Source organism: Carettochelys insculpta, chromosome 9 (genome assembly GCF_033958435.1).
Source record: "Carettochelys insculpta isolate YL-2023 chromosome 9, ASM3395843v1, whole genome shotgun sequence".
Taxonomy (NCBI): domain Eukaryota; kingdom Metazoa; phylum Chordata; order Testudines; family Carettochelyidae; genus Carettochelys; species Carettochelys insculpta.
The window spans coordinates 28,155,338-28,227,426 of record NC_134145.1 but is presented as its reverse complement, the minus strand read 5'-3'; positions in this window follow the sequence as shown (position 1 = coordinate 28,227,426).

The window sequence follows — 72,089 nt, the reverse complement described above, 5'->3', positions numbered from 1 at the left end:
CAAGTTCTGTATTTCTATATTTCCCTAAAGTCAAAATACTAGAATGTTAAAGGAACAATGCAAAGACCAGTTTATGTATCGTATGCATATTGTATGTATTCGGCTGTAATTCACATCACAAAGCTTTACTCCAGCTTGCCTCCTGTATAAAACAACTGGTCCATTCATTACTACAGACTTAATCAGAGCCCATATTAGTAGTCCACAAATACATAGAGAGATCTCCTAGTTAAAGGTGTATATTTAAGAGGTTTTTATGCTAATGGAAAAATGAAAGGTGTATGCATTGACATGCAAAAAGCTGACTTTACAGGAGCAACAAGGCATCAGCATATAAATCCCAGTTCTGTTATTCATTTTGTTCAATCACCTGTGAAAAGGGCCTTAATCTGTAATTGTTTGTGACAAAACATATTACAGTGTGTTTATGTCCTTCAGCTTCTGCCCATGTAGCAGTCAGTCACTTTGTCTTGGGCAATCTGTGCTTGTGGAAAGCAGCTGAAAATCTCTGTCTTCACATGAATGCAAAAGTCCTTCTAAAGAACTCCCTCTGGGAATGTGCACAATAATATCAGAACATGAACTAGCTTGAAGTCACAGACATTGACAGCCACTGCCTATGGGCATACAGAAGATGGTGGAGGCATCCTGACAAATTCTGCACTTGACTTTTTTCCTTATTCTTTCGCAGGACAAGTGTCGCACAAGGGATTACAAAGTCAATGGCTAGTTCCTGTTTAAATACTGCATGCATTTATACTGACTCCCATAATAGGCAGAATCAATCACCTACTAATGCTCCATGACTAGTCATCAGCCAAGCAGCTCAGAATATATAGTATCAAGAGAGTGATTTTTTAAAAAAAAAAATAAAGCAAAGCTGACTTTTTTAGGAAAAATACAAGCCAACATGATAGGCAAAGCAAATACAATCATGAAAATTTCAACAGCTACAGTACAGGTTGCTGGCTTTTTTTTAAAAAACAAAATGAAAGGATTTGAACAGATTTTATTCTCTTTGAAAGAGAATGCATTGGAGACTGCAAATTGATAGGCATTATTCATAATAAGCTGTTTTCCCAATTGACTAGCTTGATGGCTCAAGTATATAGAGCTGGTGAAGGCTCCTTTCTGTGGCCCTCTGCCAAGTGGTTTGCTGATAGAAAGCTGGCATTTGATCTACTTTTTGGTGAGAATACACCTGGTGAATCTGGCCAAATACTTAATACATTCCTTAGTGCTGAAAGACTGTCAAGTTGAATCATATTTTTGCCCCCCTTGTTATTCTTTACATGCAAATGTTTGAGCGAACGAGGTTTTGTTCACCCAAATAACCATTCTTCATTAGTAAAATATCATGTCCATGCAGAGGGCTGCTCAAGCCCATGCAGTACTTAAATCTTGCTAAACTATTTTGAAGGCTTAATTGGTCACCTATTGGTGGACCGATATTCCCGTGGGAATGAGGGCATTAATGCATAAAACAAAACATTCTCTGTTTGTTATTCTCGACTCATCATTTGTTATTCTGCTATCCTGTTTAACATATTTTGGCCAGCTAGTCAGAATATATACCATGTAATTTAGGTGACCAATCACTCAACAAATAACGAAAGCCAAGCATTGAATAGCTGAAGCAAATAGTTCGTCAGTGCCCCATGGATTGAAATGTGGTTATATAAACTGTTAGCAAATATGTTTCAATAGCTTGTAGGCTTATGTGAAGCAAGATCAGTTTGCTAATGATTTGCAGATAGAAAAAAAAATGGGCCAAGGCTGTCGTTGTTCACAGTAAATAATTCCACCAGCTGTATTTCTTTTCTTCTTAACCTCTCCTAAATTTCTCGGAGTTGTCTGAGTACATAAGCATACAGCTCAACCAATACTTGTCCTTAAAAAAAAAATCACATACTGTAAAAGTCTGGATGTACAAATTTACTATAAAAATAGCATGATGTGAGGTAATTTTTTAAATTGTATTCTGAAATATATCAGGTTTGCAAGTCAAGAAAACGCTTCACATATGTTAAAGAATTAAATATTTTTATGCGTGAATATTGATGGGATGTTTTTATGTCCAATTATAATTTTGTGTCTGTCTCATGTAGAATGACAGAAGTGTGAATTACACAGGTCCTTTTTTATTTTAGGTCTATCATATCTCCCTATATATGTCCTGTTCTTAAATCTTTGCCAGTGGTTTTCCAAGCTCCAATCATCACCTGCATTTACACTCAAGAATTTTCTTGACAAAACTGGGGTTTTGTTGACAAAACTCATGGTGCCTGTACACTTAAATTGCATTCTGTCGAGAAACTGCCAACAGAACGCAGTAGTTTTCTCAGGAGAGGTCTGTGGCTCCCATATGAGGCAGAATGCCTTTGTTGACAACTGTATAGCATAGACATTCCTGGGGGCCCTCTGTCGACAGACAGGGCTTCCAGTTCACTGGGCAACCCTGTTTGTAGAGCTTCCGGTCGGCTGTTCTGTTGAGAGAGGGATGGGAAGTCTGGTCTTTCTCCGTCAACGGAGTGGATAGGTCTTTCGAGCTGCTGTAATCTTCTGACAGTATCTTTATCTTCTGACAGTAACTTTTGTCAAGAGGTTGCTAAAGAGTAGATGCAGCCATCATGAGCAGATGCCCTAGTTTTCCATTCTTACTTCTGGTAAGCCAATATGGGCCAGTACAGAAGTAAGAAATTCCCAAAGCTGTGCAAGTAGGCCAGTACAGTACGAGCAATATACTGTCCAGTCCCCAGTCTCTCAAGGAAGCGACCTTTCAGAAGTCTGAGGGGGCAGTGGGGAGGGAAGTTGGGAGCAGTAAGGCAACATACAGAGTAATAGTCCTTGTATATTTAACTATTGTAGATATTCTGAGAAGATAATATCCTTTTTCTGTTAAGAGGGAGTCTTCTTTTTTACACTGTTTAGGGCAAAATTCTCTTCAGCTCCCCCAGAAGGTCCTCAGTTCAGCAAGTCTACTCTAGGACAAAGCAGCAAGATGATTAATAAGAGAAATAAAAGCCAATCTTTTGTGCTTTCAGTCTAGGTACAGAATCTGCAGTCTTGGAGGTCTTCTAACTTTGAATAACTTTTTAATAAATAATAAAAAATCTACTTGTTTCAGACAGGCAGCAGTATGTAATAGATCTAGAGCTTTAATGTTTCAATTAGTTTTACAATATATAATGAGTATTTTTACTATGCAGTTAAAGTCACAAACCCCCAAATTCTTAAATATTTGTTAATGGCATTTTGTTAGTTTTAAACATGATACCTTTAATAAATAAAAATATTTTTAACTGCACAGTTTGTGTTGATGTTTAATTACGGTACCTTCTGACAAGTTTTCTGACACTAGATAAGACATTATCTGAGTTCGTTATCACACGACTCACCTATTTTATCAAATGAGTTAAGCTTCAGTAATTCAGACAGTGATTAAATGAAGTGCAAAATAGCCCCAGCCATTAAATTGTATGTTTAAAAGCACTTTAGAACCAATGCACCACTTGCAACAGTACTTTTGGTTTTAGACTTTAGGACGTTTTCCAAGATAAAGCAACCTTGTAATCTAAGGGAATCACAATCCTCTTTTAAACATATCATCACTGGCGGGAAGTCTCTAACCACATTATTTGTTTCTGGGAAAGTGTGAATTCAGGAAAGTCAGAGTTAATGGAACTTTTGCATCGTTTTCAAATCAGGGTAGAGGGAGAGCCAGTGACTGGCTTATGCCTTTGTTCTGACTGAAATAACGCAACAAAAAGCATTCCTGTGGCATTTTTTGTTTACAGAACATGCTTAACAGTTGGTTAACATGAAAAGAAACTGCTTTTTTTGTGGTATGTGAACCAGAGGGGGCTGTCTTCTACTATGTGCTGTGTTCATGGAACTTCTCACTGAAAACACTGAAGAAGGAGATACTGGGAGAAAACATTTTCTTGTGGTAATCACAGATGTAAATAATATTTTGCCTTTCTTTTGAAAGGAATGAGTGTGAGAGGCAGAATAGAAGGAGAATAACAAGGAAATATGAGGGCCAATAAAGACAATCCAAGAAAGTTTAGCGTGGCCTCTCTTTCCATATATCACATTTTCCATATACAGCAGGTGTGCGTGTGTGCTTGTGTGTTTGTGCACACACGTGCATGTGCACGTATGCACATTTCTAAATGCAAAAGAAATTTAGAAAATTATTGGAAAATGTCCTGAGGAGAAAGACTCATTGTGAACTTGCTTTTTTCTTTATATTGGATACAATTATTGTCTAGATGAACCATTATGTTTGACCAGAACCAGCCCTCTCATTTCTATCTTTCACAGCTGACTGTTTTTACTGATTGGTAAACTCTGATTATACCCAACTCTGAGGTTTGTGATCCTGCCACCTTCTGGCAGAGCACCTACTGTGCAGCTTCCCCTCTCCTACCTCTGGGCTCCATTCTTGTGGAGCACTGAACTTCTGCAGAAGCTTATCTGAGGTGCCATGTTGCTCCTCAGTTGTGACCCTGTTGAACTAGGATCTGCGTAGGAGTGAAACAAAAACACTCCAGAACTGATTGGTATTACTTTCTACAGTTTGGCTACACTTTGCTTATAACCGAGAACCAATAGTCTAAGAGACATGTTGCCGGTAGGAGCTAATAAAAATTTCCAATGGGAATTTCCATTAGAGAGACAGGCTGAGAAATTGATCATGCGGGGAGGTGAAAGGAGGCGGTATCCTAGCAACGCCCACATCACTAACACAAAGCAAATGATTATGAAGTATGCTGCTGTATAGTTGTACCCTTGTGATATGACTAATTTCAATGCTAAAAATTTTGCCTTCCCCATTTTTCCCCTTGCCCAATGCTGTTTTGATTCCCTGCTCCAAAAGGTTGATCCTAAGGGAATGCCAGGCCAGGAACCCCACTCCATGCCTTTCCCTGTTCCGCCCTTTCCACGCCCATTGCAGCTCCTTCCCTGAAGCTTCCTTCTCTGAGCAACGAGACCTGGGGAATAACTGGGAAGCCTGGTGCATGGTGGCAGCTGAGTTCCCTAACCCCTCCTGCTGTAACCATGGCAGTGGGGAGCCATGGGAAGCAGAATGACTTGATGAGAGATGGCAGCAGAGTGGAGCAGGCTGCTGCGCTGTTCCATTTTCTGCAACTGTGGTGAATGTGGGTGGGAGGCTGATGCCACCTGCTGGCCCAAGACCCCCTGGTAATTCCCCAGGTCACCCTGGGCCCTGTGGGCTTACCTCAGTATGGGGGACTGTTCTATCCATAAAGCTGTTTGGGCAGTTGCCCAAGCCCCATCCCCCCAAGGCTGAGTCCGGGGTAGCCACCTTGAACCGTACAATGCACAGGCCCCCTCCGCTGCTCAATTTCTTTATTCAGCTGTACTCAGTGGCACTGGAACAATTGTTAAGGAGGTGTGCTGAGCTGCACCTTTGTCATGAATGAATACAGGGAAAAGGTTAACCCTTAAAGGGCTCTCAGTGGGGTGTCGTCAGGTAAGCCAATGGGAAGAAGAGAAATTCTTTTGAAAGGAGAACGATTGCAGTCTGAGGGGTCTTTGTCTGGGTGCTGATGCAGAGGAGACAGACAAATGATTGCTCTTAAGCAGCTGGAATGAATCCAGTAAATCTCCTGACCGCATTATAATCAGAGCATGGATATGTAAGTAGAAAGGCAACGTTTAGCTGGACATGATCAGGTTATGCTTATTTTGGAACGGGCAGTACGTGCTGGTACTGTCTACTGGCAACTCCACACCAATCTTCCCCCCCTGGGCGGGGTTCCCATGGTTGTGACTGCTGGTGGGGTTCCACACCCCAGGCACCTCAGTTGCAGGGCTGCCAGAGCCCACGCTGGCCCCAGAGCAGTGTGGGACCAGGAACCAGAGCCTCCCCGGTGTGTGGGTGGGGGAGAGCTGGAGCCATGGCAGTAGAGCAGGGCCAAGAGCTGGAGCCCTTGTCAGCCCTGAAACAGCACAGGAGTGGGAACCGGAGCCCCTGTGGCAGGGCTGGGAGCCACAGCACAGGGCCAAGAGTTGGAAGCCCTGCCAGCCCTGCAGCAGCATGGAGTCAGAGCACCCAGGGGCCCTGCAGCAGGGCAGGGTGGGGAAGCTACTGGCTCCTGTTTTTTTTTTTTTTTAAGAAAAAAGCACTGCTGGCAAGTATGTGTAGTTACTTTCTTAGTATTTTTTTCTTTTTTGTTTTGTGACTAAATTACCATTTTTTAAGGCAATTATTTGATTCCTATGTCCTAGAGAAGGCTCTGGGTATATTCATGCCTTAAACTGTAATCCTACCTGAGGAGAGGGCTTGAAAACAAAGAGGAAGAAATTAAGCTGTAATCTAATAGCTGACCTTTTGGTCTAATTTCTTCCTCTTTGTTTTCAAGCCCTGTCCTCAGGGAGGATTAAGAGCTTGGAGTTACCCCACAGAAATACATCCCAAGTGTGTAAGGGTTTTCTTACAGGTGGTGGCAGCTACCTCCCATGGTCAGAGGATCTGTGACCTTGGGAAGCTTTGAAGCAGAGCCTATAGAAGCAAGGTACTTTTAAATTTTTTGCAGGTCCCTACTTTCTGCACTTGGAGTGTCTGAGTGGGGAGGCAGCCCTGACAACCCTCCATTTATCCCTGCCTATGCCCTTCAATGTCCCAGAATGAGACAGCAATTGGGGTGACTATGTAACCCTGTGTTGGCCCAGGAACAGAGCCCCAGGGCTGGTGGCTGGGGCCCCAGACAGCAGCAAAAGGGTCTTGCTGGGCACAAAGCCATGGGTTGCAGCAGCACCTCCTACACCCCTACTTCCTACACCTATGGCTATACTGGTATTCCCGTGATCCAAATGAAATTGACCCAATGAGGAACTTAGTGTTTACCATTTGGAATGTAAATGGCTTTACATTTTCAGGCTTCAGACTCATTTTTTGGTAAGCACAGATGTTCTCAGCTGCACTGAAAACATGTTCTGAGTATGTGCTGGGGGGAACACAGTTTAATTTCATAGTCACTGTTGTCATAGGGTCAGCTTTTGAAACTGCAACTGTGTGTTATTCTCTGATCTGAAAATTGGTTTAGGTGAGTACGGCTGCACTTCAAGTGAAGATGGAATAATAGCATGGGTAGACATAGTCATTTACCTAGTGCAGATAACAGCATCAGTGAAAATGTGTGCCACCATCTCTGGTATTTGCTAGTAACTGAAGTACCTACCCATCGAGTTCACTCTAATTTTTCCATCCATGGGCAGAATAAATTTTGTTATGTGCAGCAAGGCTTGTATGTGCACAATCAATAGAAACATATGTTAGCAGCTGTGGGTGCTCTATAGTTGACTGGACAGCTCCTGAATTTCTCCTGGGTGGCCGCCCAAGCACTTATCTTACAGGGAGCACTGCTACCCAGACATCCCCAGCAGGTTTCTATTCTGGTTGCTAGCTCATTCCAGAGCCCATGCCATCACATCTTCACCGGTATTGTTACCTTTGCTAGCTCAATTAAATCTAATATTGCTATGCCTTCCTGTGCTACCATCACACCTTTGCTTGAAGCATAGATATACTAAGACAGGAGCAACTGTATCATACTAGCTACTTACCAAGCCATGGGCAGGATAACTAATGGTGAGCGCGGTACTCTGTGAGGAATACTTATAATATTGGCACATCTCATATATAAATCATTCAGCACTCCGCAACAGAAAGAAAAATGTCCTGAACTTCAATGCATCAGATGATTTTCTGTATTACTGGTAAGACTCGTCAACTGCATTATTCAACGTACGCTTAGCTGTTTTTTCAGAAGATACATGAGTAACTTCCACTAATGGCTGTAGAAGCCTGGTTATTTTGTAAAACCTTCATTCCCAAAAGATATAAAGCCATATTTTATGCCTAGTCCATATATGTGGGGGGTATTTCCCTACTGCACAGCATTTTCAATGGGAAAAAGCAACGTTCCATTGTGTTGGCATTTCATATATTAATTTATGCATGCATATGTACATTGCTTTTCTCCTGCAGTTCTCAAAGAGTTTTATGGCCCATTACTGAGTGACTAAAATGGGTGCAGATTTTGCAAGCCTCTGCCAGAAGATGTTTATTACTCTCATCATTCTTAGGAAAATCATGTTCCAGCAGGTTCAGGCACTGTGCAATGCATGGCACATGTGTGAATTGGCCATTTCACACCACTCTTACAATATTATCAGCAATAATAAAACCAGGGGGAAGGCCTCGGGGAAGGGGATACACCACACATTAATTTGATCATGAAGCTTTGATATGTGATCTTTGTTAAAACAAGAGATGCAAAAGCAGCGTAGCTTGTTTTCAAAAGTCACTGCCAATTGCTGAGGGAGGTAGCTTGTTGAAATACTAATGCGGTCACCTGTTTGTCTGTTTGTCCACATACTGACTGTTATGTGAATGTTTTGTCATTCTGTCCTAAGGGTCCATTTATTAAGTTTAAGACGGTGCTTTAAACAGATGTTCGATATGCCACAGTCTGATGAAAAATATACTCTAGATGGTATTTCAAACTTCTGTCATATAGCAAAGGATATTGCTAGTAAGCACAACTTGAGCTGGTGTGCATATTGAAGGCATGTTGATAGAATACTTTCATGCAATAAGGAACGTAAGATGTACCTTTTCTTCTTCGCTGTGTTAATGTTATCTGTATTACAGATAAGCCTGTCTTCTATCTCCTTCATGTACAGCTTCTGTTCTTTGCTCTTCTAGGACAGAAAGAAGGTTTTATTTTTATTTGTCTTTCCAGTTGCTGTATCTTCCGACCATGTTCCCTGCCCACCCCATCTTTTCTGTGCACTGCAATAAACATGACTAGCAAAGTTAAGAATTGCTTCTTATGATTCTGTGTCAGCTTTGGGAATTTTTGCGACAGTTTTAGCAAATATAGTTTATGCTGCTTAAGACAACTTGCTTCAGAGACTTCTAAGGCTTTAAGAAACCACTGTGACCATTTGCTCTGATGTTCTGTATAACACAGGCCATAGAATTTCACCCATTAAAGTTGGTTCCTTATAACTTTAGCATCCAGGTACTCGGCAGGAGGAAAATAGTATTTTCTTCTTTTCTCCTATTTCAGCAATTTCACCATCTATGGAGGCAAGCCTGATTTTTTCTTATTTTTCCACTACGTGTACAAGGCAGACACACAAATCAATGTATGATAAATTTTTTCTGTGTAGTCTTTTATAGTATTACCAAAATAGTCCACAAAGAAAATGTAAACAATTTCTTCTAAATCCACTCCTGAAATTGCTTTTACTGCTTCAATTTGTTATCTTGCTAGGGTTCAAGACATAGAGCCAGTTCATTCATCTTCCAGTAAACTCCCACACTTCCTGCACAGTTACCCCACTCCAGCTTATGAGGTTTTTGTAAACTTCTCGTAACATACAGTGCATCTAAAAGTAGCCCTGGTCACTAATTTTGTCCTTTTCTGGTGTTTTTCATATCACATATGTTTGAAGAGTCATTTGCAACTTTGCTTCCAAAGAAGAAGCCAGGGAGCATTGAACCCCATTCCCTATTTATTATCTGTCTTGAGATTATGCATGCGAGGGACAGTCATGCATCAGGATTCCACTGTGAAAGGCACTCTATAAAAATATGTGAAAAAGAGAGTACTCACTCTAATGATCGAGTGCACGCAAAATCCTTTTCCTGATTAAGAGGCTAGTGGGATAACCATATTAGTATATTTGAATGCTTATAATTAGGGATTTGTATACCAATAAGGACTACTGAGCCTACTGGAACATTCTTGATTTTAGAATATAGTCCTCTCTATTAATTAGATTCTATATTATATTTTAGGTGTAGCATCCTTCTTTTATATCTATGATCATCTTCCTCAGCTGTAGAATTGGGGTAGGCAGTTGTGACTGCTCTACAATATCCTCATATGCTATCTCTGGAAACACATGAATCTCTGGTTCTCCAGTAAGGCAACTCTGATCTCATGATACAGCTTTTGAGCTCTTAGGGCCATGTGCAGTTTGCGCCACCTTGGGATCAGACATATCTGTCCAAACTCTTCTTTTTATGATCTGGGGAAAATACCATTGGATGAGAGATCTGCTGTTTAAATTCAAGCTGTCTCAGTTGATTTCATTTAGCAGCAATTCTGAGAGGGAGATAAGTCAAAAATATGCTTGGAATGGCAAATGGTACACATGTAAGGTTATGTTTCCAAAGTTCCACCTTGCACAAAAATGTGTATGTTAAAAACATCTAAACCAACCCCACGTTTATCAGTTAATACATTTTAAAGATTTTGGATTTTCAAATTTGTAAGGTTCCCTTTGCTAATTGTTTTCAGGGGACATGACAGGTTTCTAACATTTGCAGCTGGCTCAATGACAGAGCAGGAGGAAGAAGACAGAAACACAAAGAGATCTCAAATTTCAACTTGTTGAGTGAGCATTGAAGGGCTTCGTGAATAAAAATCTTTAAAGAGAGCACCATACTACATGATCTGCATTTTGTCAGTTAGGTTCACAATTGGCATAGTACGTAAAAATCATAGCTCTATAGCAAGGATGGTAATCCCTAGTTTTAGGTAATGTGCTTTGTAAATCCTTCATATCAGTTCCTATGTTTGCAGAGGCATGATTGATAATGCTCTTCCAATAGAGTTTTTGATTTCCGTTTGTACCCTAAAATGGACTCTTAATAACAAGGCTCAGCCATACTGCAGACTACCCTCCATACCAGTCCGTAATATGATTTTAACCCAGAGCAAAGTCTTCTTCACTTGTACTAGGATGTAACTATGGCTATGTCCACACTAGCTCAGTTGATCTTCTAGGGTTCAATTTTGCGCATCTGGTAGGGATATGTGAAATCAACCTCTGAGTTCGCAGTCCATCCCTGTACTACTTGTGAGACATGAGGAGTAAAGACAGCCAGGTGAGCCTAGTGCAGATTCATCAGTTCTAGCTGTGCCATTGCCATAGCTACAATTGTGTATCTGCAGTTAACTTACTTTCCCTAGTGTAGACATATCCTATGTTTTTACAAGCACATACAATGGCATATACGGAGTGATTGCTGTTGACTGAGCAAGCCAATTTGAAGAGTTCTTAAGTTGTTGATGTGCTGGAGCAAAAGGAAGGGTTGCAGGTATTAGCAGAGGATCAATTTCTGCCAGCACTCTGTCACTCATCCCATATTTTTACTACGCTTAGAATGTTTTAAAGGCACTCTGTCACTGTATTCCCAGAAGGGATGTTAAAACAGTTAGCCAAAAACTCAAAAAGTAATTGCAAAATGTTTTTAAGTACCTCAGAAGAAGGAAGCCTCGTAAACAACCAGTGGGGTCACTGGGTGATTGAGATGCTTTGGGAGCACTCAAAGATGATAAGGCCGTTGCAGAGAAACTAAATGAATTCTTTGTTTCACTCTTCATGGTCTAGAATGTTAGGGAAATTCCCAAACCTGACTCACTCTTTTTAGGTGACAAATCTGAGGAATTGTCCCAGACTGAGGTATCATTTTCATCTTAGAGGAGGCTAATGAGGGATATGATAGAGATCTATAAAATCATAGGCTCTTGAATCACGTAAGCTCTTTACTTAGGCATGCTAGAAATTCACAGATCAGTACAAAAATAATAAATTCTATGTATATTTCCCTGCCCCAGTTTCTTCACTTCTCCAGGCTCCAGAGAAGTTTTTGGGCTGGGTTCAGACTCTCTGGAGCCATACAGTTGTGTTCTGCTCCAGCGGACAATTTACTTCCGCAGTTATGGTGTGCCTCTCTCTCTCTCTCTTTCTCTGCCCCCTGCCAATTTTGACACTGATTAGTCTTGTGGCTAAACCGAAACTCCTCTGCTGCGAAAGCATGTCCTTTTCCTACTCTCTCTTCTGCCCAAATGTTCCTATGTTGCTTTGTGAATTTTTCAGCTTCACATATTCTCCAACATGTGGTTTCTTTGTTTCACTGCTGGTAACTTCCCACTCTCCAAACCTAGCCACTCTAGATAAACTGGAAGAACTGGCTTATTGTAGCTCCAGCCAGCCACCTTAGCATACCTATTGAATGGCAAGAGTGTCATAATTAAGGTTCACAGAGGTATCCGAGTTAGTCTGTGTCTTCAAAAACAACAAGAAGTCCTCTGGCACCTTATAGACTAACAGATATTTTGAAGCATAAGCTTTCGTGGGCAAAGACCCGCTTCATCAAATACCAAATGCACCTGACAAAGCAGGTCTTTGCCCACGAAAGCTTATGCTCCAAAATATCTGTTAGTGTATTAGGTGCCACAGGACTTCTTGTTATAATTAAGGTTAACTACTCTCTATTTTCTATCTAATTGAGGACAGATCTGTTTATGTGTATATAGACAGGCCCTATCAGAGCAGGAGGCAAGTGGGCCTCAGGAGACAGAGAGGCCTCAAATGTTGACATTCTATTTCCAAGTCCTTTCCATGTATTACACACCTTGCAGTTATAACAGAGACAACGAAAGAAGCTATATATACTTGCAAAATAATTGATTTAAATTATTATTATTTCCCAATTCACATCCAAGTTTTCATCTGCATGACTGGAGACTGGAATTGGTTCTGTGATTAGTGATTTTATGTTGTGAAATACTGTTTACAGTCTTTGAATAGTTTAGAGGTTTTGAAAGTCGTAATTAATTTTGTTACTGTAAAGTGATTTTGCTTGGTCTGAGGGTGAGTTTAACCTTTAAATTAAATGTTTATCTCTGCCTAGGAGATTTTCATATTCTGTTTTTTCGTATATGTCTTCATATACAATACACATATCAGGCTCAGCTGCAAGCTACCTCTTCATCCTGCTTTAGATTCACCTTTAAAAGCTTTTTTGGGTTAATAAACTTTTAATTCTAGTTTAATAAACTCCATATCTATCCTGGCAATCACCTCGTGTTCATATTCACAATATTGTACCAGTTATTAGAGGAATTTAAAAACAGGAACATGTTAGCAAACAAACTTTCAAAAATTAAAATAAGGCTATAAGGGCCATAGTAAATAACATCCTCAGACCTTTATTATATAATATTCATTTTGAAGTATATACAATGACAATTTTGTAAAACCAACAGCCTTTAGCAAATTAATTTTTGAGTGTTACTGTGTTTTAAAATAACTCCTTTATAACTCCTTTGAAAGTTTGCATATAAGAGATATCAAAAGCAACAGTTGCAGTGAAGAAGCTGCAATGAAGAGTTTAAAGCCAATAATATCATTTTTCTCGTAGAAAAGACATCTCAGCCATTAGACAGTGACCATACTGACAGTGACACTTCCACTTCTAAGGCTGAAAACTTTGTACTCACCAATGATATTTCAATGCTACTGCTTCAAAATGAAGAGGTCTGTCTTCAAGGCACAGAAATGCCAACAGTAGTAATAGATACAGAATCTCCATTCAGTTGAGATACTGTGAAGGCCGAAAATGAGGACCTTAGAGATGCTGCACTGCAAGGGCAAGAACTTATGACTAGACATGACATCATGGAACAATAGTGGCATCGGAACCTGATATCGGCTTACTTTATACGAACAAGGTTGCTGAAATGCTGTCGTTTCCAAAGTTAGTTGTTTTCACATTCCAAGTAATATACTGAAAGATGCTGAAAATCCTACTTTTCCCATTCATCCACTGACAAAAACGCTTCCAAATGGAGAGATCTACTCAAGAGACTGACTTTGTTGGTGCATGGTAAATCAGAATTTGTACTGTGTACCCTCTTTCATTTTTAACAGTAATACTTCAAATGCATCTGTATTGTCTGATCCATCAGTTGGAGCATCAGTATATGTTGGAGGAAGTTGAAAGGCTGAATATCTGCACATGAAACTTCAGTATCATATAAAGATGACTATGTTACATGGAAATCAACTAGTAGAGGAGCATGAGATGACAGTTCAATTGAAAACTTACTCCTGAATGAAATAAACTGATAACTGGAAACAACACCTTGGCTACATCTACATGAGAAGCAGCAGTCCACAGAAGTGGCTGTCGGAAGATATTTCCTGGCAAAACTTCTGTCGACAGATAGTGTCTACACATAACAGCAGATTAAAAGATCAATCCACTCTGTTGACTGAGAGCAGACAGACTGCCCGGCCCTCTCTCAAGAGAACAGCTGACTGGAATCTCTTCAAAGAGGGCTCCTTGGTGAACCGGAAGTCCTGTCTGTGGACAAATGAGGCCCCAGAGTGTCTACATGGCTGTTTTCTTGACAAAACACTGTTGAGAGAGGTGTTATACCTGAACAGGCAGAGGTATAACGCTGCTGGTGGATGTCAGATTTTGTCGACGAACTACGACAAGGCGCATTCTGCGTGTAGGCATGCTGCAGGTTTTTCTGACAAAAACCCGTTTTTTTCCGGAAAAATCTTCTCGTGTAGACATAGTCCTTGAGTGCATATTGGATGTCATTCTTTTTCTTTCTGAACCCTAAAAATGGACACTTTCTTGGTATACTTGAGATTTTTAGCAAGTATGACCCAGTTTTATCAGGCTGTGTTAAGCATGTTTGTGAGTCATAAGAGAGTGGAAAATGCAAGCAAGTCCATTATCTACTACCAGAATACAAAACAAGTTTATTGAGCTGTGTGGGACATTTGTGCAAACAACAATTCTTGAAAAGATACAATGTGCAACGTATTTTTGAATTATTATTGATGCAACTCCAAACGGTTCTTGTAAAGAACAATGTTGGTTATTCAATATGGCAAAATTACAGGAAGTTCAAAGTTTTCAGTTGAAGAATGATTCATTTTGTTCAATAATTTCACAAAAAAAGCTGGAAAAGAAATTGCTGCTCATGTGTTAGAAATTCTGGAAGGCATGAAAATAAATTTTCAAGTCTACATCAGCAAAGCCTATGACAATGGATCCAGTATGGCTGGGAAGTACCACGAAGTACAAGCAGTCCTTCTTGAGCAAAATTCAGACTGTATTTTCTCCAGTTGTGGCAACCATCCACTAACTCTTGTTGGCATTGATTGCACTGAATCATGCAAGGAAGCAATTGCATACTTTGGAACAGTTCAGCAATTGTACAACCTCCCCAGCAGCAGTCCTCAAAAGTGGGAAATTCTGAACCAGCGTCTCCCTGTTTCCCTTCATGGCATGTTGACAAAAAAGATGGTCAGCATGAATTGTTGATGTAAACTACAGCATTTGGACTCTGTGAGAGAGGCTTTAAGTGAGCTTGAATCTCTTACTGTCATGTCAGAGGTTCACAATGAGTTTAAGTTAATTCAGAAGTATACATCCACATTTGAATACATTTTAAGGTCATCAGTGTAGAAGTATCTTCTAAAAATGAACCATGAAAATAATCTTGTAATTGAAGCACACAATGCTGCATTAGGTGTTGAGAGGGGTAATATTCAGTGACTTCAAGATATTGAAAAAATCCATGATCAATGGGGCACAATCCTTTTTGAGTCCAAATCAGTAGCACAGGATATTGGCATTTCATATGAGTTTTTCACCAATCACAACCTATGCTGACCCGGGGGGAAAGGTAGCAGGGTTTATGGATTTGGGACTGATGCAGAAAGGCACTAGTGAGTCTCTCTCTCTCTCTCTCATTTTAGCTCCATCAAATCTGGTCGATTTGAGTCACTGTGACAGATTTGTACTCTTTTTGGATTCCTTTGAGAGCTGATAGAGCTAAGTGATGAAGATCTATATTCAGCAGCTGAACAGTTTCAACAAAGGCACAACAGCAAAATTACAAGAGATCTCTGTGACGAGCACATCTTCCTATACATTTCACCAACTTTAAGTCAAACTGCAAGCCAAGAGAACTGCTTCAAGAAATATTTGATCTCAGCTTGTCAACTATACTTCCTAATATCGCAACTGCATTACATTTTTTGTCAGTCACCCTGCATCAGTGGCTTCAAGTGAATGCAAATTCAACATGTTAAAACAAGTAAAGAAAAATCATCATTCCACTATGGGACAAGAGCATTTGAGTGGACTGTCAGTGCTTAACATTGATAGTGATGTTGCACAAAAAATTAGATTCTTCTTCAATTGTAAACCAGTTTGTCCATAACAAAACCACAAAAAAAAAATTCCTAAAATAGAGTGTTGCTTGCCATGGAAACCCTCAATTACAGTTACATTGGTAATATACATTCTATTGTTGTGATAACTTAATTTTTAATAAATAAATGCCTTAAGTTCATCTTCATTTATTTTTTGTTTTAGTATGATTCTGTGGCTGAGATGTTAGATACAGCAGGGACTGGGGGAGGGGCTGGGCTAAACTCAAAGGGTGTGTCTACACTTGCATTCCTCTTTTCAAAGAGATGTGCAAACGAGAGAAATCAAAAAGGCAAATGAGGTGCATATTTGCATATTTGGCACCTCATTTGTATATTCTTATTTCAAAAGAGCTTTTTCAAAAGAAGAAAACCAGTGTTGACACTGCTCTTTTGAAAGTAAACCCCATCTTCGAAAGACTCCTTCCCTTTGTTTAATGGGAAGAAGGATTCTTTCGAAGATGAGGTTTACTTTTGAAAGAGCAGCATCTACACGGGTTTTCTTCCCTCAAAAGAAGCTCTTTTGAATAAAAATAAGCAAATGAGGGGCCAAATATGCAAATCTATACCTCATTTGCATTTTCAATTTCCCTCATTTGCATACGTCTTTCGAAAGAGGCATGCAAGTGTAGACATACCCAAAGTGGCCTGGGCCTTTATCATGTCTGTATATAGACATTGTTGTATTCCAAGGTAGGGTAATTTTCCTAATAATAATTCACACTGTCAACCAGAATTCATAAATTTTCCCAAATGGTCACAATAGCATTGGTAATTTGAAAATTTTACTCCTTGCCGCTTTGTGCCAGATTCCCCATCAATAACATAAGGATAATTATATTTGTATTTTGTAGAGAACTTTTAGCTCAACAGAGGAAAAGGAGAGCCTTTTGTTTGTTTGTTTACTCATTTATTATTAAGTGCAGCCACACAAATCTCCAAGAATAATGGTGACGATAATATCAACTCAAGAAATAGTTATGATTCTATAAAAATTGAGCCCTTTCTTGGTCTGATGGTTTTGATGGTTCTGATGGTTCCAGGTCTTCTCAGAGTCACCTTCTGCCTTTCAAGAGTTGAGAATATTAGGGAAATTCAGCCACTGTGATGTTTTAATGCTCATTATTGGAGAGAACGTGCTGGGAGGGCAGGGAAGCGGTGAAAGTAACAGAATGACAGAAGAAGCTTTAACATATTTCAAATTTGGAGACATCAAGTATCCCTTTAAAAACTAACAAAAAAATTTATTAGGTGAGCTTTTGTGGGACAGACCCACTTCTTCAGACCTGATCTGAAGACACCTAATAAATTATTTTGTTAGTCTTTTAAAGTGCTACTTCACTGCTTTTTTTGTTTTGATAGTATATAGACTAGCATGTCTTTCTCTCTGTTACTATTCAAATTTGGAGGTTTGTTTTTCATTTATCTGTGCATTCATCACCTTGTTCTTGGGTGCTGAACAATACTGAAAAATTAATAAATATAACTTGTTGTCCAGTGTCAGTGCTCGTAAGCTTCTGTGATTGTATTTGAGCTGAATATTTCAGTAAATAGCATAGCACAGCAGCAGCTGTAGAACCCTGTCTATATTCTCTCTGCACTGTGAGCAGGGATTTTTCATTTCATACATCATTTACAGTTTGCCACAGTGATTCCAGACAGCTAGGATATATTTTCAACATAAAGATAAGAAAGCAAAATATGTAAAATGTGCTGTGCAAGTTAGGCACATTGGGCTCAAATTTAATTGCATATCACATCAGAAATAACAAGCAGTCCAGTAGCACCTTGAAGACTAACAAATTTGTTAGTCGTAAGGTACTACAGGCAGGCTCGTAATGTGTGAAGTTACAGACTAACACGGCTACCCCTCTGAGTCATATAACATCAAAAATTGCATTAATAGGAAAACAGTCGACTCTCCTGAACTCAGAATAAAATATAACTTCTTTTTGTGGTTCAGAAGTCCTGAATACACCTATTGGGCAGTAAATGCCCTGCTCAGCTCATCACAGACTGGATTCATAGCAAAGATGATGTGAACACTTAATACAGATATAATGCATACCTCATACAGCTGAGTATTTCATGATATAACTGAGTGCCTCAACCATCTTGACAGAGTTGCTGCTTTAACTATACTGATTATTGCTAAAAAGTGCAGAGCTCATTCTTTTGAGTCCAGCAGAGTCTGCAGGTTCCTACTGGGCAGGACAATGCATTAGAATGGGGGTTCCCAGCAGGTATCTGCAGACTCTGCAAGACCTGAATGACCTTACAAGAATAGAATCTGCACTTCCCTGTTTTTATTTTGTTCATGCCCCTGCCAGTGCGTCTCAGCCCTGACCTGGAGTATTGAAGGGTCAGGTATTGAAGGATGGGTTTTGTTAATATAGAGCAAAATAAAATTGAAATGTTAGGGTCTGATCCATAAAGGTGCTGTGGGCCTTTGTCTCCAATTAAACTCAAGTGGTGCTCAGCATTGCTTCAGAAGAACAAATTTATAGCTGGTTTTTGCTCCAAAAAGCTTAGTACTAAAATAGTACAAATTTATGTTTGTTTAGTACATGGTCTCTTGGCTAAAAAGCCACAAAAGATGCCACCTGTGATGTTTTTAAAGTATATATTTACCTAGTAGGAACAGCACCAATTGTTTTAGATAGAGGTTAGTGATTTTCCCTCAGTGCTCTCTGAAGAGGGCTTTAAGCTAGAGACCTAAAAGTGACAGAGACCTCTGTATTCCACTCTTAGTTTTGTGAGCCATCTGCTCTCATAGTCTTCCAAGTTTCATTGACTTCCAGCTGTAACAAAACAAACATAGAACCCCAAACTTACATTCTTGCCTGATTAATGTAAAGGAGAACATGATTTGCAAATGTTAAAAGGAAAAGTTATCCTCTTTTACAAATCCATGAAAGTCAGTGCAGTTGACCTTGTTTACTGCAGGGCATTCAGACATGATATAGCATAATCTGCTAGAACTCAGTCCTGCCAACTGGTGAGAGCTCTGCTGCTTATCAAGGAAATTGCTTAAGTATGTACTTAACATTAAGCATGTGAAAAATCCCACCAATGAACTTAAAGCTAAACATGCAAATTAAGTAGTTTTTGGATTGGAAGAGAATGTTGAGCACCTGGTATGATCAATCCCCTGATAATATCTGACAACATTTTTCTTAAACAGAGCATTTAACTGGCCTTTAATATAATCTATTATCCTATATTTTTGGTATTACATTATATTATATGTATATCAAGATGGTAATTGATGAGTATTGATCTTTCAAAGATTCGGAGACAAAAATGTTGCATCCCTATGCTAGATACTACGGTATCCTGGGCTTCTTGACAATAATGTTGGTCTTAGCCATCTCTCTGAGTCTGCAAAACACTGTAAGGATATCTTATGTCCTGGCTCAGGTCTTATTCCTGACAGATGATTAGTATTGTTTGTTTATATCATAACAGCATGCAAAATGTAAGATTTCTCAAAACCCTGGAATCATGGATTTCCAGTATCTCATATCTCAAGGTGAGAGTAAGCATCCTTTCAGCTTTTGTAAAGTTTTGTTTAATAAACTTGCAGAAAGCTCAACAATAGGATGTGAACGTAGGGGCTAGTCTCCATTTCAAAAATACATACCTATATAAGGTATACAAACGCTGCATGATCCAACTGACAGAGACCAAAAACTACAAGAACTTTACCAAAGATTCATAAACCTGAATTACCCACCAGGAGAAGTAAAAAAACAAATCGACAGGGCCAGACGAATACCCAGAGACCAGCTGCTCCAAGATCGGCCCTACAGCCCCCAACTCAGACCACTGCAACGAATTATTAAAGACCTACAACCTATCCTTAATCAGGATGCTACACTCCAGAAGGCCCTGGGTGACATGCCTGTTCTCTCCTACAGACAACCTCCCAACCTTATGAGGATCCTCACTAACAGCCACAGTCTATACCTCAGGAATACCAGTCCTGGAACCTTTCCCTGCAACAAAGCCTGCTGCCAGCTTTGTCCACATATCTTCTCTGGAAATACCATCACTGGACCTAACCAGGTTACTCACAGAATCACAGGCACTTTCTCATGCTCCTCCACTAACATCATATATGCCATCATGTGCCAACAATGCCCAGGTGCTTTATACATTGGACAGACTTCTAACTCCCTTAGACAAAGGGTCAATGGGCACAAAACAGACATCAAAATACTCCAGATCTACAAACCAGTTAGTCAACATTTTAATGGAATGGGGCATTCTGTCAATGACCTAAAGGTATGTGTGTTACTGAAAAGGAATTATCGCACCGTTTTGGAAAGAGAAACAGCCGAGCTGGCTTTTATATTCAAATTTGGCACATTAACCCATGGTTTAAATCGTGATGGGAACTTTCTGAGTCACTATAGGGGCTTGTCTGCATACTTGGCTCAATCTAATTCTTGACCTTCCCGCCCCACCCCTCCACTCTCTGATTTGCTCACCTTGATTATCTTTTTCTGATTTGTCCTCCTTGCTTACTGTTTTTGGTTCTCTGTGCCTTAAATATTGAGTCCGTTCTGGTCTGGCTATGGTCTGAAGAAGTGGGTCTGTCCCACAAAAGCTCACCTAATAAACCATTTTGCTAGTCTTTAAAGTGCTACTTGACTGCTTTTTGTTGTGATTATGTAGTGGAAGGTTCTTCTATATATCTCCATTGTTGGATTCTTTGCACCATTTTTGGACCAGAATAGATTTACCATTGTACCCACATTTTTATTCTGTACAAGTTATGAGATAGATGTATCATTCTGCAACATAAATGCAAATGAGACAAGTATCTACCCAAATAGGAGAAAACCTCCTCTTGGAAAGGGGAAAATCTACCGTTGAAAACTGATTATTAGATTATTGAAATATATAATCTGCTTATTGCATGCTGAAAAAGAAAGCTGCTGAATAGTGGTGCAAGGCACAATACACTCTTCTAGTAACAACTATGTAGAGTCAGTATACTTTTGGGGCCTATTGTTAAAGACAAAGAAATGTTTATAAACTGGCTTCATCTGACCCATTATGTGGTATTAATCCAAGCTGGGAATCTGATATTAAACCCAGGTGTACACTACATAAATATGTATGAAAATGCACACCCCTGAGCAATGTAGTTTTAGGAACCAAACTCCTGGCATAGACAGGGCTGTTTTGATGATAGGGCTAAAATCTTTTGGAGACGTGGACTATCTATGTCTATGGGAGAAGTTGCTGCACTCTAAATGTTGAGAAGCCCTAAACTTCCAATGCCTCTAACCCATTGCTACCGCTCTTATTCTTTATGTGAGGAATTGAATTAGAACAATTTTTACTGGGAATTTGCTTAATCACTTGCTGTTGTAACAGTTCACTGCCATCTATTGCAGCAAGGACAACAACAACAAAGCTAACACTAATCAGGAACAGTCTTAATTCAAAGGAAAATACATTAGCCTCAGTCTTGAAAACAAAATGACTTCTTGAACCATGACAACCACAAGAGAGGGAGCTTTCTCGAAAGCACTGATCCTTTGATATGGGTTTCTGGTATTAATCTAATTAGCAACATATGTATATCTCAACAATAAACAAGGGCCTTCTGATCTGACAGGAGTAATAAGAATCTGAAAGTCATAATAAACTGTTCTTTGCCTGCATATGAAAGGCTGTGTGTGTGAAAGTCAGAAGTTTGAGGTTGCCTCATTGATATGGAAGATTCTGTAGAGGCATGATGTGGAAGAAGGGACTCAAACAAACTCCTTGTGAGGTAAATATGAGTATTTCCGTTGACTTCAATGGGAGCTGGATCTGGCTCTGAAAGGATAATATGGCTAACAGATGAAATAATATAGAAATCAACTGTAGCTGCTTTATTTTTAACCCTCTGAAGCGATATATAAAAGTAGCCTGATGACTGGCAGAATAATAATTGTATCCAAGAAGCCTGATTATAATTAATTCATGAAAGCAAATCTGATAGGTGCTAGAAATCAAATGATTTAATAGTATCTTTTCTGGTACAGTATATAAAAGGCTGAGTTTTCAGGAATGGGAAATAAAAAGGGGTGTGTTTGTAATAATCAGACCCCCAAATGACCTCGGGTTTGCTAACAGAATCACCTGTGAAACACTCCCTGTATCTGACCAAACCAAATGTAAGACATGGAAATCCCCACTCTACACCATGATCTCATACTCCTTAATTCAGTCCTGGCACAATTCAGGCTTAGCCCATTACGAACCCTCTAAGACCAAATTTCAGTCTCAGAATTAGACACCATAGCTGTGTCTACACGTGCACGCTACTTCGAAGTAGTGGCACTAACTTCGAAATAGCGCCCGTCGCGGCTACACGTGTTGGGTGCTATTTCGAAGTTAACTTCGACGTTAGACGGCGAGACGTCGAAGTCACTAACCTCATGAGGGGATCGGAATAGCGCCCTACTTCGACGTTCAACGTCGAAGTAGGGACCGTGTAGACGATCCGCGTCCTGCAACATCGAAATTGCCGGGTCCTCCATGGCGGCCATCAGCTGGGGGGTTGAGAGATGCTCTCTCTCCAGCCCCTGCGGGGCTGTATGGTCACCGTGGGCAGCAGCCCTTAGCCCAGGGCTTCTGGCTGCTGCTGCGGCAGCTGGGGATCCATGCTGCAGGCACAGGGTCTGCAACCAGTTGTTGGCTCTGTGTATCTTGTGTTGTTTAGTGCAACTGTGTCTGGGAGGGGCCCTTTAAGGGAGCGGCTTGCTGTTGAGTCCGCCCTGTGACCCTGTCTGCAGCTGTGCCTGGCACCCTTATTTCGATGTGTGCTACTTTGGCGTGTAGACGTACCCTCGCAGCGCCTATTTCGATGTGGTGCCGCGCAACGTCGAAGTTGAACATCGACGTTGCCAGCCCTGGAGGACGTGTAGACGTTATTCATCGAAATAGCCTATTTCGATGTTGGCTTCACGTGTAGACGTAGCCCATGAGGACTGATATTCTAGGATTTTATGTGAAAAACACCACCACATGGTACATATCTCAAGATATGTCTGTTTCTCCAGCCTGACAAAGTCACAGCACAGGAATGTGTAAATAGTTTTAAATATGTGGAACTTAAATAACTACTAAAATGAAGACTGACAGCAGGAGCCTTGGCTCGAACAGACACTGACAGAAGTTAAAATGGACCTGTGGTTATTCCAACCCAGAGACTTTGAAAAGTGGCTGTTCTGCCTCCAGATTCCAAAATAGGAATGGATTTTACACACAAGTATTTCATTTGTATAAAGCCCCTACTACTCCATTGCTGTGCCGGGGAAGTGAAAGAGTGGGCTTTTTTCTCTCTCCTTTTCTGCCTTTGCACAAGACTGAAAGGATTCACTGTTAGACAGAGACCAAACATACAGCACTTCAGCCCCAAAGGTGACTTCTAGGGGCTTGAACACATGATCTATGAGGAGAGGCTTATTTAGTTTGCAAAAGACAAAAGTGGGGGTGATTTGACAGCAGCCTTCAACTTTCTGAAGGGGGGCTCAAAAGAGGATGGAGAGAGGGTGTTTTCAGTAGTGACAGACGGGAAAATAATGAGTAATGGTCTCAAATTGCAGTGCGAGTGGTCTAGGTTGGATATTAGGAAACACATTTCACCAGGAGAGTGGTAAAGCACTGGAATGCGTTACTTAGGCTGCTGCTACACTACCATTCTCCCATCAGAGGTGCCAAGGTAATGAGGCAATCTGAAACAGGCTAATGAGGTGCTACCATGCATATTCAGCACCTCATCAGCATAATGGCAGCCATGTGAACAGACTTCGAATTGCAGATTGATAGTGAAGGTGGGGAAATGCTTTGAAATGAGCACCCCACTTCGACATGCCCTTACTCCCACAGAACTAGATTGGAATAATGGAATGTCAAAGTAGGGTGCTTATTTGAAAGCTACCCCCATCTTCACTGTCAATCTGCAATTTGAAGACTGTTTGCGTGGCTGCCATTATGCTAATGAGGTGCTGAATATCCATGTTAGCATCTCATTAGCCTGCTTCAAACTGCCTCATTACAATGGCACCTCTGATGGGAGAATGATAGTGAAGAGCAGCCTGAGAGAGCGGGTGCAATTACCATCCCTAGAGGTTTGTAAGTCCCGTCTTTAAGTCCTGGCTGGGATGATTTAGTTAGGGTTCATCCTCCTTTAGGCAGGGGGCTGGACTAGGTGACCTCCTCAGGTATCTTCCAAGCCAAGGATTCTTTCTTTCTTTCTTTCTCTTAACAATGTTCAACAAGTGAGGATTTGAATGGAAAATAACTTTGCAGCCGATTGAGCATCAACTAACATAGGGCAGATGGGATTAGACTTTGCTATGGTATCCATTGCAAAATGGAGGCATCTCAGCTATTTCCTGCCTCCCACCCCACAATGCAGTGGTGTCTTTTTGTTTGATGAATTTTGAAACTCTTATTGTAACTTACTTAGACTAGCTGAATGCTTAGACTGCTGATATTCTGCTTGGGGATTTAGGTTTGGCAGAGGCACCATGAAAATACCTCTTCGTGAGCTTCCTAAGGCTTGGAGTGCTGCAGACAGGCAGGGATGGGGAGTAGATACAGCTGGCCTCATTATTGAGTACCCCTGCTGTCTGGTTAAGTGCAGTGTTACAGCTTGTCTGCTAGCTTGTCTGCAGGGATATATTATGAAGCAGTTCTCAATATAGAGAGAGGTGAAATGGGACATATTAGGGGAAATGGCTGCCCTGAGGGAAAGCTGTGAGGTAATGATCACATTTTTGGTTAATGCCTTTGGGTATATGATGGCAACCACAAGGTATTTGCTTTTGAACAGAGCCCAATAGCATCTGAAGAAGTGACTGGAATGTTCCATTTGGCGAGCATCTAATGGTGACTGGCAGGGAAGTTATGATGATTTCTGTGCCATTTATAGGGACTTGGCCATTTTACCCATATGTGACTTTCCCAAGGCACTCCTGTCCACAGATTGGCTCACTAGCTTTTACTTCTGCCTTCATTTTGTTTTGCCTCCTGCAGCTGACATCTTTCCTGCCATCTGTGTCTTTTCCGGAAGGTAGCTCTCTTTGCTGCTGACTGAGATCCTGGGGGATGCTGTCAAGCACACTTTTGCCATCACAAGTTCTTTCTCATTTTTATGTGACTCTTTCTTCTTTTCCTACTCTGGGGTCTCAACTTCATTCTTCTGCTGAAAGATGAGTATGAAGGATAGCCATTCAACCCCAGATGATGACAAAATAGGCGTGTTAGATTGGAATTCTTGGGGTACCATTTAATGTGCTGGAGGTATCACTAAACCTTCCTTTTCTGCCACCTGGGTACCTTTTATGCAGTCTTGCTGGGCCAGGCTTATAAGCTTCTTCCAGCCAAGAACACAGGCAGGACCACACACCCAACTACAGAATAATGAAGACACTGAGATCAGTTCTGGGAAGGCTCATCTTAAGGGACTTGACACTCCACCCAGATGTTTATTTCCCTTGGAGTACAAACCCAGAATTCTATGAAATTTGCCTCCTCCCTCAATGTGAAGGAAGGTATGAACAACTCTCCCCTCTCCCATCAAAATTATATAAATTCGATTATATTATGAACCAAAACTAAGTTTATTAACTACAAAAAAAGATATTTTAGGTGGTTAAAGGGACAGCAAACAGAACAAATCTAATTAATAAGAAAATAACACAAAGCAGACAAAGTAGGCTAGAGTCACTAAAAAAATTCATTACAAATAATAATTCCTCACCCTGGATCTTGTTAGATAGAGTCCTTCACAGGCCAGATATATTTTTAGTCTGCATCCAGCAGTTCTTGTCCCCTAACTTTGATCAGTTGAAGTCCTCTTGTTTCCCAGTATTTTCAAGTGGGTGGGTGGGCATAGGAGAAGCCATTCTGAAAACCTTGGTTTTCTTCCCTCACTTTATATAGGATTTCTATAAGGGAGCAATCCTTTGTTTGACACCACCCAATATAAATTTCAGCAGCTTAGAATGCAGGTTAGTATCAGGAGATCAGACTACCTGACTCTGTAGCATTACAGCACCCATAAGTCAGTATCACTATGGAAGGTCCACAGAAGCTATTTCTCACTGATTTTTCACTGGGCTTTAAAGGTATAAGGAAGTAAGAAAATATCAGGGAAAAAAGAATGACAGAAGTTTGAAACAAGCTTACTTCTTGAGAAAGTTGGAGTTGCTATTTCCTTCCCTCTCTCTTCTACATGAGGCTGCTCTTTTGCTGCTCCCGACCATATCCTAAAGCTCAGGTGCATCACAAACCCCATGTAATGTAGCTTCCAAACACTGATAAGAGTCTGAAGTTTTCTGCAAAGAGAGACACTTAGGCTGTGTCTATACTACAAAAATAACTTGGAAGTTGAGTGTCTATACACATCCTACTTAGAAGTTAAACTTCGAAGTAGGGCACCACTCCGGACTTCAAAGTTGGGCTCCCTATGCTGAAGTTAACTTCAAAGTAAGGGGAAATGTGTGTAGACTCTCTAGTGGCTACTTCAAAGTAGTGCCTTACTTCAAAGTTAGCTCCTTGTGTAGACGTAACCTTAGAAGCCATCTAAGGAACACACAGAATGCTGTTTTCACGTTATTACTATTACCTTCCAACAGCTGCTTAGTCACCCAGTGAGCTAAGAAACACCTTCACTATACTTTAACTATGCCTCCCTAGTTGCATGTGTCTCCAGCATGTTCAGCAGAGTAGGAAAGCCATCTGAAGAGAATAAAGGGTGGCGATGCAGATCATTTCTGCTCATCCCTGTTTTCTTGACTCAGCTTGCAGTCTTTTTTCATTGTGTGTGCACCATACATCCACACTTCAGAATGTGTTGCTTTGAATTTTGCCTTCTAATTAATTGTATTAATAATTGAACTACTTAGAAGACCATTTATTAGTGTGATAATTAAGTGTCTTCTACTATAAATTGCATTTTTTTACAATCTAAATTATAATTATATACATCTCCTACAAATGGTGGTCATTTGAGTTACTTAGGTTTGCAATCCCATGCACAGCAAATTACGCTGTGGATTTTTTCCAGTCCATGTAAGTGGGAGTCAGCGGGGGCTAGCAAGACTCATTCTACAAAATCATAGGCATTTTAAACATCTAGGAATAAACTATAATTTATATTCATAAAGTACAAATATTTACACAGAGGTACCTTTAGTATGTGCTTGAAAGATGTTTGCAAACTGACTTGAAGAAAAGCTTTATATCTTATTGCCTGAGGCAAAAGCTTCAGTTTATAGTTAATTTATATGCTGTTCCTCTGAAATATTGTAACCTTTATTATTAATCAATATAAACTGAAAGTATCTTTGAGTTCTAAGAAATAAAAAGCCAGTTCCTTCAGTAGGTTTAGAATGAATGGACATAAGCTCCACTCAGTGGAGCAGGACCCACGTATATTAAATGATTACAAAAAGTACAGATTTGGCTCATAGCCTCTGCTAGATTGCTGTCTATGATGCTACATAAGAGACTGAACAAATAACCTCATCCAAGTGCCTGATTGTGACACTTCACCCAAATATTTTTATGGAGATATACTTTTGAATATGAATAAGCATAATTTGAATATTCTTGTCAGTCCTTCAGTAACGTGTAAGATATCTTCATGTCGCCCTCCGAGTTGTGAGTCCATTGATGGCTGACCAGCCTGATTATGGAGCTATAGGCCTTATCACAGAAAGGGCAGGAGTTGGTAGCTGTTGAAGGGGCATGGGGCAGTTTTTGCTGCTCTTTTCTCCTTCTCTGCCTTTCCTATTCTGTGCTGTGGTGGGACCTCTCAAATTGTGCCAACACCCTCATGGATTTGAATATGCTTTATGCAAAACAGGTTAAGTAACCTATAATTTAAGCGCCTTTTTTCCTCTGAATATGTGTTTTCTATTTGTGCACATTTATCAGTTGTGCATGTGAAGTAAGAAATGTCATGCAAACCTGATTATTAATATATATTAGTGCTACTGAAGAGACAGAGAATATTTTATGACCGCTATAAAAATTCATGGTGCACCCACATCTTAAATACTGCCTACAGATGTGGTTACCTCATCTCAAAAGGTATATTGGCATTGAAAAAGGTTCAGAAAAGGGCAACAAAAATGATTAGGGGTTTTGAACTGGTGTCATATGAACAGATTAAAAGACTGGGACTTTTCAGTTTAGAAAAAAAGAGATTAAAGGGGGATATGATAGAGGTCTATAAAATCCTGGCAAGTGTGGAGGAAGTGAATATAGAAAAGTTATTTACTTGTTCCCATAATATAAGAACTAGGGGTCACCAAATGAAATTAATAGGTAACAGGTTTAAAGCTAACAAAAGGAAGTTTTATTTTTTCCCACAGCGCACAGTCAACCTGTGGAACTCCTTGCCAGAGGATGCTGTGAAGACCGAGACTTTATCAGGGTTGAAAAAGAACTAGATAAATTCATGGATGTTATGTTTATCAATATTTATTAGCTAGGATGAGTAGGAATGGTATCTCTAGCCTCAGTTTGTCAGAAGCTAGAAATAGATGACAGGAGAAGGGTCACTCAATGATTACCTGCTCTGTTCACTCCCTCTGAGGCACCTGGCATTGGCCTCTGTGAGAAAAAGAGAGGATACCGTGCTAGATGGACCTTTGGTGTGAGCCAGTATTGCTGTTCTTATGTTATATTTTTATGATGGAATGGTCTGGTGCTTAAGACAATGGTCTATAAATGGTCTGTTTTTCCTGTGAACCCAAAATGTGGTTGAGCCAACAGAGACATGTAACCATGCCACCTGGTGCTGGAATCCATCTTGAATTTGCTGTTTTCTCATTGGGATGGGCAGAAGTTAATAAACTTCCTTTGGTGAATTTCTGTTTAAGGGATGGGTAGCAAAAATTGATTGTCTTCAGCTAGCTTTTGAAAACTGATTCCCCATCCTAAGAGAATACACAAGAGGCTGCTAGAGCCAGGGCAGAGAAAAGATCAGCTCTGACTTGAAGAATTTTATTTGGAATAAGGACTAGGGTGAGAATATTTTTGTAGCAGTCTCTCTTAGCGTAATAAGCTTAAGTGACATGTTTTGTTTATGTTAGTTAAGTAACTTGCCTTAATGTGTCTTTTTTCATTTGCAATAAATTAAAGCTTGTTTTTTATACCTAATAAAAACACTTTTGTTTATCTAACCCAGTTTAAATAATTGTTAACATGGGGAGCAACAGCTGTGCATCTCTCTCTCTCTTTCATTGATAAAACCGGTGAATTTATGAGCTTTCTCTATGTAAATCCTTTATACATACTAAGAGAGATTTATTTAGGGATTTGGGCCCTTTTGAGGGTTATGCTCATGAGTGCTGTCAAGTGCCTATAACAGCCCTCCCAGAGCTGAGCTGGTTCAACATCTGTGTTATTCTGGAGAGCGGCTGTTATCCCAACTCTGTCTTTTTTTGAGGAAACCAGAACTTCTGGACCAGCAGGACAGGGTGCTGGGGTGTTCCGGAAGGCTGGTAGGCAGGCTCAGTGGTATGATCAGCACACTGGGTGACAAATGCAAGGGGATCTCTGTCATCCAAACTGTCACACTAATGTTAGGATTTTTCTTAAAATCTGAGCAAGTAGTGAGACCTTTTCCAGGCTAAAGGTGTTTTGTACATTATGATCTCTCAAAGTTTTAAACAAATTCTCCTTTGACCCTCTTTCTGTAACCCTCAAAAGGATGAAGAGCTAGCCCCCTCCAGACATGTGTCTGTAATGCTCTATCGAATTCCCCAAGCCATTGTCTGCATGTATGGGGGGAGGCAGCTGCTACTGTCACCAATGTCTGTGATAATTTGTTAGGTCACCAAAATTCCGTGGGTCAACATCATTTTCTTCCATAATATGTGGTAGCGGGGCTCATATATTGCAGTCATGTTAAGTGGTCAGAGCATCTGAGGAATCTGAGTGAGGTTTAAGGCAGCTGAGAAAAATCAAAGTGGTCGAGGCTGTTTGAAGAAGATAGCACATCCAAGGGGATGAATGAGATGCAGTGAAGAGCTCGGAGATCTGAGCAGCCTGCTGTGTGACAAGAGTTTAAAGGGGCTCCAAGTAACTCCAAGCAGAAAACATAGTCTCGAGTGATAATATCATTATTTGTAATCAGGTGGGTGGCTAGCAACACATTTTTCTGATGCTCCCAGCAGTCTTATTGCAAACCGCACAACCTTATAAGTTTGTTCTAATGTGAAGTGAAGTTGCTGGAAGATCCATCAGTTTGTGCAATGTCTAAAGAAACAGAGCAATAGTAGCAGATTCAGAGTGGGTTTTGGGATCTTTTCCTGCTTACTTATTAGCTTTGTTTACATGGGCATGCATGTTCTCATACTGAATCATGCTTGTGTGTGCTTCCTCTACCTAAGCTGAGTATTCATTTGTGCTGTGTTGGACGCAGGTACGACTCTGTGTATATGCACGTACCTGTGTCCTGACTGCCTGACTGGGATTGTTGTTACGTTATATTAGTGCTATCATTTCAAGAGTAGTGTGCTAGGATTGTGTGTGTCATAGGGATACTCTTTTGGAACTGTTTTTCTTTGTGTTGTTGGCACTGTCCCATACCTTCATATATTTGCTGAGGGCAGTTTCTGATCACATCTCCCCTCCTGGTTGTTCCATGCAAAAGTGGTTGGAAGACATGGAGCAATGGGATGATGATCTGGTTCTGCTCCTGCTCCTTATTTCAGGGTAAATGATTATGCCATTGAATAGGTGACTGGCAAGTTGCTGGATGGAATTTGGACATGAGACATGTTGAAGGTGGCTGACCTTGAAGGGTCAGTGATCATTCATTCAGTTCACATGGTACAGCTATTGTGAATTTTGATATTGCCACAGAATGCCTTTTATCTGACTCTTGCTTTTGGTGCAGGAGAGCCAGTATGGTTAGGTGGGATTAGATCATTCTGTAAACTTGAGGTGGAGCGTGTGGTGGGGGAAGGAGGACTGATTCTAGAACTTCTGAAAGAGGAAATAGACCTTAATGGAGCTGTGGGAGGATCTTACACCAAACGTCCCAAAGCAGAGCACTTGATTCAGTGAAGTCACAACAAGTGCAAAAGAGCGTTACTATTGCCCTGTGGAAGTTAGCATCACCAGACAGCTATAGATCTTTTGTAAACTACTTTGGGTTAGAAAGTCTACTGTCAGGGGTTTGCTTGTGTAGGTTTGTGAGGCAGTTAACATTGTGATTGATGAAGGGCAGGGGAGAGGAGGGGAGCTGCCATACAAGAAGTTCCAGAAATAACAGCTGGATTTCAGAGAATGCATTTTTCAAATTTTATAGTGGACATTGATGGTTATTCAGTCATGCTGCACAGCTTGGTAGACCACAGAGGCAGATCCATGAATACAAACCAGGGCAAAAATAGAAAGATTTTGATGCCAGGGTGCTGAGGATATCAGAACTGTACCTTAAAGAGGAAGATATTACATGTTTCTCTGTGGTGTGTCTGTGCCAACAGGTATTTTGGGAGTCTCTGTATGCACACCAACTTGCTTTGTGAAATCATACCATGACATCCGTGACCCTGGAAAAAGGGAATTGCTCCATAATGTTTGGGATGGCAAAGGGGACTGCCTCTGCAGAACAGGGAATGGCTAAAGTCCTTTGGATACAGGGAAATGACACCCTCACCAAGCTATGTGAGCCAGGTGTGTATCAATATTCCCTTGTGTATTTCTAGCAACTGGACAGGATATCATCCTCTGCCTGCAAGTCTGGTTAGCTAAACTGTCTGCAGACATCTGGACACACACACACACCCAGCATACCCAGTGGTTCTAGTTCCCAGTGGGAAGTGAAGTGAGAGATACCATATGTGGATGCATTTTGGCACAGGTGAGAGACAGAGAATGACATCCTGTTCAGCCCCTAGAAATACACAAGGGAACACCTGGGTTACGTAGCTCAGTAAGATTGTCATTTCCCTGTAGCCAAAGGACACTAACCCTTTTTTCCTTTGACACTGGAGGAATTAAAGACAATTATAACAGGGGAACTCAATAGGTTATCACCTTGGGTTTGGACTTGTGCTGGGGAGGTTGGTGGCAGGAGGGTAAAGAGGTCATTGTGCAATGTTTTTGTCTTCCCTATTCACACTTCTGTGCAGACCTCTGTTATTGGGGGTACTCAGCCTCTCTTAATGAGCTTCTGAAGCTTTGCTTGGGGTGGGGATTTTTCACTGTTCATTGTCATCAGTGCTCAAGGCATGTAGAAGCTGTTATAGAGCACCAATCCCACCCTCTGGTTGAAAGTGATTATTTTTTAGGGTGGGGAGAGAAGGGGGAAGCTGTTTGCAGTTACATTTTGCGATCTCCCAACTAGCCAGTGCTTATTTATTTAATGTTTGTTATGTAAATGGTATGTTCTAGTTTTGTAATCAAAAATTTGTGTGCTACCAGGTCAGACCCTTAGATAAATTGGTGTACATTACATCAGCACTACAACCTTTATCAAGCAAGCTTGTTATCTCATCAAAAATATATCATTAGTTTGATGGGATATTTTTCATAAACCCATATTGAAGGCACATGCCCAATAAGTCTTCCTGGATTGGTTGGATGAGTCCTTGACACTATTTTACAGGTGTCTCAGGTGTTTGATGAATTCCCAACACTGAGTTGGAGGCTGCTGAATGCTCTCCTTCTCAAGCCTCCATAAAATTTCCCAGTACAGGTGTGTGTTCTTGCCATTCAAAGTGAAGTCTTATAGAATGGTGCCCATACTACTCATGGGCCAGGGCAGAGCCCATTTTCACATCTATTGATTTGAAAAGAGTACAGTGGAAAACATTTCCCCCACCACCACATTTGTCATTGGTGGTAATGAGCATTGCCGATAATATTAGAATAGAGACTGTTATAGATTGGACAAGGGTCAGAAAAAGAAAGGGTCAGTGCATTCTGGAAATGGAGGTGAAGGGCTATTGCAATTTGAACCTCTTATGCATTTTCTCATCCTCATCCACACTGTTATGGGTGTGGGGCTGTGCCATAGCTTTAAGTATGACCTTACCCTGTACTTACCTTCTTCTCCTCTTCTTCAGACACAGGCTTCTGAGGTACAGGTGTGGACAAGAGGGGTTAGTTATTGCACAACTGCATGAACATATGTGTTTACAGTCACTAATGTGAACTACTTTTTAATGAGTGGGTAAATAACTATTTTTCCCAGTTAGCCTCAAACACCTGCTCTGTAAAGCTCAATGACTTTAATGGCCAAGTGTCACAATTAGGGTCCTTATGGAGACAGCTACAGCAAGTAGCAGTGATACCAATACGTTTGTGAGGTCTTGAATGCACAAATGCTAAAAAATTGCTCCAGTGCCTGCTCTGTGTGATTTGGTGTTGTAACTCATCATGTAATATGTTGGAGCTCTACAGTATGTTAATAAGGTTGCTAGGCAGCTTAACTCTTCTGTATGATTGGTTTTGATAGCCAGAGCATTTTCAATTTTACCTGGCGTATAATCTTCCATTATGAGTTATTAAAAAAATAAAGTTCTCAATATGCCTTGTCTAATTCCAGAGTTTCATTGTAAAGACATTAAGGTTTCATTGTCAGTCATGAGTTACCACTACACGGATACAATTAGGTGTTTCATATATGCATGTATGACAGCATGTAAGAGGCCCTCTGCTAGAGGACCTGTAGTCCTACTACCTCCTGCCTCTGGAAAAAGAGCAGTGAAGGTGGCTCCTCTAAGCTTTCCTAGAAAGGCAGAAGGGAAGCAGCCAATCAGAGCCCTGGAAGCCCAGCTAAAATCTGGCTCAAGCGCTGTAACTGGTAAGTTGCTGGCTGAGAGCAGAAGGATAAAGAAAGCACTAAAAGGCTGTGGAACTCCATGGTTATAGGACTGTGAAGTTTTTCAAAGCACGGAGGCCTGGGAGAGAGAACCCTGGCTGCAAAGGGGCAGCAAAGGATTGTTTTTGCTTCTGTAGCCACATTATTGGGAATTCATGGTCTGTTGATTACCCATCATAACCTTAAGTTATGGCCTGTGTCGAAGGTTTTTAAAATATTCACCCAGCCTGTAAATATGACTTACATTAGATTATATTTTCATTCTTTAAGTGTCTCAGGTATTCTTTCTTGCTTACGAGAGCTTTGCTTTTATCATATGGATGCAGAACTCAAATATAGAATACCCTATAGCAGTGTTCCCTGTAAACTGGATGCTTGTGCAGCTGCTCAGGAAGGATTCAAATGATGCCCATTTAATTAGCAGATGACCCACAGCTAGGTTTTTTGTTTTTACTGGTGGTGTCTAAGTACACATAAAAATTTATTCCGCACAAGGGTGGAAAAAATCCATACATGGATGGAAATGATTAGAGGGAATATTGCCCTGTAGTCTACATTAGATCTGAATTTTTATGTATAAATGAAGGTAGGACACTGCACTGTGCAGCGTTCTTTTTCAGAAGCAGATGTCCACCAGCCTTTTTTTGTGAGATGATTCATATGAACATATAGCTAACTGATGAACCAAGGGGTCAAGCCTGGCTGCCATTTACCGACTGAAGGAAAGAGGGTTGGATAATGAATGCCCTTAAAATCTTTCTGTATTATCTGAGACTAAACTACACTGCTAAGTCTTAAAAGCACCTTCTTAATTTTAGTTTCCACTTAGAAAACACAAAAACATTACACCCTTGTTTTCTTTGTTTTAATTGCAAATCTGAAAACATTACCAAATGCCAAATCAGGAATTGCAGGAATAAAAATCTCTTAGTTCAAGGTAACTCTTTTCTTATATCCTTTCCCAAAAACATCTGTCCATGGTATCAGCATTTAGTGATACACTTTCCTGCCATGACAGCCTTTGTGATCCTGTAGTTCAACAGAAAGGAAAAACTTATCTCCGACTAGTGAGCTCTGTGTGCTCCCATGGAATACACTCCCAGTTGCCGTTCCAAACCACCTTCTTGAAATGTCACAATTATTTTTTCATATCTATCAAAGATGACAGTGGGGTGGCATGTGAAAATGTTCAGTTGTTTCTAATGTATTTATTTTAAACAATTTGTTTCCATAGATGATTCCACTTGATGGTGTAAAACATCACCTTTTCCACCGAGTCCACCAACGCTCAGTTCTTCAGGCTATATCAGGTAATTGGATTTTTTTTCATACATTTAAATGAATAAGCCTCTTGTATTTGTTTTTCAATACTTACGGGTTTCAATCCTCCTGGATCTGTTAGAGTTCTGGACTTTAAACCTTTATATATGTGGTGTCCAACATGCTAGCCTCATGTGGCTATTTGGCCATTTGGGTGTGGTTAGTTGGTTTGAACAATAAATATACTTTCAGACTATTGTGGCTAGTTAGCTATAGCACTGCTTCAGAACTGGTTGGACACCAAGGCTCTATTCTCATGGGTTGTAGCTGGTTCTTATATATTCTCTGTGGAGTGTAACATGTTTAATAAGAATATTTCCCCTATTTTTTTTAATCTGAGTGCCAAAAATGGGTGCCAGTTTCAGACACTGTTTCATGCATTGTTTGTAACGAAAAATGTTTTGTTTTAAAAAAGGAAGCTTTGCAAGACATTTGCCTGAAGCAGCGGTGCTGGAAGTAGATGTGCGGGGCCGAGGGGAAGTGCACCCATGACTTGAAGTGGTTTCCATTTTATATGTAGGGTTTACAGTTTGGTTCAATGGCTCTCAGCACCCCAGCCTGAAATACGAAATAATACCATTGCACTATACTCCAGCCCCACCACTGCATTCTTCCAAACAAGCCCTTTATTCAGAGTAGCATGCCGCAGGTGACATTGTTCGGTGAAGCCAGAAGAGCCACTCGCAGGCACAGAGCAGGATTGTGCCAGTGCCTGCACTGAAGAACAGAGAAGAGAAGCAGTAGACCCTTTGCCTGCTTTTTAGTTCACCCGGTGCAGGGCTGGGGGGAATAAAAGGTGTGATGGCAAAAAAAAAAATCCATGGAGTGAGTGATGAAGGTTTTGGTTTTTGAATTTTTGATGGCTTAATATAAACAGATACTCAAGTCTGTCTGATATTCACGAGGAAGCGTTTTACCCCCACATTTTGCATTGTGATTGGATATGGAAGCCCGAAGGCCTAATGTTTCATAAACTACAGAAGCACTGTAACAATCATTATTCTGTGTCAGGACAAAATTACCTCGTGGGAGCATTGTATAATGTCTAGTATATTAATCACTAGAGATATTTTGCAGCACTCAGTTACTTTATAAAGGCTGGGTTGTGTTCTGATCTTTCTAATGGTCACATGTGAAGCACTGGAGCTTTTATTCTTTCATAAGTAATGCATATCTGGCAGAATAATGCACTATGCACCTCCTCTCCTAGAATATTCTAAAAGTCAGTTAGTAACTAGAATATTTTTGTCCTCCAGAATATTTCAACTAAAGAGTTTATTTCAAAGACTTGCTTTATCTTTTCCATATGTTCTAGCAGCATGCTATCACACACACTACCAAATTTTGACCCTTTTGTTTTAAACAAAATAAAACCACATCAACCAGGCCAATCATAGTCACTTATCAAGTTGGAAGAGTTTCAGGATCTTATGAAGGAGACATCTACACTACAAGCAAGAGGTGTAATCCCCAGCTGGCAAGCACATATTGCATTAGCTCTCTCTGAGCTAGCGCAAATATAAATAGCTGATTAGCTATGGTAGCTTAGGAAGTGGCAACGGAGGCATAGCTTAGTCATGCCAAGTACAAACCCACCTGGCTGTCACTGCTGCTGCTCATGTTACCATTTAAACTTCCACTAGCTCAATGAAAGCTAATGTGACTAAGTGTATATGACTTGGGAATCACACTCCTAGCTGGCAGGACAGACGGAGCCTATTCCAGTCTTCAGTATGAAGACATCCCACTGAAAGTATCCAGAACACTGCAAATGCTATGAACTGTGTTTTCAAATTCTAATCTAATAACTGAGTTACCCACAGACATTACCCTAATTTATGGATTTCGTGATCACTAACAGGTGTTCAGCTTGGACACTGCTTGCAAGATCTTCCAAAAGGCACATTTAGACCTTTACTTTTAAAGTTAAGAACTCTCAGTAGGTTTTAGCTATTGTCAAAAGCAGTATATGGTTTCAAAATATCAAACTCCAACATTTAGCACTGAGAAATATGCTTTTTACACTTATTTATCTAAAGCTTTAATACCTGAAGCTGCTTAAATTCTCCTCATTGTTTTGCACATTTTCACAAGTACTGATAACATTTTCTCTTTTCAGAAGTTCTTTATAACTACCCTTTAGAAAGACACATCAGAGGAAAATAAGTATGCTCTAGTTGTCTAACTGAACACGTGTATTTTATTTCTAAGTCACAAAAAAATATGTCTCTAAATAATTCGTAACAATTTGTTTGAGTAATGAAAATAATACCCTCATTCAGCAAAACACTTAAGCATAGGCTTAACCTTAAGCATGTAAATGTTATTTAAATAGTCAAAGGCTTAGCCTCTGCTTAAGGCTTTCTGGGGTAAGACAAAGTCAAAGAGGGAAAAAACAAGATCAAAATCTTACCCACCTTGCCGGAGTAAAATGTAAGTTAAACTGAAGGACCTCAAGATCTGGTACCCTTTTTGTTGTTGTTGTTTTTAAGAATTGAACTGTTCTTCTACTCTTTTTAAATGTTTAAGGCTTCTTGTCATGTCATGGTCCCTTAGTGAGCTGACTGTTCTGGAATCTACACTCCCTCACAGTGTGGTTGGGAATCTGTGCTTTTGATAGGATCACTGTGGTGGGTTAGGCTGGCAGAAAACTAGCAAGACTTTGCAATAGCGAACTAAACCAATCAACAAGCCTTATATTTAGCACCTATACCATAAACAGATTACAGTGTGTGTGTGCTCCCAGGTGTAATGTCAAAGCAACCATATTTGCAAGCATAGACAAGTGACATTCAATTATGTGCATAGGCAATGTGGTAAAAGTCACAAAGTAATTGACTGCTCTAGCACAGTGTGCAATTCATTGTTTATAATCAATTTTTCATTATATAGGAATATAATATATTGTGTTCGTATGTTTTTCTAATTTGTTAGCACAACTGGTAACATGCAGAGTCAAGCAACTGACATTTGATAAAATACTGAGATGAAAGTAATTTGCTAATAAAATTACTTCACTGTACTTTTGATGAAGTTTTTCAGTTAGAAACAAGAGACTTAATTTCCAACATTGTAACCAGTTATAGAATACTGTAACTGGAAGAGACTTCTGAAGGTCATCCAGTCCAGTCCCCTGCCCTCACTGCAGGACCAAGCAACATTTAGATCACCCCAGTAAATGTTTACCTAAGCTGCTCTTAAATGTCTCCAATGATGGAAATTCAAAAACCTCCCCAAGCAATTTATTCCAGTGTTTAACCACCCTGACAGGAAGTTTTTCCTAATGTCCAACATAAACTTCCCTTGCTCCAATTTAAGCCCATTGAATCATCCCCTTTTAGTTCCCCCTAGAGTTTGTGAAGTATCTTCCCAGCTATGGTCAGTTGCAGCTTAGGGAATTTTGCTGCAGCAGACACTGGGTGTGAACTTCAGGACCCCTTGTTCCTTATATGTGGTGTTAACCACTTAGCTTCCATGTGTATTAACACTGGTTGTGTATAGTATTCAATGATCAATATTTAAAGTTAGCATCTCTTGATAGTTGTCACTGTGGTATCTTTTCTGTTATAAGGATAAAGGAGACATGATTATCTCTCACAATAGTAACTGCAGGCAAATGTTGGCTCTTGAATGGTAACCATTCTGAGCCAACATTCCTATGACACACCTGTGTGGGGTGTATTTTATATTTTAAAGTGAAGTTAGAAGTTGTGAAAGGTGCTCAGTTGACAGAAAGAAACCATGCAGACATAAATCCATGAAGATGTGTCTCTGTACTGACCTGTTGACTTAAAGAGAAGTTGTCTGACTGGATTATAATAGTTTAGTTTCTAATTTTTTGGGTTATGTTCCTGAAAGAAAAGGTTTGAGTAAGTGCCAGCTTGGATTGTGACTATTACATACAGTTACTAGCAAGGATCCTGGGGATATCAAATAATTTCATGTAGCTCAAGTGACATTATCCTTGTCTTGTTTTGTGCTGCAGCTGAGTGGGAACGAGACTCCGAGCTTATGGCTACATGACAGAGCTATTCTGAGATATCTCAGTATCCCGAATAGCTACTCCGTTTCTGTGAAACGTGCCAATTATTTCAAAATATTTTTCAAAATAACGGGCATGCTATTTCAGCATCCCTGTATTCCTTGTTGCAGGAGGCATAAGGGATGCTTCAAAATAGCACTTTATTTTGACATTTGGCACTGTTTAGACTGAGCCAATTGTCAAAATAGCCTATTGTGAAATAAACTTGAAATAAGATACACAAATTGCATATCTTATTTTAACTTAGGATAGCCCTAGACACTAAGCAGCACAACATTGGCTCTCAGTCCTCTCCCATTTTTTTACTGGGACTTGAAGTATAACTTCTTCCTCCAACTTGAGTAAAAATTTTAGGCCATAACCCTTGTGTCAATGTGGTCCAAGTTAAAAGGAGCACAGAGTTAAAACTCGTGAACAGTGGTGGCAATGGGGGAAGCACAAGATCAGCATTTTATCATGATTTCAAGTTTTGCTTTGTTGAAGACATCTGATGTGCACAGTAACAAAAATTGGTAAGGTAACCTATGTCAAAAGAAAATTTAGCTAACAGCAATATTTTTGGTTACTTTGTACTTCAGGGCTACATTTACACTAGAGAGTTTTGTCAACAAAACTGGGGTTTTGTCCATAAAACTCACAAGAGTATCTACACACAAAATGCATTTTGTCAACACAAAATGTCAACAAAGCTGTGTAGATGCTTGGGGTGGGGGGCAGCTTTTGTCAACAGAGCAGATCAAAAGATGTTTAGACGTGGTTTCTCCACATAATTTTTGTCAGAACATCTCTTCTGACAGTAACCTCTGTAGGCAGATGCTTCTAGTGTAGACATAGCCCAGATGTTTTCAGGAAAGAAAAGCATGGAATTATTCATACAATTCTGATACTGTTCTAACCCACTACAAAATTTCCACCCTTCTACATCAGTTTTAACTCTTTTCTTCTATTAACTGGGGCCATATGTGAGAGTCCTAGGAAGGGGATACAAATCTAAGCATCCAGAAAAAGTTCCTCTTTAAAAAATAAAACATTAATGTATATTTTATGAACATTGTAGCTTATGCCTTTAGCAGATTTGCTGTGCAGATTTTGAAGAGGGCTTCATCTGACAGTGGGAAAGTGATATTATGAGACAAACACTGAATGAAGAAAAACCCTTGAACACAATACTCCTGTTAGTAATTATTTAGCATTATCTCTAAAAACAGTAGTCATGCATATAATGAAGTACACTAAACATTAGTTTGTGTTATTAACTGGATTTCTGTTAAAATGCAATTCAGTCGAAATGGTACGAAAATATTAATTAATAAGACATTTCATAGTCCTATGACAAACTCTCATTACATGTTCTCTTTCTCCCTTGTACTCCTAATACAAGAGTTCTGCTCACCCAAGAGTTCCAAAGGAACTCAAATGTGAAATTGCAGAACTACTAAATATGGTATGTAACCTGCTATTTAAATTGTCTTCTGTATCAGATGATGGAAGAATTGCTAATGCAAAACCAGTTTTTAAAGAAAGCTTGAGAGGCAATACTGACAGTCATAGGCTAACTTCAGGGCTAAGCAAACTGATTGAAAATACAGTAAAGAACAGAACTATCAGATGCTGGGCTTTCTTTTTTCGGTGGAATGCTGCAGAACTGCATTCCGCCACCTTTTTTCCCGGTGCCATTTTAAAAGGCACCACTTCTGCCACTCCACCTCTGGCTCCCTGCCTGGAGAGGAAAGAACAGGACTCAACTTAATTGGCTTAACAGCCAGCCGGACCATTAAACCAATTAAATTGGCTCCTGCTTTTTCAGCGCGCAGGTCATGGAGCTGCTCCTGCTGCTGTACGTGGGGGCCGGGGAAGCAGCAGGAGCATGTGGAGCTTCTTTTGCAATGTAAGTCCTGGGTCGTCAGGGGGCAGTTGGGGAGGGTTAAGCCTGGCGGTGGTTTAGGGTTGTGGGAGGTGAGAGGGGGGGAAGCCTGGCAGTGGGTTAGGGCTGCAGTGTGGTGGAGGGTTGAGTTGAGCTGGGGCCATGCTGCTGTGGGGGGTGGGGGGTTGATCTGGGGGAGGAAAGTTGGGGGGTTGAGCCAGGGCTGTGGGTTGAGTGGGCAGTGGGTTGAGCCAGGGCTGGGGGGTGGGGATTGAGCAGGGGAAAAGGTGGGGTTGAGGAGATGTTGAGCTGGGGCCGTGTGGCCTGGCAGGGAGTTAAGCCAGGGCCGTGCAGCCACGTGGGAGACTGAGTAAGGGGTGAGTTGAACTGGGGCCGCGGTCGGGGGTTGAGCTGGGGAAAGGAGTGGATTGGGGGGTGTTGAGTTGGTGTTGCATGGCCACGTGGGGAGTTTGCCAGTGGGATGCATTGAGCTGGGGCAGTGCAGGTGGTTTGAGTGGGCCTGAGGCTGTAAGTGGCACATTTTGTAGCTGAGGCGGGAGGTTGAGCTGAGGGGTACATAGGGGGAACAGTTTGGGGCTTGAGTTCTGACACCTTTTTGTGTAGAAAAAAATTACTAGTCAGACATGTAGCTGAATGTGATTTGTTTGGGAAGAGTCAATATGTCTTTTTAAAGGACAATCATGCCTTACCCATCTATGAGAATGTTTTGAGGGAGCAAACAAGCATGAAGACAAGGGGATCCAATAGACATAGCGTACTTTGATTTTCAGAAACCTTTGACAAGATGTCTTTTAAGGTAGGAAACAATGCACGGTTTTCAGAAGAGGGAGAGAGATAAATAACATTGTCTCCTGGGATCTGTACTGGAAATGGTACTCTTGAACATATTCATAAATGATCTGGAAAAGGAGGGTGAATAGCGAGATGGCAAAATTTGCAGGTGATACAAAACCACTCAAGATAATTAAGGCCAAAGCAAACTGTGAAGAGTTACAAAGGGATCGCACAAAATTTGGTGACTGGGCTCCAAAATGGCAGGAGAAATTCAATGTTAATAAATGCAAATGCACATTGGAAAATGATGGTGTCTAAATAAGCTCTTATCACTTAAGAAGGAGATCTTGCAGTCATTGAAAAGTTCACTCAGAGTGCAATGGCAGTCAAAAAAGCAAACAGAATATTAGGAGTCATCGAAAGGGACACAAAAATATGATAAAAAATATCATGTTACCTCTGTATAAATCCATGGTACACCCACACGTTGAATATCATCTGTAAATTTGATCACCATGTTTCAAAAGAGATATATTGGTATTGGAAAAGTTTCAGAAAAGAGCAACAAAAATGATTAGGAGATGGAACAGATTCCATATGAGGAGAGATCAATCAACCAGGATTTCTCAGCTTAGAAAAGATAGAACTAAGGGAGGATATGATAAAGGTCTATAAAATCATTGCTGGTATGGAGAAAGTAAATAGGGAGATATTTCTTCACATAACACAAAGTCAAATCTTTGCCAGGATATAGTGTGAAGGCCAATCCTGTAACCGACTTTTTTAAAAATAAGGAGATAAGTTCATGGAAAATAGGTCCATCAATGGCTATTGGTCAGGATGGGCAGGGATGCTGTCTCTAGCATCTGTTTGCTATACCTGGGAGTGGGTGGCAAGGGATGAATCACTTCTTGATGACCTCTTCTGTTCATTCCGTTTGAAGCACTTGCACCTGACCCCCGTCGGAAGACAGGATACTCTGCTAGATGGACATCTAGTCTGACCCAGCATGGCCATTCTTATGTTCGTAACTCTTCTGAAAATATAAATAATAAAACAGTACATTTTACTAAGTTTTTGAACGTTAGCCCTAAATACTCATGTTATGTAAATTATCTTGTTCCATCCCTACAGTTTTCACACAGTGACATTTAGCTTAATTTTTTTAATACCAACAAAATATCTTTCTCTCTCTTTGCATGGTAGAAATGCAGGTAGGGTGGTAGAAGTGCAGGGCTTTGTTATAGTAGCTACACTGTTTGGATCTGGGAAGATAAAATGAAAAGGTGGGGATAATGTACAATATTCTAATACAAGAGGTTTCCAACAGAGAGAAATAAATAGTATTCCACATATTAGTTAGGCAATAGACATATCACTGCTAAGTTATGATTCCTTGCTTTTATTTCTTATATTAATAACTAATATTCTATAACATCTTCCTCTGAAAAAACTCCATGCACTTTACAAATAGAGGGAGCCAGCACAAGGCTTATGCACCACTCAGTAAATTAAACATGATGGCATCTTGATATACACTAATATTTTTATATTTTCATAGAGGGAAAATTAGTTTTTTTTTCCAGTTGTAGGGAGGTATTCGGGCATGTCTCTTCATGACAGTTAGATGACAAACACCCTTTTTATGGTTTAAAATAAAAGAAATTCCTAGGTATTTTCAGTTTGTTTCCCTGTCAGTCTACACATTAGCTGTGTCTACACGTGAGTGCCCTTTCAAAAGGGCGAAAATTGAAATTCGGTGGTCAAAACAGCCGTCGAAAAGGCTCACCCACCGCCATTTTTTCAGATCGGCACTTCGATCCTCTCTTTCAAAGTGCCATCGAGGTTTTTTGAAAGAGAGCGTCCACATGGCTCCAAGCCCTCTTTCAAAAGAAGGGAGGCAGGAAACAATGCGGACGGGGTCCCATGGCCGACAAGCCCTTCCAGGGTCACAGCCAGCCACCTCCTTTAAGGGGCCCCTCCCTCCACCTTCCCCTCCTCACGAGCCGAGTGCTGCCCAGGCTTTCCCAGCCCAGCGGAGCCCACTCGTGCCCACCATGGAGGCCCAGCGACAGCTTCTGCAGGAGGACGCCCTCATCATGGACGCCCTGCTGGCAGTGCTGTGCACCATCGCTGCAGCTGCACCCGATCTCACGGGTGGGTGTGCGGTCCCCCCGGGGCTGCCTGGCTCTCCTCCGGGGCACCACCAGGCAGCCCCCCCAGGTGCCCCTATGCCTCTGGACCCACCCCAGCAGCAGTGACTGGTGGGAGCATGTGGTGCTAGGGGAGTGGGGTGAGGAAAGGTGGCTGCAGAAATTCCGCATGTCGAGGCAGACCTTCAATGAGATCTGCCACTGGCTTGCCCCTGCACTCTGGCACCAGGACACCTGCATGCGGCCAGCCCTCACCTTGGAGAAAGGGGTTGCGATTGCCATCTGGAAGCTGGCCACCCTGGACTCCTCTCGCTCTGTGGGACAGCAGTTCAGGGTGGGCAAGGCCACCGTCGGGGCTGTACTTATGGAGGTAAGGTGGGGCTGGGTAGGTAGGGGGGCTGGGGCAAGGGGAACCCTCCACTGCAAGGGGCCGGATGAGGCAGGGCTGGAAGGGTGGGGGGTAGGGAGCTGGACGGGGCAGGGGCTGCATGGGAGGGGTCAGGGGGCTGGACGGGGCAGGGGCTGGCTGGGAGGGGGGCAGAATGGGCCTGAGGCAGGGGGAGATGTCCACCACACCCGCACTAGAGCACGTGTCCCCCTTCTACCTCTGCAGCTCATCAGGGCCATCAATGTGATGACGCTCCACAGGGTCGTCCTCCTGGGGGATCTGGACAACACCATCTCCGGCTTCCAGGACCTGGGCTTTCTGAACTGCATCAGCACTTTGGATGGCATGCACATCCCCATCTGCGCCCCGCCACACAGCGCTGGCCATACGTGAACAGGAAGCGCTACCATTTGGTGGTGCTCCGGGCCCTGGTGGACACAAGGGATTGGTTCACTGACCTCTACATGGGCTGGGCCGGCCACACCCACGATGCCTGGGTCTTCCAGAACTCTGGCCTCTGCTGGCACATGGGTGCCAGCACCTTTGTAACCCAGTGGGAGATCCCCGTGACAGAGGATGTCACCATGCCGCTCTGCATGGTGGCAGATACAGTGTAGCCACTTTTAGCCGTGGCTCATGAGGCCGTACATGGGACATCTCAACCCTCATTCCAGGGCAGGGGTGGTGGGCCACAAGCACCGTAAGCCCCTGGAGCCTCTGCCTCCCCAGGTGCAGGGTCCCCGGCGGGGAGGGGAGGGTGCTGGTAACACCGGCATGTATTGCTGGCGAGTGGGCCTGGTCAGGGCAGAGGGTGTGAGCTCAGTGGGGGCAGAGGGGGCAGGACCAGCAGGGGGAGCCACCAGGGGCACCAGGAGGTGGGCAACAGTGGCCATATGGTCCCGGACAGCATGGCCAGTGCCCTCTAGGGTGGTCAGCAGCCTATCCCAGGCTGCCCTCCACCATTCCATATCAGCCTGGGTGAGCTGCAGGTGTTGTTTGGCCACCTCAGCCTGGCACTGGCTGGGTCCTCCTCAGCCTGGCTGGGGGCCCTCCAGCTATTGCCCTGACAGCGCGCTGCCTGGAGTGGCATCCGGACACCTGTGAGGGCTGTGGACAGGCTCTTGGGGACAAGGGATGGTGCAGGACTCTCCTGGCGCAAGGATGGTGCAGCTGTGTAGAGAGGAGGACAGTATGTCAGTAATGTGCTCCAGACAGAGGGGACCTGGCTGTGGCTCACCCGCATGAGCCCACCCCATGGGACCCCTGCCCTCCCAAAGGACACTGACCCCCTAGGGAGCACCGACCCACCCCCCACGGGCTGGGCCTCCCAGCCTGGAGGTGCATCCAGGGGGTCTCTCCTGCAGGTGGCCTTTCCCAGCCTGTGGTGTGCAGGCCTCGGGCGCCATCTGGCACTGACTGGCTGCCACCCCCTGTGCAGCTTGTGGTGCTGTCCACTGAGGGCAGGTGCTGGGCATCACTGGTGCGCCACTGCAGGGTGCCGCATCCCATGTGGGGGCTGGCCTGTGTGCGTCCCAGGACCACCAGTCCCACGTGTGGGTGACTAGCCATTGTGTCGCCCCCACCCTGTGGAGTGGGTGTGTGCCCCTTTCTGTATGTACCAAGGGTCCCTCGGCAATGTCCAGGGATGTCTGGCCCTTGGCCATCCGGCTGGAGGAGTGGAGGGGATGATGATGGTCAGCTCCCCCTCCTCACTCAACTAGTCTGTGGTCCCCTCGCCCTCCTGGGTCCCCAGTCCGGGCTGCTTCTGCTCCTCCTCCAGCTGCAGCTCCTCGCTGGAAGTGTCCAGGAATGCCAGGGATGGGGAGCTCTCCTGGGGCCCCAGGATGCCCTGGAGCTCCCTGTAGAAGGGGCATGTGGCTGGAGCTGCCCCGGAGCGTCCAGCCTGCTCCCTGGACCAGGCATGGCCCTGGCGCAGCTCCTTAACCTTGGAGTGTACCTACTCTGCGGTACGCTCCAGGTGGTCCTGGTGTGGATGCCCTGCGCCAGGCGGCCGAAGGCAGTGGCATTGCACTGCTTGACCCCCATGTGGTGCAGGACCTCCTCATCCTTCCAGAGGCCAAGGAGGTCCCGCAGCTCCCACTCCATCCAGGAGGGGGCCCGTTTTTTTTCTCCAACTGGGACTCCTGCAGGGGTTTGGAGGGGGGGCTGTGGGGCTCGCGGGGGGGGGGCTGGCTGCTGGCCATGCTGGTGCTGGAGCACATGCACAGATTGCTCCTAGCATGCTCTCAGCGTCCTGCCATGGGTTTCCTGAGTGCGTGCGGCTTTAAGGCAGCCGAACGCAGGGACCATAGAGTCCTGTTGCTGCCAGTTGGAGCGGCCGTGTGCTCCAGCTGACCAGTGCCGTGGCGGACCTGTATTTTGAAAGAGCGGACTGTGGAGTATCTACACGTGTACTCTTTCGATTTAGTATTTCGAAAGGGAGCGATCTTCCTGATACAGGATCGGGGTTCGAATTTCGAAGTCTGCACCCCGTTCTTTCGATTGTCTTTCGAAAGATGGGTTTACACGTGTGGATGCTCCTCCTGCTCTTTCAAAAAAAGGGCCACTTATTTCAATTTTTTGTGCACGTGTAGACACAACTATTGTGATAGAGTGCCTGGACTGGAAACAAAGACCTTATATACGGTTGGGATTCCCTATGAGACCTTTTCCACTCAACTTATCAAGAACACTTTGCCCAGATCTGGGAGAAGATTTCATTGAGTTCAGTTTCATTCAAAACACATCGGTTCAGCTCCAGTGTTCATCTCTCAGATTGCTTTATTTGGCATACAGAAAAGCTACACCAAAGTGATTGACTCTGGCATAGGGGATGAGTATAGGAAAAGCCGCATTTTTCAAAGCTACACAGAAACATTCTACCTTCATATACATTTACACATCTTACTGCATTTGCTAGTTATGAGATTGCATCCATCCCTACTGATACTCAAAACATGCAGTGGCATAGGGGGCACCATGAAATTTGGGGCAACAAAATACGCCAAATTTCGTGGTGCATGCTGTGGCTGTGACAGCCTCAGATCCAATGCCAGCCCCGTCCCCCAGCTTCCCCACCATGAGGCATGGCCGCCTGCTGCTTGTCAGCTGTTTCTCCATCCAGCAGCCACCCATGCCTCCTTCTCCTACTTCCTTGTCAAGTCAGCCTCCCTGCCCTACTTCTGCCCCCACAGTTCCTGTCCCTGCAGTCCTTGAGCACAGCTCCTCGCCGCAAAGTGCCCGAAGCAGTTGGGGGGCAGGTGCGCAGGGTTCAAGGCGCACCGGAATTGGTAAGGAGAGCTCCACTGAGGTCCCACATTTTTTATTCAGATTGGTCATTTTTTGTGATCTAATCTTTATGCCACGTATTGTGTCTATGCTTTATCTCCTCTTTACACTCCTCAGTTGTCTTCTCTGCTGTTAATAAATGTTTTCCTGGGGGTTGTCCCTCTCATCTTAGCTGGCTCAGACATTTTGTCTTTTTTCAACCTAATGATCAGGGAAATAAATACTCTCTTCATCTGCTAATTATTCAGGCCATGCCTCAGTTACAAGCCCCTGCTTCTTTTTTTGATTTATATTATCACAATATAATTTGCATCACATTCTTATCTTTCTCTGCTCTCCTTTTCAACTTTATTACCCAATGAGAGATAGCTAAGATCACATTAGCTGTAATTATTTTGACCACTATTAATATTAGGCCTGAAGTAGAAATCCAAGGGTACAAGTTCAAGTCTTATAGGACAAGCCACCAAGGTGTAATTCCATGATATAAGCATACTGTGCCTTTAAACATGACTTCATCAATTCTGACTTTGCTTTTATATTAATTACAATATATAGAAATTCTTCCATTTATGACCACAGAAAAGCTAGGTGTGAACAGCACAACTTCCAATTAAAATAACATTGCCTGGGGCCACACCAGAGGTGGTCCTCTTCAGCCACTGCTCGGTAATTACTATGCCAGTTTTACATAACTGCTTATTACAGTGTCTCAACCATACTTTGTAACTGGGGAAACGATCTCCCAAAGTGAACCCACATGCCAGCAACTGTGTGTCCACCTGCAAATATAAGTGTCCCATGGAGGAGAGTGGTATAAGTCTAGAGTTTTTGAGACCCTTCACTCATTATCTCTGAGGAGGAAAAGCAAACTTCGTTCTTGCACACCTAGGCTGCGTCTACACGTGCACGCTACTTCGAAGTAGCGGCAGTAACTTCGAAATAGCACCCGTCACGTCTACACGTGTTGGGCGCTATTTCGAAGTTGAAATCGACGTTAGGCGGCGAGACGTCGAAGTCGCTAACCCCATGAGCGGATGGGAATAGCGCCCTACTTCGACGTTCAACATCGAAGTAGGGACCGTGTAGACGATCCGCGTCCCGCAACATCGAAATAGCGGGGTCCTCCATGGCGGCCATCAGCTGGGGGGTTGAGAGATACTCTCTCTCCAGCCCTTGCGGGGCTCTGTGGTCACCGTGGGCAGCAGCCCTTAGCCCAGGGCTTCTGGCTGCTTCTGCGGCAGCTGGGGGTCCGTGCTGCATATACAGGGTCTGCAACTAGCTGTTGGCTCTGTGTATCTTGCACTGTTTAATGAAAGTGTGTCTGGGAGGGGCCCTTTAAGGGAGCGACTTGCTGTTGAGTCCGCCCCGTGACCCTGTCTGCAGCTGTGCCTGGCTCCCTTATTTCGATGTGTGCTACTTTGCCGTGTAGACGTTCCCTCGCTGTGCCTATTTCGATGTTGGGCTGAGCAACGTCGAAGTTGAACATCGACGTTGCCAGCCCTGGAGGACGTGTAGACGTTATTCATCGAAATAGCCTATTTCGATGTCGCAACATCGAAATAAGCTATTTCAAAGTTGGGTGCACGTGTAGACGTAGCCCTAGAGAGCTGTTGTGGTTTTTACATTTACCTTCACGGTACCCGATTCTTGTTAATTTTTATATACTGTGCTAGTTATTTAGACCTCTCTTATAACAAGTTTTTTTTTATTGTCTTTGTTCTATGCTACTTAAAGCCTCTTTCACTTTATATACCATATATGTTCCATATGCTACATCATTGTTCTTACCTTTTACCTTTCACGACAGCAGATACAGTTAATCTTGTACTTAAAAAAATTACAGCATAAATATAATAGTCAAATCTCTTAATAAATACATTTTTGCTATGTTGATCTTCAAAATACTGTATTCAAGTTGCCAGTTCTGGGTGAAATACTTGCTCAGTATAATGGATGCTGTAAGTCTGCTGCTAGTTTCTGTTGAAGTGCTTCTCCATATTCCCCCTGTGTCTCTGTGTTGGCTTGATTTCAGAGCAATGTATGAGCCCCAATCAGCTCAGATCCTGTTGAGCTCTGTCCAGTTTCATTGCTGCCCTTGCTTTGGCAGCTTTATGCATTTTAAAGATTTAATTTTTGGTCCATAAAGTTGTTTCAATGGTTTTTAACCATTTTAACCAACCTCCAGTGACTGCCAGTTGGTGACATACAATAGCACTTGGCACATGAATGAACTAAACTCTGGTAAACAATATTCCCTTAATAGCTGTAACCCTAAACCATTAGTTGGATTTGTTTCCAGTCTATGGCATTTCAATCTTTTATATGCTTGCTTAGTTTTAATATAAATTTTATTTTCTCATTATAAAGCATTATCAATATAGGTTTTAAAAACTTCCTAACAACCTTTACTTGCCACTAGAGTTAAACAGAACTTTTTGAGGAAGTGTGTTAATGGTTAAGCTCTGTTTTTTACATTCACTGATCTTTCTTGGTACTAGGCTGGTTTCTGCTTCCCAAGTAGAAAGCCCTCTGAAAAAGCAAACACAGCCTATTGTGGATGTTCTTTGTATCCTCTGTAGGATTTTAATTAAATAGCATATCTTTTCATTTGTTTTACTGCTTTTATGACAGAAACTACATGTTCCATGGGAATGCACCTGCCTTTCATAGTGCAACCCTAGTATCATGTTCATCATACTAATTTTCATGTGAAGGGAAACCAGTTTGTGCTAACGAGTTTCCATGTACCCCATCAAAGTGAATGCCTAATACCTCTGTCAGCTTCAGGCTGGATGTTCCTAAAGCAGCTAGTGTTGTGACAGCCCTGTCCCCTTCCCGTTGCTGTCACTGCAGAAGTGCTCTAGCTCCTTTAAATTTCTTTCTCTTTCTGCTGCTCTTTCAGAAACAGTTCTATTACTACCACAGGATCCAGCTGTTTCTGGCTATCTCTGCCACAGCCATGAACTCCAGTTTTTACTTTAAAAAGATGTTGAATTTCAAAACACGTGTGATGCATGGGGCAGCTCATGTGCCCCCCCAAACACAGTGTTGCGAAACAACAAGAAGTCCTGTGGCACCTTATAAACTAACAGATATTTTGGAGCATAAGCTTTCGTGGGCAAAGACCCGCTTCGTCAGATGCTGGGAAAGGGGCAAGAGGCCAGCAGACAGCCATCCTGACCATCCCAGGCCCTGCACTTTGGGGGGGAACCCCTTCTGGGGTGGCCACAGGGGGAATAGCAGGGGGCCTAGGACCAGCAGCATGGGTTGAGCCTGCCTGTACGCTCACTCTTGGTGGCAGGTAGCAGCCCTGGCCAGCATGTTGTTTTATGTAGGTATCCAAAGCACCTCATTCTATCCCCTGTATGTTGCTTGTGGGAGGCGGTTTGGGGAAAGGGGTTCAACTGACTCCCTCAGTCAGGCAGAAGAGGAGTAATATGGCTGGGAGCTGGGGGAGCAGAGCAGGTTGGGGCCGAATCGCTCAGTTTCCCACTACAGCCGGTGACAGTGGGAGGAGGCTTGGCCACTAGTGCTGGAGCCAGGACTCTTGCTGTTCCCCTGGGCTGCATTGGTTAAGGGAGGTTGCCTTGGGAGAATAGATGGAGCATGGGGTGGAGCAGGAGCAGGAGCAGGAGGAGGTGGGGAGGGGGCTGAGCAGGGTCAAGGATAGGCAGAGCATGCGTGGGGCTTGAGGGAAGGGCTGGAATGGGAGTGAAGTGTGAAGAGGTGGGACTCTCCACTGGGTGGGCTGGGGTGGTGTGGAGAGGAGTCATGTGCAGGGGGAATCACGTGACCAGTGGCCCCCCTCTCCGCGCTGCAGCAGATGTCACCGTGTAACAAAGCCAGGTAATATGTTGTGTTTGATTTGAAAAGGACAAAAAGCAAATTTAGCAAAGACTGTTAGGAAACATTGGCAGCTAGTCAAAGTGTCCATTGTTTCAACTTTGAATCAAAGATTCAAACTGATTCGTACTGGAATTTTTTAAAAGCCATTTCCACTATAGACACACAAACTAGGGTTTTATGAGGAAGAATATACGGTGAGGACCTTCACATCTCTCATAATTACACAATTGTATTTTCATTTCTTGTAAAGATTCTGCTCACAACCCCTTGTGTTGCTCTGATTATTTTTTACACAGCTGTACCCAGATTACATTCTCTCCTTACATATGAAGAGGCAGCCAAGTTCAAATGGAACCCCCTTATTTCTTTTTAGTGATTTTTGACTAAATTGTCTATAGTCAAATAATTCAAATCACCTTGTCTCTCTCTCTACAGCAATCATTTACAATTGATTGCAGACCATTCCTTTGGGAAAATTGCCCATTTTCCTTGAGAATGGCTGCAAGGACTCCTGGTGACAGAAACACAGTGGTGGTAGTTGTCATCAGCTGACCTCCCCTTGTATAAATTGACGGCCAGGTTTTCACCCAGCAGGACTGTCCTTAGGCATCTGCAATTGCATAGGGCACCACTAAATTCAGCCCAGTCCCTGAGCCTCCACTTCCTGCTTCAACCACCTCCCAACCTTGGCAGCCTCCCACCCTGCCTGCTGCTCTTGATCCTCCTACTCCACCTGCAGCCCCAGTCTCCAACTCCCTGCTCTGCATTCTGGCATAAAGCTCTGGCAAGCTGCACCACTCCCCTTCCGTCCTCCCTGCCCTGTTTCTGACCCCCACTGCTCCTGTCCACACAGCCTTGAGCTGCACCTCTGCTGCCCCCCACCCCTGGGGGCTGGTGGATGCAGGCAATCAGGCTGCATGGGACACCAGAATTCATAAGGATGGCCCTGCCACTGGGTGAGACTGCATGGAGCTCAACTGCCATGACCAGGTTTTATTAGCAGACCTTGCATTCTCTTTTCCTTTCTTACTGGTTGTTACATCTAACACCTTTACTCTACTCTACCTGCCTGGTTAATCCTTTCAGAACTCTGAAGTTTCTAAGATCTTCATAAAAGCTCCCTCTAACTCCTCATTCTCTTTTCATAAATCACTTACTTATTTCCCAAAGGGACGCGTTTCTCAGCCAATTTCTCACCGGGCTGTGAGCTTATCTTTGTGCTTTGTGCACTGATTCTTCAGCTACAATTACTGCTCTTTCTGTGGTTGCCTGTGGGTGTTGTTATTCTTTAAGTTTCAATGGCATGCAAAAGACCTTTGCTCTTCCCTGACAAGCATTCATTTACATAGGTGTCCAAAGCACCTCACTCTCTTCCCTGTGCATGTCTATTTTTCTTTGGGAGAGATTTCTGTACTCACGGCAAGTGGGTATCATAGGCTGGGGAGAGTATGAGCCTCCCCAAGCAGCCAGGCATGGGCCTGCCTTTGCTCCACTTCAGGAGTGCCTGTGTTCATGCACCTGTGGCTGCATGGTGTTATACCAGTTCACACCAACAGAAGATATGGCTCAAAGTTTGGTCATTTATTCTGACCCGTGAATCAACTAAGATGGTGGCGAGAGTTACCTCCAAACATAACTCAAAGAAATTACAATGAACAGAGCCTGAAATAGGTCCACAGGCCTTTGTTTCTACTGTTTTTTTTCTTCTCATCTACATACATAATTGCTTTTCAAGGTAATCAGCTGGAAACAAGACAAGAGATACATTTCCTCTGATGTTTGCAATTAAAAAAGGTAATTCAAGCATTCTTCAGAGTTTCTGTAAACAGGAATGAATTCTCATCTAGCTTTAATAACATGGTCAGGTATCTCAGAGCTGTCCTAATAGTACATTGTACTTTAAAAAGGAACGTTCATTTGCTGAACTTCTCAACAATAGTTATCAAAGTTTTTAAATCACCCAGTCCAGATCTCATCAGGTGATTGGACAGAGAAATGAGGACTAGAGATTTGGGATAATTCCTTTGCCTCAGTACTCACATCCACTACTGAAATCTTGCTGGTTGCTTTATGCCATTTTAACTACTCACTTATAAAGTCAGATGTAGTGATGCAAATTAAAGTCAGGTGCTGCTACTTATCATGTACAGGCATATGCTTGCCTTTGCTGAAAACATGGAAATCAAATCTGAAAATAAATTGCTCTGCAAACCACAGGCTCGATGAAATGTTTGACAGGAAAGAATATATGTTTACAACATTGCTTGACCCACATTTCAAGGGCAGCATTGAAACTGTAATTCTACTCAGTGGAGCTATAGATCACTGAACGGATGGTCTCATGAAGAAATGTGGCAGGCTAGGTCGTCCTCCTCTTGTCCAACTTCATGGCCAAATCAAAATATAGCTCATAAAACATTCCTTGCACATGTTCTTAAAATAGCATTTCATGCAAAAGGTATTGATGACTAGAAATCTGAATTATTCACAGCAATTTACTGAGTGAATTTATATTCTTTTGGCTCCCGAGAAGTTCCTGGACACATAGGACGAGCCTTTAAATTATTTTTGTTTGAATTTATTTGATCATTTGTCTCTGGCTAGTTTTTTAAAACAACAAAAAATATTCTCTTCTATCTTCTTGCTATTCAGACTCGAAGCTTCATTTACGGAAGGCCTGTGCTATTACTGCATGAAATGTTGCACTTGCATAGCTGCAGGAGAAGGACTTGAAGAAACCAGAGAAGATTTTCATCTGGGAACGAAATAGTTAAGGAGAGAGCAGCTAATATCTTAGATAATTTTAAAATATTTTCCCTTTTGGTCCACATAGGTCCAATGTGAGGGAAGACTTCTGCTTCTGTAAGGATTACTGGCTGAGTGCTGAGTTTCAACTTAATTTTCTGTTTGGATCCATTTTCCCAGCCTTGCAGGGTATGATCAGATCTTTTTCTGCCTTGCTTAATTGTCTTTCTGTCACAACTGTCTTTTTGTCGCACATTAGCCCACTGTGGTGGAGTAGTAACCAGGAGGATAAGTAAGAGTTTTGTAGCCTCAAGTAGATTGATTCTCTTCACCATCCTGTGCCTCTCGTTTCACCTTCATGAAACCTGATTCCCATTTATGTGAGTGCAGTAAGTTTTAATTAATAAACAACCCAACAGTGATCCCAAACATTTCATTTTGTTAACATATCAGTGGTTTTGTATTCATTATGATATCATAAGCTCAAAATCATTTCAGCTATTTCCAGAGAGCTAGACCGGCTCCTTCAACAACACCCGTCTTTACATTTTTGTTATGGCATAGTTCTCCATGTCTCCAAAAGGTAAATAATACATGACAAAATCTACTGAAGTTATGGAATCTTTGAGTGGTATTTTTCTTTAAATATTAAACATTATTTTTGAAGTTGTATGAACTATGCGCAGTTGCACTGAACAATTTTCCCGTTAGAAAGGAAATATGCCATGCTCAGCCAATATTTTCTTTGATGTCCATGCATAATCGTGTTATGTAGAATTTCTTCTTAACTGTGGTACTTCAGAATAAACTATATACAATTACCATACTTATTATTTTATTCTGAACTTAAGACAAGGATGATGTTTTGGGGTTCAGCTTACATGCATTATGTGCCATCTTCAGGTTTTCTGCTTGCTTATGCCCTCTTAAAATGGCTCTGACATGTGCCTAATTTTGCTTTTTCATTACGGAGTGTTCTGTGTGCATTTTCTTCCCCCAACACTCTATTTACAATGCTAGAAAAAATTCTGCAGTCGTTGGGACTGACAGCCACAGCAGGCCCCGGCTCTGTGCCCTCCAGAAGGAATGGGGCCAAGATGGAAGGTGAGGGGTCAAGGACAGTCAGCCCTTACACTTGCTTAAATCATGGTGCTGGGCCCTCTCCTATCCCTCAGAGCTGCACAGAACTGTGGAGCAGCACTGTCACGGCACTTCAGAAGGGCCCAGAGCTTCGGCTGTTGCTGCAGCCAAAGTAGCAGCAGTGGAAGCCACGGCTCCAGGCCCCTTTGAAGTGAGGGGCCCTGGGGTAACTGATCTCTTTGCCTCTCAACCTGCCCCCGTCAATAGGCCTATCCACGGTGCAAAGCTTAAACTGACTTCGGTAAAGGCACTTTCAGAGTTTTCAGTATTGCCTCATCTGCTGGTTTGCTTCAGCCTCCAATTTGACAAAATACCCCTCTGAAAAGCAAAGAAAAGAGCTCCTTTAAATAAGCTTTTAAGAAGGTGTGTGGCTTAATCTAGGGAGCCAGCTGCCTTGTGGGGTCCCTGGGCAAGGCTGGGTGGGGGGGTGTCTGACTCTGCACTCAGTGAAGGGGAAGGGCTTTGCATGGATGAAGCAGGGCTGGGGCAGCCAGTTCTCAGTGTTTCCTGGAGCATGCTGCTCTGTGCTACAGCAGCGATTAAAAAGGGCCAGGTCTCCAGCTGCCAGAGTAACTGCAATAGATCTGGAGCAATGTAAAATTGCTGCAGTAGCAGCTGCAGTGGCTGGAAGCCACAGGCCTTCTTGAGGCACTGAGACCTGGAGCAATTACCTCCTTTTCTCCTCCTATCATCAGACCTGGGCTTACTGAACGCTGCATTTCAGCAGACTGCTACGGCTGGAACATGACAGGCCCAGGAATCAGGAGTCAATGGATCACCCACAAGATGCTCCAATGGCATAATCGTGTAAGGCATGGCCTTTGTGCCTGTCTAGCAGGGGGTCTTTCATACTGCTTTTAGCAACTCCTATGACAGTATGAATTTTACATTGCACCAGATCATGAGCCTCAGTCTAAGCCCTCACTGTAAGACCTCCATTAATTGGAGGCCCGGGGAAGATTCCAAAATGCAATTTGAAGATTTGCATTTGGAAACTGGGTTAATTATTAATGACATTTATAATTCACTCATGAAGCGTATGAAACAAAAATCATGGGTGTGGCCAAGTTTCCCGTGATCCCGTAAAGTTTGTTTGTTTGTAGCCACCAGTCCTGGCTCTCAGTGTTCTGTGATGTTATTTTGCTGTAATTTACCCCTAAATGTCTTCAAAGAGACCAGTAAATAGTGGAAGTGTTAGTAATGTGCCAGAAAATATTGACCTCCTGTTGTCTGGCAAATTCTCTTGTCCAGAACCAGTCAAGTCCTGAGGGGGCTGGACAAGAGAAGTTCAACCTGTACAGTTTAAAGATAGCCTTAAATGTAAATGGGCTTGTCTACACTACCACCCTGCTTCAAAAATTTTGAGGAGCAAAGGGACTTCAAATTTGCCCCTGCACATTGAATTACCAGTGGGTGAGCCACAGCTAGAAGTGAGCCGGTACTTCAAAGTTTAAAACTTCAAAGTTGCCACGGGTGGGGTGGCGGGGGAGAATTTGCTTAATGAAGTGTTGCGTATGCAGCACAGCCCTGCATTAGTAAACTCCCAACACCCTAATTACCATCCTTCCTTCGAAGGAGGATGGTAGTATAGACAAGCCCAATGTGTTCTCTTGGGGAGTGCTTTACAATAGTGCTTCTGAAAAAATTTATTTTTCTAGTGATCACTGCACTGATCAGTGGTTTCATAGATTATGAAAAAAAAATGTCACAGGCACCACTTTTGTGGTGCTTCAATAGCACAGTTCAAAAAATCCCAAAGTGAAATGGAACGCAGGTTTCTCTGATTATTTTGATGGATTTCCCATCCACTTTTAAGCTACGTCTACACGTGAACCCTACATCGAAGTAGCTTATTTCGATGTAGCAACATCGAAATAGGCTATTTCGATGAATAACGTCTACACGTCCTCCAGGGCTGGCAACGTCGACGTTCAACATCGACGTTGTGCAGCACCACATCGAAACAGGTGCTGTGAGGGAACGTCTACACGCCAAAGTAGCACACATCGAAATAAGGGTGCCAGGAACAGCTGCAGACAGGGTCACAGGGCGGACTAGCGCTTCCGGGGCAACAGCTAGCCGCTCCCTTAAAGGGCCCCTCCCAGACACACTCAGCCTGCACAGCACGCGGTCTGCAGAGCCATAGGCACGCACACCTCGGGCGACGCAGTCATGATGGACCCCCAGCAGCAGCAGCAGCAGCAGCAGCCAGAGGTCCACCCAGCCGCCCCTGCAGGAGCAGTGCTCGCCCTGCTCCATGCCATGCAGGAGGCAGCTGAGCACCTCCTTGCCACAGAGGAGGAGCTGCCCGCAGGGGAGGAGGACGCAACCCCCAACCCTGCAGCACCCCGACCCCGCCGCCACCTCATATGCCACCAGCTATGGAGCTACCCCATCAGCACCGACTGGTGGGAGCGGCTGGTGCTTGGAGAGTGGGACGACGACCGCTGGCTCAGGAACTTTCGCATGAGCCGGCAGACATTTCTGGAGCTATGCCAGTGGCTCACCCCCGCACTCAGGCACCAGGACACCGCCATGCGGCGTGCCCTCCCTGTGGAGAAATGGGTTGGCATCGCTGTCTGGAAGCTGGCCACTCCAGACAGCTACCGATCCATGGGCCAGCAGTTTGGCGTCGGCAAGGCCACCGTCAGGGCTGTCCTCATGGAGGTAAGAGGACCCACAGGGGGAGGCTGGGGGAGGCAGCCCTGGCAGGGGAGGGGGACCCTGGCAGGGGAGGGGAGGGGAGGGGGGCCCTGGCAGGGGAGGGCCACACACACCCTGCTCACCCCTCATTGGTGCTCTTCCATGTGCTTCCCCTGCAGGTCGTCCACGCCATCAATGCCATGCTCCTCCACAGGCTCGTGAGGCTTGGGGACCCAGATGCCACCATTGTGGGCTTTACCACCCTGGGCTTCCCCAGTTGCTTCAGGGCTCTGGATGGGACTCACATCCCCATCCGTGCCCCGGAGCACAGTGGAGGACGTTACATCAACCGGAAGGGCTACCACTCAGTAGTCCTCCAGGCCTTGGTGGACAGCCGGGGCCGTTTCCAGGACATTTATGTGGGTATTCCGGAACTCGGGCCTGTGCCGTCGGCTGGAGGCGGGGACCTACATCCCCCAGCGGGAGATCCCTGTAGGGGACACCACCATGCCCCTCTGCGTCATCACAGATGCGGCATACCCCCTCCGGCCCTGGCTCATGCACCCGTACACGGGCCATCTGTCTGCCAGCCAGGAGCGCTTCAACCAGTGCCTGAACCACGCGCGCCATGTGGTGGAGCGCTCATTTGGCCACTTCAAAGGGCGCTGGAGGTGTCTCCTTACCCGCCTGGATGCGGGCCCCACCAACATCCCCCAGATTGTGGGTGTGTGCAGCGCCCTACACAATCTGGTGGAGAGCAAGGGGGAGGCCTTCTTTCAGGGCTGGGCTGTGGAGGCCGGCAGGGCCGCTGTGCAGCCACCCGCTGCCCCCAGTCGCCAGGTGGACCCCAAAGGGACCCGGGTCCGGGAGGCCTTGTGGGCCCAGTTCGATGAGGCCGCAGGGTGAATGCTGGCAGGCCCCCCACTGCCCCCCCATCCTCTACAACACTCCCTGCCCCTACGCCCACACCACAGAGCACCCAACAGCACCCCCCCCCACTTTTCTTGTACAAATAAAAGCAGACACTTGTTTGTCAAATCAAACATGTTTACTTGAACTCTTCTTAATAATAACTATAGAAATTCTAACTAACTTATATATATGTATGTATATTAATATAAAAACAGGGATAACAAGGAAGGGGAGAATTATTTACCTGGGGGCAGGGAAGGATCAGACATTGAAAATGGGGGTCACAAATAAATAAATACAAACTATGTACAGGCCAAAAAACCAAAAAAGTGGGGGGAATATATACAAAGGGGGAGCCACGTCCTGGGCCCCACGCCCCTACAGTCCAGCACTGGGGGTGGGCGGCTGGGATCCCCGCCTCGGCCGCAGCCCTGGCCGGGGCTGGCTGGGGGACAGGCGGACCGGAAGATACGGCCGGCGAGTGTCAGCTGGCCCCAGGTCTCCCTCGGCGGAATGGCCCTCGGTGGCGGGTGCCGGGGCAACGGCGGACGGTGCGGCGACTGGCGCAGCGGGTGGAGCACACAGGGCAGGCGTGGCGGCGGCCGGCACGGCATGGGGGGCCAGGTAGTCCGCTATGCGGTTGAATGTCTGCATGTAGGCCCCCCATGCCTCTTGGCGCCAGGCCAGCGCCCACTCCTGGAGGTGGAGGCGGCGTTGCTCCACCCGCAGCCGCTGCTCAGCGACCTCCACCTGACGGCAGTGGAGGGCCAGCAGCTGGGGATCCGTCGCTGGCAGCTGCTGCTGCTGGGTCCGCCGTCTTGCCCGCCGTGGGGCCGGTCGGTCCTCCGCCGAGGGGCTGGCCTGGAGCAATGGCCCTGGAGGGCTTTCCGGGACCACTGACGCCTTGCCGGTGCTCTCCGGTCCTTCCGATGGTGCAGCTGCGGAACACAGGAGGCGGGGAAGGAGAGGGAGACAGGTGTTAGTGTGGGCCCCGAGCGGTGGCCCTTGTCCCCCCACCCCTGTGCTGCAGGTTCCCCATCCCCGTCCCTGGGAGATGCTGCTGTGATGGGGTTCAAGGGTCCCCCTGCACTGCACCCTGTCCGCTGGCAGGAGTGACTCTCACTTCACTCAGCATGTATGACAGGAGAGGTTTCTTAGGCAACAGATGCCCAGTTTCTCCCAGAAGCGACAGTACAGCAGTCAGAGACAGTCCTTCCAACCCGTCCTGGGGAGAAGACCCCGAGGGGTGCCCCTCTGGGGTGAAGCTTTCCCCCTCCTCAGGCAGGCAGCCTTCTAGCTCTCCCTTCCCCTAGTCTCTAACTGCGGCCCCCGATTCAAACCCAGCTTGGCTCCTCCCTCCTCTTTGTTCAGGGCAGAGGTGTAACCTGCCACTTGTAGCCCCAGGATCATCCTTAGCCACTGGGAGCTATTCAGCTTGTTGCTCATATCTAGCCTGAGTCTCGCATTTGCACTCCCCCCACTCCATCACATGCTGCTGCTGCTGCTGCTGCTGCTGCTGCTGGGTGTCCCACCCCCTCCCCCCGGGGGACCCTAGAGATTCCACTCCCCCCTGCCCCGGGGATGGGGCATGGCACTGTCGTGCTGGGGGGGGCAGGGACTGATACACTCCTGTGAGGGACATGCCACTGCTGTCCTTGGGGCCATGGTCATCTGGGCATGTGGAGGGCCCTGGCCATATCTATGACCCCCGCCCCTCAACCCCGGGGGTGTGCACCGGGGGGGTACATACCTGACGGTCCACTCCCACGCTCGGGGGACACCCAGGGGGCAGACGCCCGGCTGCTGCTCCGGGACCGCAGGAGGATCTGGAGGCTGGTGTCGGTGGAGGAAGAGTCCCCCTCCTCCTCCTCCTCCTGCTCTGGTGCCCCGGGGGTGGACTCCTGGGGGGGCCCCTGGGGTGCGGGGCTTGCCTCCAGGGCGGACTCCGCCTCCAGGGCCTGCTGGGGCTCCTCAGCTGAGGTGTCAAGCGTGGCTGGAGGGGAGGAGGTGTGCCGGGGGCCCAGGATGTCCCTGAGCTCCCTGTAAAAGGGGCAAGTGATGGGGGCGGCCCCAGATCGGCTGGCCGCATCCCGGGCCCGGGCGTAACCCTGCCGCAGCTCCTTCACTTTACTCCGGACATGGTCCGAAGTGCGGGCAGGGTGACCCCGGGTGGCCAGGCCCTTGGCCAGCCGAGCGAACGCATCCACGTTCCGCCTCTTGCTCCCCATTACCTGGAGCACCTCCTCCTCGCTCCAGAGCCCCAGCAGGTCCCGAAGCTTGACCTCCGTCCAGGAGGGGCCCCGCTGCCACTTCCCGGCCTGGCTCCTGCCCTGGGAACCCTGGCTCCCCTTGGGGGGAGTTCCCTGAGGGCGCTGGGGGGGCTGCCGGGCGGCCATCAGGTCGGTTGGGGGTGTGGGTGGCTGCAGAAGAGCGTGCAGGCTAGCCGCGTGTTACTGCTGCTGCCTGCACGCTCTCTCAGCTTCCTGCACAGGAAGGGAGGGGGTGGGGACCTTTAAGGGGCCGCTCCACGCGGCAACCATTGAGCTGAGGGGCTGGAGAGAGCGTCTCTCAACCCCTCAGCTGATGGCCGCCATGGAGGACCCAGCAATTTCGAAGTTGCGGGACGCGCAACGACTACACGTTCCCTACTTCAACGTTGAACGTCGACGTAGGGCACTATTCCCATCCCCTCATGGGGTTAGCGGCTTCGACGTCTCGCCGCCTAACGTCGATGTTAACATCGAAATAGCGCCCAACATGTGTAGCCGTGACGGGCGCTATTTTGAAGTTACTGCCGCTACTTCGAAGTAGCGTGCACGTGTAGACACGGCTTTAGTGAGGTTTTCACACTGTTTTATGACATAAAGAAATTCACTACAATCGGTTAAGGGACCCTCTCCCATGGGGCTGCCCAGCAGTTAAGAACTGATCCTCATATGCATCTGCATGCAGCAAAACAAACCAGCAATCATACTAACAGAAGACTAACAAAATAATTTAATAAGTGATAAGCTTTCGTTGGGCGGACCCACTTCGTCAGATCTGGAGTCTTGTTCATCTTTAAAGTGCTACATGACTGCTGGTTTGTTTTATTAGAATACAGACTGACATGGCTACCTCTCTGTTACTGTTCTGCATTCAGCAAGTTAGGTAACCCTCTGCAGCTCAATGTGCCTGCAATGCAATGGAAATGCCCTGACTGCCTGTGGCCTTCCACTGCCCACTGGGAATTTTGTATGAGTAAGTACTGAAGAAAAACCTAGTCCACAGCAGCTATACTCTCTTATTATGTTATTAAAAGCAAATGAGCTGAATAATTTATCCATGCCAACAATGATGAATGGCAAGTGATGTGCCAACAAAAAAGTGTGTGTTGGAAAATTTGAATTACTGGTATAGTAGCTCATCAAAAGTAACATATCACAGAATATTGGATCTGGGACCCAATTAGGAGAGACAGCATCCTCTGGCATGAGCAGGGGTGAACAGGAAGAATCTCTTGCCTGAAACACTGCCAATAACATCCTTGAATGTTTTGTTACCTAGATAAGAAAGAAGGCATTTTTATCTACAGAAAAGAGGAAACTGAGCTAATATTGCAACCTGATGACAAGACCTCCTGTATTGGATGTCTGATTTATCATACGCATTTTTGTCTCGCAGGATATCACGTACAGATATGAAATGTATGTGAGAGAGAGTGTGTGTGTGTGTGTGTATCATGAGGAATCTAGTAGCCTCGCTGTAAGAGAAGCCACATAGCTTTGCAGAAACACAGTGACCTCACTCAGGTGCAAAATATCTCTGATAACAGTGTGCTCAGTAATTGGTGATAAGGGTTAGGGGAGCACTGACATACAAAAAACAAATTATTTTTTCTCCCAGGTCTGTTTTAACAAATTATAGGGTGAAATCCCAAGCCATGGTAATGACTTCTGTGGTAATTGGCTGGCTTACGCCAGTTGAAGAAACAAGCTGTATCTTTCAGTAATGTTCATAACAGGACATGAAACTGTTGTGATGTGATATGGCTGTCTTCATCTGACACCATCCCACTGGGTGAAATGCTCATTTCTGAGGTGATTTTGATTTTGTTTTAAATGGGCTTTCTATTGTAGACCACACAAAATAAATAAATAACACCAGACACTTGTGCTCTGAATAATCATGCACTTAGTGATCTCCTCAGGGGGTGAGGTGGGGGAATAGCCAAAGCTTTTATTTCTTCTGCAAATGGACACAGGTAGGCTGCGTCTACACGTGCACGCTACTTCGAAGTAGCGGCACCAACTTCGAAATAGCACCCGTCACGTCTACACGCGTCGGGCGCTATTTTGAAGTTAACTTCGACGTTAGGCGGCGAGACGTCAAAGCCGCTAACCTCATGAGGAGATAGGAATAGCGCCCTACTTCGACGTTCAACGTCGAAGTAGGGACAGTGTAGACGATCCGCGTCCCGCAACGTCGAAATTGCTGGGTCCTCCATGGCGGCCATCAGCTGGGAGGTTGAGAGATGCTCTCTCTCCAGCCCCTGCGGGGCTCTATGGTCACTGTGGGCAGCAGCCCTTAGCCCAGGGCTTCTGGCTGCTTCTGCGGCAGCTGGGGATCTATGCTGCAGGCACAGGGTCTGCAACCAGTTGTCAGCTCTGTGTATCTTGTGTTGTTTAGTGCAACTGTGTCTGGGAGGGGCCCTTTAAGGGAGCGGCTTGCTGTTGAGTCCGCCCTGTGACCCTGTCTGCAGCTGTGCCTGGCATCCCTATTTCGATGTGTGCTACTTTGAAGTGTAGACGTTCCCTCGCTGTGCCTATTTCGATGTTGGGCTGAGCAACGTCGAAGTTGAACATCGACGTTGCCGGCCCTGGAGGACGTGTAGACGTTATTCATCGAAATAGCCTATTTCGATGTCGCAACATCGAAATAAGCTATTTCGATGTTGGCTGCACGTGTAGACGTAGCCGTAGAAAGACTACTTACAACAATGTCCAAACAGAGACTTTTCCTAAAGATATGAAATTTTAAATGAAAATTTAATTGACTTGCTAAATTTTATACTGAACTGAAATATTGTTGTTGTAACTTTATTATGAACATTAGATGTTACTGTGAAGCAGTTTTAATTCTCTCTGGTTCTCATTCTCATTATTTGTCCTGCTGTCCCCCTCAGTGTCTCATTGGCCTAGAAATGGCTTTCTGTCTCTATTTCTCTAGCTACCTCTGTTCTGTTGAGTAGCACATTCTCTGCCTCTCTTGCGCGGTCTCTTCACAGTTCTTTTCATAACCAGTTCAATTATCACATGCACAGAACTCCTTGTTTCTTGAGTAGCATTTCTAATTTTGGATCTTCAGTCCCCAGCCAGTAGAGTAATGAAGACTGGTTAGTCTTGCAACTGATACTCAAAGTAAAAGAGTTTTGCTAGCTGTTTTCTGTATTAAGGTATTCACAAACGTGTTCTGAAAAATCATCCTAATGCAGAAGGTCTGAGAAAGGCCTTATCATTTCTTAAGCCCACAGGACTTAATTCACAATTTTCTTTCTTTTTCTATGCCAGTGAAAGTCATATTGAAGTAATGCAGCAGTGAATCATTGAATTTAATTTATTCAAATGCATGAAGTCCAACTGATTGGGCTTTATGTGAGACAACTGCAAGGGAACTAGGAAAGCAAAATCCACCCCACTCACCTGCTTCTAGGGTACCACATAGCTGCAATTACACTTGGAACTTTGGACTAGCTGCAGCAGCTGTTGTGATGTATCATTGGTATAAGATTTAAGGGCCAGGCCTGCTGGTGGATTGGGGAGAGGGAGGACAAAGGAGGCAACTGCCCTGAGACCCAGCGATTCAAAAGGGCTTGGGCTATCTACTGCCACTGCTGCTACTTTGGCCAGGGTCCTGGGTCCTTTAAATCACCACCGGAGTACCGGGTGGCACATTCTGGGTAGCTCTAAGGTCTGGCAGGGGTGGGGGTTGTGCACTATAGTCCGGATGGCACCTTTTCTACCAGAGGCCCCACCACTTCTGGGAGTGTGGAGCTGTACCCCCTCCTTTACCCAGGGGCCTGGCAATTTTGTTGCCCCCCCTTGTTACTGGCATTAGATATGTACAGGGAAGGATCCTGCATTACCCAGTTTGGAGACTCCTTCTGTAATGCACAAAGGTGTTATATAGAGCTACCCCACCTTATGACTTCTCCATCATCAACCCTCACACATAGCCACACCCACCTTACATATCAGGAAGACTTTTACCCTTCAGTGCATTATTTATCTGTTCAACATTCCACTTCATGCAGGAAGGCTGTCTGGGCTGAGGCAATTTTTATTCTTTGTACCACTTCCTGGCCCTATTGGTTATCAGTGAAAGTTGCAGTATTGCTATGGCAACACAGTTTAGTTGGTTTCTTAACATTCTGATTATGAAAAACAAGTAACAGAATACCATAGCAGAGCAACAGATGGCACGTTGGTATAAATCTAAATAAAGAAATAATAAATAGCAACACGTACCTGTTGTAGATGATAAACATTTTCAGTGGCTGTAAAATAATTCAGAGCAAGTTGAGCCCTTTAAAGATTAAAATCACTGAGGGCTGTAATATGTAGATTTGAGTGTATCGTCAAAACTAGTGGCTACCCAGAGTTGGGATTACGGTTATGTGCTCTACACTGCATTCCTTTGAATACATTATAATCTGGGTGGCAAGATATTACTTTTTCCTTTTTTATTAGGTTATATTTTCATACCTGCTGCAAATTACATTTTTGTGGGCTATGTAGTTATACCTATGTTGGCCTCAGGATATAAGAGATCCAAGATGGGCGAGGTGATAGCTTTTATTGGTCCAGCAATGAAAGAGACAAGCATCTGAGCAATCACATAGTTCTTCAGAAGCAACGCCTGCGTGAGAAGAGCTTTGTGTAAGCTCAAAAGCTTGTCTCATTCATCAACAGAAACTGGTCGAGTGAAAGGTATTACCTTGCATACCTTGTCTCACAGAATACATTTGACATTACATCATTTGCTGTTCTGGAAAGTAAAACAAGGGGTTTGTTTGTTTGTTTGTTTGTTTTTAGTTTTGTACACAGTGTTAATTTACAAAGCTGTGAACAATCTGCAGAACACACAGCTCCAGGAATAACCAAATAATCTCTCAGAAACAAATTTTATAGCAGCCTGGGGAAGTATATTGGATTAGGATAGGATATTGGACACATGTTGGTCAGGTATCTTTCAGGGGGGAAATGAGTAAACTGTCTGAAAAATGGTAAATCTAGAAAATGTTGATGAAAGAGGGAGAAGCCAAACCTAATCTACTCACAGGTGCACCAAGGGATTTAAACCCTTCACCATAATGGATACAATGGATTGCCGGTGCCATCAAATCAGTCAGTCCTAAAATAAAAAATGTTATAGCAGCCGTGGAAAACATATTGAAACAAGTGATCAGCCATGAAGAGACTAGACTAGAATTTAACAGCCATCGATGGTGATTGCATCCCACTTGCACTCCATATGGAAAACCTGCAGAAGGGCATTGCCTCCTGAAAAGAAAAAAAAAATAGGACTTGGAGAGCAGGAGTTGCCAAAGTAACATCAGGCTCTTTGGATTTCCCAAGAGTTAAGAATGCTCAGGCCCACTGGTGTAGTTTGGAAAATGGATCCCAGCTGGGCTTTCAAATCAGACTGTTTCTCCTCTAATTAAGGATGTTAATACAAGAATAGATAAACTTGGGGCAGATGTTAAAAGGTGGGGAAAAAAACTAACCCTTATTTGGCATGGAAATAACAGCCCATCTGTATGCTAGTAACAATATATTTCACTCATTTCAAGCTCTACTAAGTAACACTGTAGGCAAAACTTAGGTTCTGGTTTTCTTTAAATAATTGCAAAAGTGCAGCATGGTAGGCATATTTAATATTAACATCAGACAATACTTCACCAATGAAGATTCTTTATGTTCTCTAGCTAAAGTTGTACTGCCTTACACTGTGCTTATAATGCATCAAATAGATAAAAGGCTTATTGCAAAATCTAGATGGAGGAAGACTTAAGAATCAAAATCTTCCCCAAAGAACGGGAAATATGTCTGCAAAATGTTAAGGTTGCCACTAATTGCTGCGGATTTCCTGTACAATGGATTTTTCATCAGCATGATAACCTTGTCTCATGCAGGGAGGAAACATTATTTTGAGGGCTGATACTTCTTGCAATTAGAGCTGGGAAGACAACATATTTTTCTGGTTTGTCGGCAATTTTGAAAACTAAATAAATACACAAACCCCAAAACTTTGTTGTCAGACAAAAACATTTTGCTTAGATTTTGACTGTTTTGAAACAAAAAGTCATTTCAAACTGAAAAATTGTTAACCCTATCAGTTGCTCTTATTTGTTTTAATTTTTTTTTCTCCCACAAGAAGTAGTCTATGATACCACAAATTTGTGGAATATTTCAGAGTGGACAAATCTGCATTTTTCACAGAAAAAATCACCCAAATTTACTGTGACCATGATAACACCACTGACCCAGAAATGCTGGTAGCCATATAGATAAGATCCCAGGCTACTTTCAGGACAGCAACTTCCCTATTTATCACCTCTGGGACAAACTGGAGATTTATTCATATTGGAGCCAATCCTCTCCAAGACTCCCCAGTTGTTTTCCCTGTAAGCTGTGTGCTTGTGTGGCCACTCAGGAGAAATTCAAGTGCTGCCCAACTGCAGCAAGGGAAGCTTGGGTTGAACATTAGGGAAAAATTCCTAACTATCAGGGTGGTTAACCACTGGAATAAATTGCCTAGGGAGGTTGTGGAATCTCCATCTCTGGAGATATTTAAGAGCAAGTTAGACAGATTGGGATAGTCTCTAGATGGTGCTTGGTCCTGCCATGAATGCAGGGAACTGGACTCGATGACCTTTCAAAGTTCCTTCCAGTTTCTAGTGTTCTATGATTAACAGACAGCCCTCAGCTTGGTTTTGTTTCTACTGGTGGTCTATGTGCTCATGCCTCAGTAAAATTTAAAAAATTATTCCACGCATAGATGGAAAAGATTAGCAGGAACGTGTTGACCCGGGAGGAAAGGTAGTAAGATTTATGGATTTGGGAAGGTTTGCCAGTCTGACTTGAGGTTTAAAGATCAAGGTTCGCACCTCTCCCAAGTTAACAATGGAGTCTGAGACAGAACCTGTCTCAGGCTAGAGGTGAGTTTTTCAGGACTTCCAGTAATTACACAGACAATATTTTTAGCAACACTTACGGTTTGTTTCTTTAGCAGCACGATCATATTTAAGCAGCACTTAACAAATACAAACTGAAGGTATATAATACAGTCACTATCTGGTTACAATCAAAGGATTTAACTTAATATTCTAACCACAATACCAGTTACTTAACTAACTGCACTTATGGTTTAAACTTATGCGAGGCAAGCAGACTGCAATACTCACTGATTCCTTTGAACCCTCTAGAAGCCAAGACAAATTCGCTTCAATCAGTGAGGAAGGAGATATTGCAGTGGTAGGTTAAAGAAGAGAAACAAAAGTTTGTTCCAGGAATAGAGGTAGCAAAGATCAAAAGAGATAGCAGGGTTAGTAGAAAGAGCCAACTGGGGTGGCAAACACCCCTCTGGTGCAGATCCATCTGGTCCCCTTTCCCCCATTTTACCACACAATGATTATATTAGGCTCTGACCTCATAGAAGCTTTGACAACTGCTGATACCCCAAGTTTCCCAATGATCTCAACGTGAATGTTTCCTAGGACCAAGTTTCTGATAAAAGGTTGAAGGGAAAATGCCATCGAGTGACCTTTCTCTGAATTCAATTGGTAATTTCACACCTTTCTGATGGGGGGAAACTTGGGCACCAAATGTACCCTGGATAGTGAAGATTTACACACGTCTTACCACTGCTAATATGACCTTAACCTTTCTTATGGGAAAACATTTGGCAAACAGCCCCCTCATGCCACGTTTGACTGGCAGGCTGCTTGTGTTACTGCTGACAGGACAGATAGAAAGGCGTAGGCCTTTTCGGACCTACGTTAGCTAACTATCATGGCTTTTTAATACCTATGGCTATGGTATAACAAATCCTTACTCAAACTATATTTTAAACTACATTTAAGCTAGCATAGGCTTCAAACATTGGTCCATAGCCTTAGTGAATGCCTTTCTTAGCAGATTCAGGGCAATGTTTTGCCCCATTTGCAGGTGCCTGATCCTGGAGGTAACCTGAGACTGGTTTATTCAAGAGCAATAAACCCCACGGGGGTCCTTTCAGTATCTAAGGACTGTCACAGCACAGTCACATTCCAACTATAAACCTCTCCTGTCACCCTACCTCATGTGTCAGGTGGTGGGATGTCACACAGCTGAGTCAATTAGGGATTTATTCAGACTGGGGGAATAGAGCTGACTGACTCCAGCAGTTTTCTGGAAGTACCTAGGAAATAAAGTGGAGTCTAGAATATACATCTCATCTGTACAGGGCTCAGCTCCACAGGGCATGGGAGGACTGTGAATAGGACAAAGCTTGAGGGATCCACTGCTGTGTGGATCCTCTGGTGTCTTCCCTTGGCCTTTGGGCTTATTGGGATGTTAAAGGACTCCTGCATCTTCCCAGTACTGTTCAGGTTGGTGGCTGCCCCCTTTGTGGTGATCAGACATGCTACACTCTTCCACTGAGAACAATCTTGCAAGGGTTATCCCAGATACCATTTGTAGCATTTCTTACGCATCAGCTGTACGGAACACCCAGTAGTCCACATAGTGGCTGAATAAGAATAATCATGTTGATCTTTGCTATTTAAAAATTAGAGAGCAAAGCAATTTGTGTCGTAAAACAGATAAAATGTTGCTGAAACCAAGAAACGCCCTAAAAACAAATAATTTTCCTCCCATCTTCTCATGTTGCCTTTCTGTCTGTTGCTCATTACCCAAATTGCTCGCTCATGTTTGATGCTGGAAAGATCTGTGACCTCACCAAAACAAAATTTGCTAACTTGAACCATTATCATGCAACGCAAGGGACCAAGGCATGTCTGTCAGCACTCCTGTGCTGGGTCATCACAAACATCTGATTCTGAGTTCATAAACAAAACTATTTCTCCAATCATTTTTGAAAATTTTCTATGTGGGAAGTGAGAGAGGACTATGGGCAATGCTGGAGTAAACATGCAGATGAAGTTAAACTGCAGTGTAAACCCTTTTTTGTGGTGAATTAAGGAACAAAAGAAAGGACAAACACTAAATCTAAATAAGAAATAACTAACTTTTAAAAAGTTTCAGTTTAAGTCTTACAAACGGAAAAATTACTTAATCTGCCCATGTGCTTGTCAAATTTATTCTTTAATTTTCATTTTGGCAAATGAATGAGACAACAAACTGTTTCCTTCATGTGACAGGATAGGCTAAATGTGGGCCTATCCTAAACTGTATTGAAATCATGAGTACAAATCTCTCTTTTCACCTGAATAGGCATTGAATCAGACTTCCTATTACAGTATTTAAAATTCTTACAATCTGAGTATATTCTGTCTATATCTTTAGAAGAAGCAACTCGTGAATATGAGGTACTTGATGGATTATTTCCTCATTTATTATTCATAGATAAAATTTAGCCTTCCTGGACATTTTTGCCATTCATCTATTTATTTTTCTTCATCTTTGTATTTCAGTCCCTCTGTTTCCCCTTCTTTTGATCATTATTTATTAATGTAAATACATGCTATTTTGCTTGTTTTGGTATTTTTTCTTGCCATTAGGAAAATAAACATTAATGTGTAGCATGCTCGTGCCTATTTTTTTCGGCATACATCTCATTGGTAGACACAGCATATTGCACACATTCCAATTTATTGAATTTACAGTTCATTTGTGTGCTGCAAACTATAAACACAGATTTGCATGTTTTGTGTTCCTTATTCTGGAACCTTGAAGTCATTTCTTTACTGTACTCCAGAGCCTTGATAGCTTTAAATTCTTTTAATAGAATTCTATATTCATACTTCGTTTTCACTATCAAAACAAAAAAGCAGTAGAGGAAAGTGACATCTATGTATAACATGGTGCAAAGGCAGAATGCATACAAAAATCTGGACTTGCTGCAAAGGTTAGTGGATTCACCTTCCAGGAACGACTTTGACTATTTACCTGGGTGCTTTGCAACTTCAGTAACTGGACATTTACCTGTGTATATTGGTGTGCAACAGAACTTTTATATTTTTAACAATCGATGCAATCCCATACAAAGAAGATCTACTCTTTGAGTGTATGAACTGCAAAAATAAAAATATTTGCATCGTCTGTGTACGTTTTCTTCACTTTCGTTTTAGTTTTGTAGGCTGCAGTTTAGTAAGTTTTCAATTTTGCTATAAACTGCAGCATTTAGTTCCTGCAAAATGACCAATGGCATTTTTTCCATGTGACATGCTCCTCTTTGTAACTCCATAGAACATTTTACACCCATCAGCACATTCAAGCTGTAACTGAGGGTATAACCAGTGTTTATAGGTTTTCTGTAGACTTTTATTACAGCCGTGACATTAGATTGATGGCCCATTTCCATCTTGTTCCCTGTCAATTGTACACTGAGTGGATGTGTGACAGTGTGATGGATGCATGACAGTGCTGCAGTAGGGCTAGAACTGCGGCAATAATGATTTGAACCTTAAAAAGCTGTTAACCTCTTACAATTGTCTTTAATTTTTGTTAATCTAAAATATAACAAAATCTAACACTCTAAGACTAGAGAGGTGAGGAGGACAGTGGGTTTGAGAAGTGATGTGGGGAAGACGATACTCCTTTATGATGATGCAATAAGAATACTTCTCTGCTTTAGAAGTAGTTGTTCTCCAGGAAGCTTTTAAAGAGAGAATAGTGTTATACTCCAGACAATGTCAAAGGTTAGTAGGGCTAGAAAGAAGATGTGTTCTCCAAGGAGAGAGTAGGGGAAGAAGGGCTTGCTTTTGCACATCATGTACCCGGGTTCTGCCTGAGAAGGAGGATGAATTTGCCAGG